Raw genomic sequence first — 72089 nt, forward strand, 5'->3', positions numbered from 1 at the left:
GGACATACAAGCTGAGTGGAGCATCCATCCTTGAAACCCACAGCAAGGAGTGTGGGGCAGGGAACTCACATGGCTCTGAGACCCCCGTGTGACCAGTGGCATTGCAGACAAAAAGTGACAAGGTACATGAGTTATTCTGGTTTAAATTTTTTATTTTAGGATTGTGTTTTTTGTCTTTTGGCTGGAACAATTTCAAGCGAGGGTGTTTCAAGTTTCTGGGCTGTGGATCAGGGAGAGTAGGAAGGCTGAATGCTTCTTTCACCAAAGCTGCCTATGCTCTTGGTTCCTATAGGTATTTTTGACACCACGTTTAGAAATTATGTTTTTAAAAATAAAACACTAAGTCACTTGCCCACTTTCTGATCAGCTTATTGTTTTTCAGCAGATAACTTTAGCTTTTGGATGTGAATTCAATGTACTTGAGAGTGTAAAGTAATCCTTTAGAAAATACACACAGCACAAACACATTTGCTCATAAAAACTCCTGGCTCTTCGATAAGCACTGAACCAGAGATAGGTATATTCTTAGCGCATGTCACTAAAAACACTCATATAAAACCCCCTCTAGCCATTCAAGTTTAGACCTGTGTACAATATAGCTTTTGTTCAGCAGTTTTATTTTAATCTGAATGTGCAAAGACTTTCAGCAACTGTTCTTTATGGGCTTCGTGCAACATAATGTTGACAAGCGAGCTTTTTATTGATGCGTAAAAGCCTTTCTAGTCAAACAAGTAGGCACAGCTATCTATTTTTCCTCTTAATATGAATATGAATCTTGTGCTTCCTGGTTCTGGTATTTTGGAGCCTCAGAAAGGGGTGGAATGTCTTGTGCTTTCTAGAAAACACACTCAGTGTGATGCTGCAGCTAAGCTCCTGCTGAGTCCCATGTTTGCTGCAGGATGACATTCATTGTCATGCCTTTTAATTCCTCACCTCTACCCCCCTCCCCTTTCTTTTTTATCAAAACCATCTCTTGGTTAGGGACAATTGGGTTTTATTTCCCTAGATCTAGACACTTGGAGGACTCTGATGGCAGCCCGCTGCCTTGGAAGCTGTCTAACCATAGTGAGACCGACACACTGGAGAGGACATGTGTAGGCACTGTGGTTGACAGCCCAGCTCAGCCCCAGCTGACAGCCAGAATACAAACTTCCTGCCATCCGAGTGTGCCATCTTGGATTTCTGGCTCAGTTGAACCCTAAGGTGACTCCGGCTCTGGCAGTTCTCTGGCAGCTGTCTCAAGTGAGAATTGCCCAGCTCAGCATTTTGCCCAGAGAGAATTTTAGACCGGAGACTCACTGAAAAGTTGGAGAAGGATCTGGGGAGAGCTGCTGTTAGTGGTAGGTTTATTTCTTATAAACCTGTAATAATCTCAAACATAGCTTTTACATTTCTGCCTTTCCAGGTAAAATCAGAAGGACTCTCTCATCCCCCTGTCTTTTCTTTCTTTCTTTCTTTCTTTCTTTCTTTCTTTCTTTCTTTCTTTCTTTCTTTCTTTCTTTCTTTCAGATTTCATTTATTAGAGAGAGAGCACAAGCAGGGGAGAGGGAGAGGCAAGCTCCCTGCCAAGTGGGGAGCTGGACACAGGGCTCGATCCCGAGACCATGGGATCATGACCTGAGCCAAAGGCAGATGCTTAACTGAATGAGCCACCCAGCCGCACCTCTATCTTTTCTCTCTACCTCTTTTCTCTTCGTACACACCCTCTGCCAATCTGTCTGTTGCCATTTTGAGACAAACTTTTTTTTTTTTTTAAGACCTCGCTCTAACTGAATTGTCACGTGAATATTTGCAGTTTCTCTGTCCCTGAACAACCTTGGACCTGACACCATTTTTCTCTCTGCTGTTCTTTCACTTACCCTGCTTCCTGAGTGAATCTATCCCATTTCTAGTTGCTGTTCAGTGATCTTTTTTCTCCTACTGATTCTTTGCCCAGTTTTTTTTTCCTTTCTTCTAAACGCTACCAGTCCCCACCCACCTCCTGTTTTAAATCACATTGTTATCAATTATGGATGTTTTATTTAGAACAAACTTACAGGATGGTAATTGTGGGGAAAATCTGGAAAAAGAGAATGAACTTATAGTTATTTAGTCGGAGAAAGTATTGTTGAGAGAATTCCACATATGTGAAATAGAAAAGCAATATACTTTAGTTATTTAATGAGAGGATGTGGCTAAATGTGGATAGGATGTGAGAGGTGATTAACCTCCACTAGGAAGGCAGCTTCCAGCGCCCTTCAGTTGGCTGGAAGTTTTCTCTTTGTTCTTCACATGATGTCCTGTAATGTGTCTTGTTGATCCTCATTTTGGAAATCTCAATTTAAAGGCACTGTGTCTTTTTCATTTAAGGCCTTTTTCATTTAAAAAAAAAAATCTCAGCAATCTGTTTCCCTCATAGCACTGATTGCAATTTTGTAAGTACTGCAATTTAAAAACTTCTGTGGCTTCATATTACTGTTTCGTAATTACTGTTGTTGTGGGCTTTCTCTCCCACTGGAATATAAGCTCCTTGCGGAGGTGGGGCAGCTCTGCTATCTTTTCTGCTGATTCACAAATACCAAGCATAATATCCAACGTACATAGTAGGTGCTCAGTGAAGATTTACCAACCAAATGTTTGACCCCTGTAACGTTATTCTCATAGCTGCAGTAATAGTACTGCTATTGTTGCAGAAACTGAGGGTATAATGTGGGAGTCAGACCATGAGTTATTGCACTGGTATTATTTAGATAAACAGGGAAACGATGATCATAGATAAGTTTATCAAGAACACAGAGCTTGGCTATGATGATTTCCCACATTGGGTTTCTTCTTTCTCGTTGATAGACATACTAGGAATATTGAAATTTTAATAAAGACAACTCTTAAAGCCTCCCCTCTTGCCCTCACAAAAAGCATTTAAGTTCCCAAGAAACTGATTGATTTTGCATGTATTTAGGTGTATTTAGGATGTCACGACAGGCAGGGGGTAGCAAGGGGTTGGAATGAGCTATTTTTAGATGATGCAACTTTCTAATATCCCTCACATCATTCCACACTGGGTACTAACTTCTCTGCCAATTCAATCATCATCTTGAGGAAGTGATTTTGGTTTCAAAAGGAGGAAGGTTGAGCGCTTTAGGCAAGTGTGCCTGACTCCACTTTTTGCCCCCATTTTGCAGGAAGTGGGATCAGTGCCATCTGAATGGATTTCAGAAAAGCGAAACTATGGCGTAGAGTGAGCAGGGGAATAAGTGACGACTTGGTGACCATGAATTGCCCTTATGCTACCCACCAAATCAGTAACCTCATTCAAATATTCTAAGGCTCATAGTTTTTTACCTTTTTTTAAATTAATTTTTTTAAATAATACATTTTTTAAAAAAGATTTTATTTATTTATTTGACACAGAGAGAGAGAGAGAGATCACAAGCAGAGAGGCAGGCAGAGGCGGGGGGGGGGGCGATGGGGGAGTAGCAGGCTCCCTGCTGAGCAGAGATCCCGACGTGGGGCTCGATTCCAGGACCCTGAGATCATGACCTGAGCCAAAGGCAGAGGCTTAACCCACTGAGCCAACCAGGTGCCCCTTAATAACACATCTTTATTGAAAGTTTTTTGTTGGTGGTGGTTTGTTGCTTTATTTCTTGTTTGTTTTTTTTTAGGGTTGTTTGTTTGTTTGTTTGTTTTGAAAGAAAGAGCTGAGTGGGGAGAAGCAGAAGGAGAAGGAAAGAGAGAATTTGAAGCAGGCTCCATGCTCAGTGCAGAGCTCAACATGGGGCTCAGTCTTATGACTCTGAGATCAGGACCTGAGCTAAAAGCAAGAGTTGGATGTTTAATTGACTGAGCCATCCAGGTGCCACTCATATTCTTTACCTCTTAAAATCGGACATGATAATTGTGAAGTTCCAAATAAATTGAATATGCAAAATGCTGCCTCACTATAGGAAATCAATCTTTGCCAAATGCCTGATGAATAACCCAGGGAATCCTAACATCCTAAGATTCTGTGGTTATTATGAATGAAATACGAGTATTTACCCTAATTTTTACATAGAGCTTGTTATTTCCCTTAAATTAGTAAACTACAGATGGCACGAAATATAAGAATAAGTGAAATCCCCTTTTATTCCCTTTTTTTTTTTAAAGATTTTTTATTTATTTGACAGACAGATCACAAGTAGGCAGAGAGGCAGGCAGAGGGAGAGAGGAGGAGGAGGCAGGCTCCCCGCTGAGCAGAGAGCCCGACGTGAGGCTCGATCCCAGGACCCTGGGATCATGACCCAAGCCGAAGGCAGAGGCTTTAACCACTGAGCCACCCAGGCGCCCTTTTATTCCCTTTTTACTTTATTTCAATGTGTAGTTTACATGCAGTAAAAGTGTACAGATCTTAGGTTTATAGCTTGATGAATTCTTCTCTAACACGTACACCCATATAACCACTACATATATCAAAATAATTTCCTGCACCACAGATGGCTCCCTCATGCCCCTCTTAGTCAATAATTCCCACCAAAAGTAACCACTTGGGGGGCCAGTCAGTTAAGCTTCTGAATCTTGATTTTGACTCAGGTCAAGATCTTAGGGTCGTGAAACTGAACCCCACGTCAGGCTTCATGCTCAGAGATTCTCTTTCTCCTCTCTCTCTGCCCCTTCCCACTCAAAATCTCTCTCTCTAAAAGAAAAGAAAAGAAAAAAAAGTAGCCACTAATCTAATACTACTCCACTGAAACATTTAATCAGATTTTGAATTTCACCTAAGTGGAATGATTCTGTCTATTCTATTTTGTATTTACCTCAACATATCCATGAAATTTATCCATGTTTTTATGTGACTAATAACGTTATTTCAAAGAAAATTCCTGAACTCTACAAGGAAATAGTCATTTTCAGAAATACAAATATTTCTTCATCCTCCCTCAAAATCATTTATCCATTTAGTTTTCCCCAAACATACTCTACACGAATTTACTGTCCTTCATGTCCTCTCCAAATAATCTAATTCTATTGTTACATCTGTGTTTCCACTCACTCCTCTTCATCTCTGCCATTTGGATAACCTGCCCATCATATCTAATTATGCAATTGAATTCCAACTCCAGTTTGTAGTGCTTTCAGATAAACAGTGATGCTTTAGATTTTAGCAGTCAGGCATAAAAGAGCACAGTGAACTGAAATTTTCACAAGTCCAGTGGTGAAGGCTTCCTGGTATCCCAAGGGTGATTCATTTATTTCTGCATTGTTAGTTTCATTATTCAGTTTGATTTATCCAGGGAAACAGTATGTTGAATGTCCCTCAGGGTCAGTTGTTGGAGTATTTTTACTTTAATTACTATAGACAAGAAGAAGGGAGTGAGAAAGCCAAAAATACAGGAAAACTAAATTTAACTGTTTTATGATGTGTTGTATATGACTCTTATCTTAAAGACTTAGCACTAATCTGAGCCTAGATATTGGGCTCTCAGGACTTGACGTCGTTAAATATCCAAATTATATCACTGATTGTTATTTTATTTCTATGCTAAGCAAGACTTTTCTGATTATACATTAGCAGCTTATGAGTTTTACATTGACAGATATATAGCTCATTGTGAATTAATTGATCAGTATGGACATAGTATCTGTCAGCTTTTCTGAGCCTTGCCAAGTTGAATCTGTATCCTTGGTCACAACAACCTTGTTGTGCTGGAGTTTTCAAGTCTGGTAGGCTGAAGGTCTGTCTCCAGGTTAAGTGTGTGCAGTTAACTTTTTCCAGATAGTACTCTGAGGAAACTGTGCTGCATTGCCCAGATATCTCCATCAGAACTGAATGATTTATCGACCCATCTGTTGAGGGGGTGGGGGTTGGTTGTCTGCTGTTGCCTCTCATTGGAATTGTCTCTGCTGAGTCACCTTGTCTAAGGTCTTGTTCCTTCCTAGGGCAGCACCCATGCAGTGACCAGTCAATGTAGGAGAATGTTCTCTGGTCCTAACTGGGAAAAAGTCTGAAGGGCCATCTATTTCCAGAGCTGCCCATGGAGTCAGCTGTGGTCTTTCTTGAGATTGCATCATAGCTCAGTTTCTCCTACATAGTCCTTCTTCTCCTTTCCACACTTGTTGATCCCAAGAGCACTTCCTAACAAATGTCTTGTATACCGTATCAGATATATTTCCTGAAAATTTTAAACTTTAGTACATCCCTTCTGCAATGGACTGAATGGTGTCTCCTCCAAAATTCATCTGTTGAAGCCCTAGTGTCCGATGTGACTATAATGGACATAGGGCTTATAGCAAATATTATGGTTAAATGAAATCACAAGGGTGGGACCTCGATCCTATAAGATTCGTGATCTTCTAAGAGGAAAAGAGAAAGAGAAACCCCTGGAAGGTCCATGAGCACACAGCAAAAAGAGCAGCTACCTGCAAGTGAGAATAATTCTCACCAGAACGCAAACATTCTGGTATCCTGATCTCAGTCTTTCAGCCTCCAGGATTGTAAGAAATTAAATTTCTGTTCTTTAAGCCACATAGTGTATGGTATTTTGTTATAGCAGTCCAAGCTGATAAATATGCCCTCTCTGATTTCATGTCTCCAAACTTTGAGAACAATTAAAAATCATGTTCTTAGAGCTTTTTTATTTGTTAATAAGCAGGTTATTTATTGAAGCTTAATATACATACAGAAAAGTGCACAATCATAAGTATGCACTTAAATGAATTTTTACAAAATTTAATAAACCACTACCTAGGAAGAAGGAGAACACAAATTACCAATATTAAGAATGAAAGAATGATGTATTTCTTGGTCTGGGTGCTGATCTCATGGTTGTAAAAATTCATTTAAGTTTATTAAATTTTTTCATCTCTTGGAAGAACAAACTTTTGACTCTGTTAATTTGTCCTATTATTTGTCTGTTTTCTATTTCATTAATTATACTATTTTCTTTATCATTTTCTTCTACTTACTTTAGGTCTATTTTGCTCTTCTTTTTTTTTTTTTTTTTGTAGTTCCTTATGGCAGAACTTTACATCATTGATCTTAGATTTAAAATACACATTCACTGGGGTGCCCGGGTGGCTCAGTTGGTTGAGTGTACAACTCTTGATTTCAGCTCAGGTCATGATCTCAGGGTCATGGTATTGAGCTCCACATCAAGCTCCACACTCAGTGTGGAGTCTGCTTATCCCTCTTCCTCTGCTTCTTCCCCCCAACCCTCTCTCTCTCTTTCAAGTAAATAAATAAATAAAATCTTTGAAAATTATAAAATAAATATTCACTGCTGTAAATTTCCCTATAAGCACCAAAATACTTTCCTCTTATTTGATAATATTTTATTTTAATTATATTCAGTTTAAAATATTTCTAATTTCCCTCACATTTTTTGACCCAAGGATTATTTAGAAATATGTGATCTAATTTTCAAATATTTGGAATTTTTGTGAATATCTTGTTTCCTTTCTAGTTTATTATTTATTTATTTTACCTTTAGTAGTTTATTGCTTTGTCAGAAAACATAATCATTATGATTTTGGGCTTTTGAAATTCATTGAGATTTTTTATAGGCATGGAATGTGGTTTATCTTGCTAAATGTACTACGTATATTTATAAAGAATGTATGGAATCTACAATTTTAGGATGGGATGTTTTATCAATACTAGTTTGGACAAAGTGGCTAGTAGAGTTGTTCAGACCATCTCTGTTTTTTTTCTGACATTTTTATCTAGTTGTTCTATTAATTTTTGAGATGGGTATTATAATCTCTACTTATGATGATAGAATTGTCTATTTCTCACTTTTATTCTGTCAGTTTTTCTTCATGGATTTTGAAATTGTGCTATTGGGGATGTACATACTTAGGACTGTTATGTCTTTCTTATGAATTGACCCTTTTATCATTATTTCTCTTCTTTGTCATGAAGTTTTATTTATCTGATATTAACACAACCTAACCTTCTTAAGCTTACTGTTTCTGTGGAATTGTTTTCTTATCTGTTTACTTTCTACCTGTTTTAAAGAGTGTATATAATTAGGTCATGCTATTTAAATTTATTTGAAATTTTTCCCTTTAAGTTGGAATGTTTATTCTATTGATATATAAAACTAATTATTAACATGGCTAAATTTAAGCCTGCTATTTTATAACTTAATATTTATCTCCTCTGCTTTTTGTTTCTATTTCTCCTTTTGTGCTTTCATTTAGATTAGTTGAACATTTTTATAACTCCCTTTTAATTTAGTCATTGATTTTTTTAACTATAGCTATCTAAATTTTATTGGTTGTTCTAAGGATTAGAATAAACATCTTTAACTTGTCACAGTCAATTTGGGGTTGATATTATACCAGTTTATGTGAAATGCTAAAAACCTTATAACCATTTATGTCCATTTATCTCTTTCCCCATCATCTTTGATATAATTTTGTGTGTCACATCAGATTATGCCAAAATCTCACTATAGAGATAATTTTTGTCTTAAACTGTCATATATATTTATTATGCATTTTTGTAGTTATTAAGGGGGAATTGTTTTTGTAATTAGTCACACATTTACCATTTACAATACTCTTCATTCTTTTCCGAAACATCTACATTTTTATTTGGTCTCATTTTTATTCTGCCTGAAGAATTTCCACTAGGTTTCCTAGTGATAAAACCTCTTACTTTTCTTTTATCTGGAAATATCTTTATTTTATATTCATTCTTGAAGGATATTTTTGTTGGATATAGGGTCTTGGATTGCTGGTTTATATATTCTTCTAGTTCTTGAAGAGTTTATTTCACTATATTCTGACTTCAGTTGTTTCTGATGTAAAGGCAACAGTATTCTGAATTGCTCCTTGTATATAATACCGCTTTTCTCTGGCTAGTTTTAAGATTTTCTCTTTACCTTTAGAGTTTAACAGTTTGACCAAGATGTACTTTGGTGGGGTTTTTTTGTTTTTATTTGTTTGTTTGTTTGCTTGCTTGCTTGTATTCTTGTTTGATCTTGATAAACTTCTTGAATCTATATGTTTATGTATTTCACCAAATTTGGAAATATTTTGGCCATGTTTCTTCAGTAAAAATTTTTTCTGCTTTATTCTCTCTTCTCTAGGGTACAACTATAAGAAACTACATATTTGATTTGTAGTCTTGAAATGTAATTTTAAAAATTGTGTTCCTCCATTATAATAGTACTTAAAATGTTGAAATTTGAGTTGGTATACAAGTGTACAATTTAAATTATTCTTTTTTTTGAAGAGTTAATGTTCTCAAGCATTGTAAACTGAGTGACTATAATATCTATTTTTATGCATATGGATAATTCTTTCAAAGGGATTGTCTGTATTCTTCACAAACAATTATATTACCTTTGGACAATTTCCATGTGATTATAAGGTTCTGAGTTCTCTTGGGAATCTTCATGTATAGGCAGATATGTTACCAAAAGTCATTACCAGGAGATTAAACAGGTGTAATCTGAAACCAGTAGTGGATTTAAAGGACACTTTTGTTGTTTAACTCATTCGTATAACTGGTATAAGATTCTCAGATCAGAGGAAATTCTACGGTTTCTTTGTTTAGGGAGTTGGAACATCTGATATTTCATCTCTTCTACAAAAGACAATGTTATCCCATTTCAATGTAATATTTTCATTTCTGGTCAAGATTAAATAAGTTAACAGCATGTGCTGACTGCAGTACCATTAGGTTTATGGTGGTATGATTGTGCAAAGTGAACACAGTGAATTCATAGAATTCATAGAACAAAGTGAATTCATAGAATTTTGGAATTATAAGGCATCCTGTATCATCCTAGTGTTTCAGTAACAAACCATGCAGAAAATTATGGACCCAAGTAATTTTATTAAATTTTTTAAAAGGAAATTTCATTCATCAGTATTTTTCAGGATTTTTTCTCAGACTTTAACAGCTTGGCTCCAGCTGGCTACGTATATGTATATATATAATCTATTTTGCCCCAAAGATGACAAATATCAGCCTTTGATGACATGGGAAAGATGTATGTTTGCAATTTAACATAGGTTTTATTTTTAAATAGGCAGTTTCCTGGGAAAAAAATAATATTGTTACAAATCATTAAGAAATAAAAATGCCATATTGCAAAACACCAATGCTTTTGGAACTTCAGAGTAATCAGTGTCATAAGGTATGCACTATAATTTGGGAATGCACAGTTGCCTCCACAATTAGGCAGAGTACCCCTTCCATTTTTGGTCATTGCCTCTCCTGAGACCAAAGTAGAGGCTGGACACAGAGAGAAGAAAAGGAGGAAAATATGGTTAAGCATTACACTCCTATGACATCAGGCCTACAACTCCATCAAGCAGTGGAGGAATTAGGGAAGGAGGGAAAGAAATAAATACTTGGGATTACATCTCTGACCTATTTCTGATTCCTTTTTAACATTTGAAGGTACGATGAAGTTAAAATGGTCAGCTTAAGAAATAGGTAATGATAGGGGAGCTCAGGTGGCTCAGTCAGTGACATGGCTGCCTTTGGCTCAGGTCATGATCTCTGGGTCCTGGGACTGAGCCTACTCTTGGATCTCCCCACTCAGCGAGGAGTCTGCTTCTCCCTCTTTCTCTCCCCCTCCCCCTGCTTATGGTCTCTATTTTTCTTTCTCTCAAATAAATAAAATCTTTTTAAAAAGTAATGGGACATACCATACCATTTTAATATATAGTAATTTGGGGGTGATTTTTTCATCAAGTAATTTAAATTTAGTATTTCTTAATTATTACACACTATTGATTACTTTTACCAATTATGCATATTAGAATGGTCAGTACATTTTCAAATACTGAACATGACTTTATGTTTATATAAAATCCATCATTACAGTAGATTTTGACTCACATTTTGCAGATGTATAAAAGATGTATCTCCTACATCTTTTAACTCTTATTATGCTGAGTATTTGAGAATTAACTGTGCTACTTTTGTTCTGTTCTTACCCAACCTAGAGAATAGCTAATTAATCATCACCTTCTGACAAAGACATAGCAAGTACAGTCCCTCACTCATAGGGTTTGCAATCCCATTGGATGGATAGATGTGGAGTAGAAGGTTAATTCTATACATCATGTATAAGCATCATACTTTGTTTTATTCAATTTGATTCTAAGGAACTTCAAAGCAAGGATAGGTTCTTGTACCTTCAAGATTCTATGTGGTCTAGGGCAGGTTTTCTTTTCTTTTTTTTTAAATTTAATTTAATTTAATTTTTTTTTCAGTGTTCCAAAATTCATTGTTTATGTAGCACACCCAGCACTCCATGCAATACGTGCCCTCCTTAATACCCACCACCAGGCTCACCCAAACCCCCTCCAAACCCCTCAGTTGATTTTTCAGAGTCCACAGTCTCTCATGGTTTGTCTCCCCCTCCCATTTCCCCCAACTCACTTCTCTCCATCTCCCAATGTCCTCCATGTTATTCCTTATGCTCCACAAGTAAGTGAAACCATATGATAATTGACTCTCTCTGCTTGACTTATTAGGGCAAGGTTTCTCAACCTCTACACTATTAACCTTTTGGATCGGATAATTCTTTGTTGTGGGGTGATGCCTGTGAAGGATGTTTAGTAGCATCCCTGACTTCTCCCCAGTAAATTCCAATAGAATACATCCCCTGTTGTGACAACCAAAAATGTTTCCAGATATCCTCTAGGGGCAACAATGACAGATATCGTCTGGGGCCAAAATTGCCCCCAGTTGAGAACTACTTCTCTAGGGGCTCAGCAACTATTAGATAGAAAATACTTTGTGTTATAACCATATGTGAGGATAAAATAAAAGTTTTCAATTCAAAAGCAAGCAAGGGTACCATTCTTTTGAATAAGAGGAACTATCACAGTTTTAAAATTTCTGAAGTCAAGTAACAAGCCTTTCAAGAAACCATTTCATTAGGCTCCCAATGAAATAAATACTGTATCAATAGTGGATAGCGAAAAGACCTTTCACCTGCCTGTACCCACAGGCATCTGTTTCAGTTTGGCAAACACTTTTGCTATTCCTCCAAAAGTTTTGGATCATTCACTCAGAAGGTTTAATCCTTTAATTCAATACAATGCTGTCCTGCTAAGGCCATGATCTGTTGCCAGATGAATGTTGCCAGGTTGGTAATATTCCAAAAGCCCTTTCTAGTTCTAATGAAATTGTATAACCTTTTAAAAGAATAACAAGTTGCATGTGGCTGTCACAAGAGAAGAATTTTATAATATAGAATAAAAAACACAGAAGAGACATTTACAATGTTCACAAGTCATCAGCAAAGGGAAGTGCAAATAATGGGTAGGGAAGAATGGAAGTATATAAAAGTAGTATTTCTTGGTATTTAATGAGGCTTAAATTCCATCATCATTTTCTAACTGCATCCATATCATTTAAATAAAATTGGTCATACATAAACAGGACCAGAACTGTGTCTTTGGAGGCTCTAGCTTTCCACTTTTCACGTATTTCCTGAATTTTCAGTGATACCTCATGGTCTTAAGCAGTCTCCTACAACCAATGAATCAAAAGAAGTTTTTAGATCCCTTTTTAATCTTTTATGTGCATCAAAGAGACAGCACCTGCCACTGATTTATCTGTATTAAACCAAAGCCAAATTAAAAGTTTCTGCACCCAGTTGTACCAATGGGGGAGGAAAGAGAGGTGGTGGAGTCTTCCCCCACCAACAAGAAACTCTGACACTAGCTGGGGTCCTAAAATTCAACTCGATTATGGCACTGTCTATAGAGTCGGGGATAGCATTAGATTCCATAGGTTAGGAACTGGGTCTCTCAAGATGGCCCTCTCTCCCAGTGACAGACTCCTTTCAAAAGCCCAGGTTACTGGAAGCCCAGGTTATCCCCTAAGCTTCTGACTAATCCATTATAGATTAGAGGTTACAATGATCACCTCCTTGGGTCAATTAATTTGCTGGAGCAGCACACAGAACTCAGAGAAATATTTTACTTAGTAGGTTAACAGTTTATTATAAAAGGATATAACTGGGGCACCTGGGTGGCTCAGTGGGTTAAGCCTCTGCCTTCGGCTCAGGTCATGATCTCACAGTCCTGGGATCGAGTCCCAAATCGGGCTCTCTGCTTGGCAGGGAGCCTGCTTCCTCCTCTCTCTCTCTGCCTGCCTCTCTGCCTACTTGTGATTTCTCTTAAATGAATAAATAAAATATTTTTAAAAAATAAAAATAGAAAAAAATAAAAAGATATAACTCAAGAACAGCCTAATGGAAGAGATGCACCTGAAAGGGTGAGGAGATTCCATGCTTTCTCCAGGCATGCCAACTCTCTTTAATCTCCATATGTTCACTAACCTTGAAGCTCTCAGAACAACCCCCGCCCCCACCTTTGAGGTTTTTATGAAGTCTTCATTACATATTCATGATTGATTAAATCATTGGTTATTGGTCATTGATTTAACTAACCTGCAGACTTTCTCCCCTCCCTGGAGTCAGGGGGATGGAAAGTTCCAACCTTCTAATCACATGGTTGGTTTCCCTGGCAACCAACCCCAATCTTTAGGTCTTGTACAAAATTCACCCCATTAACATAACAAAAGATGCCTTTGTTGCTGTCATCACTTAGGAAATTCCAAGTGTTTTAGGAGCTAGTGCCAGAAATGGGAATAAGGCCAAATATTTCTTATAATAAATCAGACTATCACACAAAGGATGGAGAAAGAACTGGGGATAGGAGGGCCTTCCTGAAAACTAGAACATCTTAGTTACAGGGCTGATATCATAAAGACTTATAAACACAAACATTAGCATGCAAGAAGATGTCCAGAAGAACATAGAGAAGGTTTAAAATTTGTGCAGAATGGAGGAAGGCAAACAGATAATGTCTAATATTTTGAGGCTAGTTGAACACATAAACACACTTGTATTAAGCCAGGCCTTAAAGCAGCCATTACAATTAGTATGTGTCTGAACATTAAAGAAAGGGTAAAGTAACCATAAAGGGAATGCTTGGGAGATCTGGGAGATTGGATCTACAGAGGCAAAATCTCTAGCAATCAAGGTCAAACTATGGAATGTCACTAAAATTTTCAGACATTTTAGGGAAGAGTGGTCTCTTGAATGCCAATAACTCAGACACTTCTTTTGTTGCCTTTTAATTAAAATACACATGCAGTAGTTGCACATAATGGTAATGGTTAATCTGTGTTATATCCTTATTATGTGCTAGAGAATTATATAATCCTTGCAACTATACTCTGAGACAGGTGTTTTTATCCCTATCATTTTACAGATAAGGAGGTTGAAGCTTACAGAGGTGAAATAACTTGCTAGAGGTCACACAGCAACAGCCTGACAAGACTCCAGTGCTTAAGTATGTATCTACTCAAAATCATGGTTCTTTTTTATTACTTTTTTTAAAGATTTTATTTTATTTCTTTGAGAGAGAGAGAGAAAGAGAGCATGAGGAGGGGGAGAAGCAAGAAGAAGAGGGAGAAGCAGGCTTCCCCCCTGAGCTGGGATCCCAATGAGGGCTCAATCCCAGGACCCTGAAATCATAAACTGAGCCAAAAGCATAAACGTAACTGACTGAGCTACCCAGGTGTCCCTCAAAATCATGGTTCTTTAGCAGCAGTGAATTAGATGTTTCCAGGGCAAAATGTGGAGCCAAACCACAGAAGGTTCTTCTGTGTGGACCCACTTCTCCCTTCTGTCTGTAAACCCAAGGTCATGGATGGTTCTCTCATGAGATTTGTCTTGAACATTTGGAAACCATTGAACTTGTTGACTGCTAAGTTTAGGCTGGTTGTCTTCTTGAAGCTGGAGCATGGCAGGAGTTGCAATAGTAGCAGTTGGGATAGGCAGAGAGAACTTGTAACTAAGTGTGATTGGTACAGTTCTGACACTCATCCAGTGGTACAGATTCCTCAGCAATTCTGTCAGTGTGCGCAGAACCAATCCATACAACAGGGCTCCTGAACCATTGTGGAAGTAGCCCTAAGCAGCTTGGCTAGGAAGGGTGAAGAATTCCAGAACTTGTCTCTTTTTTCTCCCCATTGCAGCCTCTAATCACCAATTTTATTTTCCTTGTCTAGGTCCCCTCATAGCATTTGAGGTGACGGGGTGAAAATATAACCTCTAAAAACTTCCAAGAAATTCCTGATTCTGTGAAATCTCGAGTAGGATGAAAAGTTACTGAGAGGGGAGCTGTGTTATTCTAAGTGGATGTTCACAGTTCAGTGTCAGTAAATGGTGTCTGTAACATGTTGCTGATTCAGGTAAAGAAACATACTGATTCTCTTCCCATTTCTCTTCCCTTATATCTTGCCTATGGAACTGTATGGATCCAGACATTTAGAGTCTCCTTATAAACTGTGTGTTCTAGCAATTTTCATGGATTGATTTGCCTTTCTGATTTTCTTATTTCACCATGTGAATGTCCATGCTGGGCAATGCCTAGAACATGACATCTATAGCCAGATGAACTGAGTTCTAGTTCTTGATTTTGTCATTTACTAATTGTGCGACCTTGGGAGAGTTCACATAGTGGGAGATAGTTCCTTTGTGCCAATTGATAAATCTCTAAATCAGAAAGTTGATATGTGTTACCTGAACATGTTAATTAAACATGATATCATACACTACATCAGTTAGGACTTTTCAGTTGAAAATGGCAGAAGCTGAACTCAAACTCACTTAAGCAAAAAAGAGATTTTATTATCTTTTATAAATCAAATGTCTAAGACCAGTCTCATTTCAAGCATAGATAGATCCAGGTACTCAAAGGGTTTTATCAGAATCTTTTCCCAGTTTCAGGCTTGCTTTTTCACTCATAATTTCCAGGCAAGCTCTTCTCAAGAGGAAGCAAGAGTGGCCAATGGGCTTCTTGATGTCCTGCCTTGGGTCTCATTTCCATTCCTGAGCTATTCACTGTGGTTAGAAGGATGGAGCTTGACAAGTGTCCAGAGATGCCTGGACTTTCTTAGACAATTTGACTTAAAGCACCTAAAGAGGATCTTTGGATTCATACTGTGTGATAATTCTTCGGCAAAAATTTGAAAAACTTCTGTTGAAAAACCCCTTTGAGCTATTTCAGAGTTCTGATTTCTCACTTAGCTCCTTTGTGGGGAACAATTTCATTAATTAAAGCTAGGCAGAAAATTTACTCTGAATCTTGGTCAAAGAGCTTAAAATACCAGGCTTTGGTTTTATGCTGCTCCTAAGAGCCTAGAGTGAGGTCTGACCTGAAAGCACATTAATCTAGGGTATGGGAGAAATACAAAAACAATACCAAAGTGCATTTATCAGAAGTGGGAAACTAATGCCAGAAGGGCAAAAGTTAGTTGTACGTGTGGATACCATACCACCAGACACATAGAGCATAATAAAGTTCATATCTACACAATATTTAATAAATATTTTTGAATTCCTACAGGAGATAAGGCATTGTCATAGACACTGGAGATATAATAATGGAGTGTCCTCAGGAAGGTTCGGGTTTAGTGGAGAGAAGAGGGAGTAAAAGTAGACAGGTGATTTTACTTTTGTCAAGCAGTCTGTAATTTGAACAGAAGCAGTTGTTATGGGAACTATGGCAGGGCAACAATGCCAGTGTTGGCACGGTAAGTAACTTCTCAGAGGAGGAGCCATCTGTACTGAGACCCCAGGGGAATGGTAGGAGTTACTCAGATGAAAGTGGTACTCCTCTTAAGTCTGTGTCCATGATCTGCCTGAGCTTGGAGTTTATCATCTTGTAAGACTAGGAAAGATTAGACATCTTCAACCTAGCTTGAAGGCTATTGATTTTCTCTTTCAAAAGGGAGAAGTAGAAGAGTTGGCTGAAGTATTTTGTCAAAATTTCAGAAATCTACTCCCAGTAGAAGAGGGATATGTACCTGCTATGAATATTCATTTTGGGGACACCATACAAAGAACATTTTTAAGACTACCATCATAATTCAACATCCCCAGTAATATTTGTTTTGGATGTTAAGCAAAATAAAGATTTAAATAAATAAACAGAGGTAAGAAAACATGAGACTTTTGGTCATGTGCCCACTCCTGTGTTTGGTAGTGTACCTCAGTGATATGCTTGAAAACCCCCTCCCTGAACCAGTAGAACCACATGGAATGAGAAAGGGAAATTTCTCCAAGGACAAGCAGGGAGAGGTGTTTTAAACAAGAAAAGGGTCAACACACAAAAATAAATAATCCAGTTAAAAATGAGCAGAAGACATGAACAGACATTTTCCAAAGAAGACATACAGATGGCCAACAGAGACATGAAAAGATGCCCAACATCACTCATCATCAGGGAAATGCAAATCAAAACTACAATGAGATATCACTTCACACCTGTCAGAATGGCTAAAATTAAAAATGCAACAAACAAGTATTAGAGAGAATGTAGAGAAAAGGCAACACTTGTGCACTATTGATGAGAATGCAAACTGGCACAGCCATTGTAGAAAACAGTATGGTGGTTCCTCAAAAAATTAAAAATAGTATTACCATATGACCTAGTAATTTCACTACTTGGTATCTACCCAAAGAATATGAAAACATTAATTTGGAAATATATATGTACTTCTATGTTTATTGAAACATTATTTACAAAAGTCAAGATATGGAAGCAACTCAGGTGTCCATTGATAGATGAATGGACAAAGAAGAGGGAGTGTACAAATAGAATGGAATGTTACTCAGCCATAAAAAAGAATGAACTCTTGCCATTTGCAACAACATGGGTGGATCTAAAAAGTATAATGCTAAAAGTATAATGCTTAGTCAGAGAAAGACAAATACCATATGATCTCACTCCTGTGTGGAGTTTAAGAAACAAAACAAATGAGCAAAAGAAAAAAGAGAGAGAGAGAGAGCAGGAGAGACAAAGAAAGAGACTCTTTTTTTTTTTTAAAGATTTTATTTATTTATTTGACAGAGAGAGATCACAAGTAGACAGAGAGGCAGGCAGAGAGAGAGAGAGAGAGAGAGGGAAGCAGGCTCCCTGCTGAGCAGAGAGCCCGATGGGGGACTCGATCCCAGGACCCTGAGATCATGACCTGAGCCGAAGGCAGCGGCTTAACCCACTGAGCCACCCAGGCGCCCGAAGAAAGAGACTCTTAACTATAGAGAACAAACTGATGGTTACCAGAGGGTAGGGAGTGGGGGATGGGTGAAATGGGGAAAAGGTGAAAAAGGGAAGGGGATTGAGAGTACATTTATCATAACGAGCACTGAGTAATATATAGAATTGTCAAATCACTATATTGTATACCTGCAACTAATATAATGCCGTATACTAACTATGCTTAATTAAAATTAAAAAAAAATTAAAATAAACAAGAAAAGGAATTCTGGCCAATGAGCAGATATATCAGAGGTTGAATTTTGAAGGGGTGGGATGTGTGGTGGAACTGGTTTCTTGTCAAAGAGATTTCTTGGCTACATAACAAGATAAATCATAAAATCAAGAACTCCATGGAGAACAGGGATTTAGTACTTCTTTTCTTTTTTCTCTCACTGTAAACATTCCATGTGTTTAATATGACTAATTTAATATTTTTGATGATACTAATGAGTCAGGTTTTCCAAAAATTTTTTTCCGAGGTGAAAAAGAAAATAGTAGAAAGAGCCACTGCCCATAGACTGAGCTTTAAAATGTCTTTCTCATCATCAAGGATGGTCTTGTACTTAGAGGTGCATATCATAGAACCCTACAGTGTAAGAGGGACAAAAACTAGAAATCATTTAGTCTGGTTGTTCCATTTGTGAGATGAAAATGTTGATACCAAAGTGTTTGATAGAATTCCTCAAAATCACATGGCTAAACCTGATCTTTATGGGATGCTGTGAGTATTTGTTTGGAGGTGAATCTAATGTCTATTTTCCTATTTATGGCCAACTTAGAGAAAACTAATCATCCATTGGCAATGTCTATTAAAATATCTGGCTTTGGGCAATCTTGCTCTTTTTCCTCCTGCAGTATCCTTCATTTATCCAACCAGCCAGCCAGCCAGCTTGTGAGCCAAACTTCCAGTCAGCCAGCCAGCCAATATTCAGCCATCTATCTCTTTGGTATTAAATTAAGACTTCCTCAAGAGCTAATCAAATAAAGATGAACAAGACATAGATCTTGCTCTTTGACTTGGATCTAGGCCTAGAATCCACATTTTTTGACTTCTAGCTTAGAAGTCAAAATTTCTTATGTACTTCTTATATATTAAATGAATAGACACTGACTGTGGAGTCATTTTTTATATATTAAATAAATATATATTTTGTATATATTAAATTTATTATATATTAAATGAATAGACACTGACTGTGGAGATATCATAGGGACATGAGCCAAAAGCTTAACTGCCTTGACCTGACCTTCTGACTCTTATAGTTTCTGTTTCCATTTTAACTGTGCCTACCACAACGAGTTAGAGTTTTCTGTACTTTGAGTTACTAGGTTGAAAATTTTTGTGAAGACAGATCAAAAAATAATCAAATCAAATCAAAACTACTTAGGGAAATTCTACGTTCCTGCCCTAGAAAGACCATGCAATATTTGGGGAAGGAATGGAAGTGATCTATTTTAGAAATACTGCTTAATGTCTTCTACAATAACAAATGTTCTATCATTTATTACTTCTGAAAATTTAATCCTGAATGTCTCTATAAATTTTGTGAGATGGGAACCCTTGGGAGTTCTGTGTGGAAGCAGTGGTATTGCTTTTGATCACAGCAAAAGGATTGACTCGGTTGTGGTTTCTAGAATCTTAGATCTTTAGCTCTTGTACTTCCACTCTTAAGTTCTTCATCCTGATCTCCTCCACCAAATACAATCTATGGAATTTGATCCTGCGCTGGAGGAAAACAGGACAGTCACACTAGCCTTTTGTCCTTTCTTCGAAAATAATTAAGTCATTTGAAAATAATTAAGTCCCTGTCTCAGGGACTTCACATGTGCTATTCTTTCTTCTAGTAGGTTCTTAAATTTTCATAAGGCTGGCTCATTTTTAACTCAAAGGTTACCCACTCAAAGAGGATTCTCTGACTCCTGCCCTTAAAGTGGCCATTAAACTCATGGGCATGGATTGATTTAAAAAATGAAGGGAGTATTTCTTCCCTTTCTGTGTCCACACCTCTTAACTTTTCAGCTCCTCCCTTCATTAGGTAGAATCTTACAGATTTAATCTGGCCAATTGAATGAAACTGAAGTTATGCTGGAGGGTGACCTCTCATGTGAAAGAGAGCCAAGTTGTCTCAGTGTATATCAGCTGATCTCTAAACTTGTAAGAGACTCAAGCCAAGATCAGTAGAGCCATTGAACCAAAATGCAGATGACCACTGATAAATGAATGAGATTGCCCAAGTCCAGAAAAACTAACTGGTCTGCAGCAATAATAAATGCTTGTGTTTTTAAGTCACTGAATTTTGTCATTTTAAATCACTGAATTTTGAAATAATTGGTTACATAGTAATATCTAACAGGTATATTCATCACTTTACAGCTCTTATCACTATTTAAATTATCTTGTATACTTATTCATTTTTTGACTCCACCACTAAAATGTAAGCTGTTGGTTGGCCCCAATAACTCAATGCCTAAATTAATTTGTAATAATTGCTCAAGGAATGTTCATTAACTGGGTAAATGAAAAGGAAGTAACGTTCAAGTACCACTGTATATAAGGCACTTTATTTCTCTCTTATTTTAATCTTCCCCAGAGCCCTGTGAAGAAAGTATTATTATTCCTAGTTCTCAAATGAAAAGTGAGAAAGTTAAGTAATATATATGAATGAAACAGTAATAAAAAAATCAGAGTTTACTATATGTATATGTAACATCCAGGGACTGATCCAACTCTTTATTGGCATTGGATAACATACATTGTACAGGGACACTCTAATAATTTCAGTTGCTATTAAGGAGTATATAAATATAATAAATATCCTGTTCCAAAGATACTTAGGAACTAAATACTAACAAACAAACAAACAAAAGTCACAAATGCAAATTATTTGTATGCACCAACACTTTACATTTACTGACTCATTATTAATAAGTGCATATTTTGACATGTTAACTGTGTCCCCAGACAAGCAGAGCAACCCACAGTGGGCCTCAGAACTGCTGTGTTTCCTGTTAGAAGACACCATCACAGGGGAAGCTCTCAGAGTCCTTATGTCTTGCTGATGGATAGAACCACAGGGCCTCTCTGTTTCGGGCTAAATGCAGCTTCTCTCCTCTCCTAGATGTGAACCAGGAGGGTCAGGTCAAAGCTTAGGAGTAATATAATCTCTGTCACACTTAAAGACCAATTTTCTCTAGACTCATTGGGTATTGGAGTTGTGTGGGGTATTTTAGAGACAGAAATGTATCAGGTTACGGAGTCTTTTTTTCACATTGGTATATAATTTACACACAAAATGGAAGGCCCTTGAAAGGTAGTTGCTACTATAAGAATAATAAGTAAGGGATAAGCTCCTATGGGCCAGAGAGAGAACTGGATGCTTGCATTTTGGGATCTTGTTTAACCTTCACTAACATCCCGTTAAGCCTGCCACTGTAACAATACGTTTTACGCTGCAATAAATAGAATCTCTGAGAGGTTCTTTGGCCCAAGGTTACACAGCCTTGCCAATATCAACCTGGTCATTCCTTCCTCCTTATCTCAAATGGGTACTGTAGAATTTGCAACACTTTTGTATAGTTCTCTGAAATACTCAAGTTCTTTTGACATCATCCTTCATTTTATGTATAGTTTTTGGATATCCATCTGCAACAATAAAGGCATTTTCACTTTTATGATGTCTACTTACCATATGAATAATAGCATTTATACTAATTTTGAGTTAGAATGTGTGTCTAGCAATATAGAATGTGAAATGTCATGCTAATAGAATAAATACTTATCAAAAATAGCACCTTCAGAGGTGTTACCTACTAGAAAATGTCCCCTCTGGGGCAAAAATAATGCCCTCATTGGCTGTCATATGATTCTCACATTCAAATAAATCTGACTTTGCTATATTGTTTTTGTTTAAAGTTGCTTTATCCTATTTAAAAAAACAGCCATTCATTTCTTAGTTTGCCCATGAGGAAATAGGAAGCAAAGACAAATATCAAATCAACTAAACATTTTTTGGGGGGCCATATGGTTATTTTAAATAAATATTTGGTTTGAAGAATGAGTAGCATTTGAATCCCTTCTTATTTTTCCTCTAACTGCTTTTCCTCGCTAAGAAAGTAGAATTAAACTTGACTTGTTCATATTTATCCTCCAGTCCTGATGATTTCCTGGATTATTTGCTGTTTGTGACTTTGATGGCATAGTCTGCAGCCCCAGGAAGTACTGTTGCTGTGAAGAGAGGGTTTAAGTCAGTTTGATGTGAGGTTTCTGTTTCTCTAACTCAGTAGGTCATTAGCCAAGAGTTTTTCCCTGAGCAATTAGTTATTCTTTCAGTTTCTCTCTTGGTGATCACTACTATTTTTCAGTGGCCATAGACCAAAGAATCATTTTGTCTAAAAATAAATAGAGAGAAAAATGAATGTGTCTGCCTGTATCAGCTTCAAGAATGCCCCTTTCATGTCAATGGAATATGGGTTAGAATGACTAAAAGATTGAATCCAGTTTTTGCTTGAATCCTGATAAAATCCAGCAAACTCTAAATATTTTAAACTAAAGAATTAGGGCAAGTTGGAGAGAAACATGTTGTGTGTTTTGTGAAATCAGGTCAAAATTCAGCATTGTTGTAAACAAGGGGAGCAAATATGGACAAGTTGGCCTCACATGCCTCCATGGGATTGTAAACCTCAGTAACAGGGAGCCAGACAGACAGAGCAATTGGAACTATGGAAACATTACTGTTTCCAAACAAACTCCGCAATTACAAGCCCAGAGAACACCCACAGAGCTCTTGAACAGGGAAGCAAAGGAGGTAAGACTGTTAACTTCTAAGGATGTGACAATAGGAAAGGAAAAACCCAGCTGGGCTGAGCTTGCCCTTTTCAGCTGGCACCAGAATAATACTCTTAAAGAAAACGACATGAAACCTGGAAGTCAGAAAGCCACAAATAAAAGCTGTATTATGGCAAGTAGTGGGGAAATGATGTAGTCTTTATTTCTTAAAGAAATTACTGTGTTTACAGTGTTATTAATGGTATGTATTATGGCAAAACAATCTCTGACTAGTGGGTGCAGAAGTAGATGCTGTATCTGTGCATATGGTAAGATGTTCTCTAAAGCACTGGCATTTCTCAGTAGGCTAATACATGTGGCTGAGGATTCAAATGTAGGCTTAGATGTGGGAGGCCTTTTCAAGATGTTGCTGATTTCCTGAGTCCTAGAGCAGAACCTCTCAAGCTTTATCATGTGCATGATACAATCACCTGAGGACTTGTTAAAATTCAAGTTCTGTGTGCCCTCTGCTCTTGTGTTTCTGTTGCTCTGTTCTTTAGGCCAGTGATCTTCAGAGGCTTTCTTCCTGCTGTGGGCAATGTTTGGTCCCTGGCCTGAATGTTGTCAGTTTTAACTAGGTGTGCTCTGGTCTGCTTGTGAAATGAGACCTGACACCTACTGCACCAGAACTAAGGCCCTGAAAAACTCTCTGTTCTGGAGACATGGTGTGGGCAGGGGTTTGTGATGGTCTTTGGGGGAGGGTCTCACTGTACTGGGACTGTGAGAAACTTGGAGAGGGGCAATCTTGCCAAAGCACAGGGATATGGGACTTGGTGTAAACAAGTTAGGCAGCCAGTGTCTGTGCTGTGCTGCTTCCCCCAGGTAGCTCTGTGTTTATACTTAGGGGTGGGAGAGGGAAAAGGTGCCAACAAGCTCCTTTGTTCCTGGAGAGGCATCACCTTGAACACTGCCTCTAAGGGAAGCTCTCCAAAAAGAGTGAATAATCTCCCCACTGTGTGCCCCAGGTGTTCTTCAAGTCAGTGGTTCCATATTGTCTGCCCCCAGGTTGTTTGCCTGCCTTCTCTTCAGTAGCAGTGCAGCACCCTCCAGGCTCTATTACAGCCAAGCCCACGACCTTTAAAACTCCAGACTTTAGGCCCCACTGGTTGCAAGAACTCATAAAATATAGACTCTCTCATTTTCTAAGCCATTAGCTTTGGGGAAATGTTCTCCTTGTGCATTCTCCTATGTGCTTCTCTTTCTAGACCATAGCTCCCCCCGCTCTGCAGCACCTGCAACCTGTGTCTTCCCTAAACTGTGTCTCTGCACTTCCTCCTCCTCCTCCTCCTTCATCTTCTTAAGATTTTATTTATTTATTTATTTATTTATTTATTTATTTATTAGAGAGTGAGTGTGCGTGCACGCGAGATAGAGAGAGAGAGAGAGAGCAAGCACAAGCAGGAAGAGAGGCAGAGGGAGAGAGAGAGGGAGAAGCAGACTCTTTGCTGAGCATGAAGCCTAATATAGGACTCGATCTCAGGACCCCAGGATCATGAGCTGAGCCAAAGACAGATGCTTAACCAACTCAGCCACCTGGGCACCCACTTTCTACCTTCTTTGATGTGACCGCTTCTCTCCCTTTTAGTTGTGAAGTTTTTTCTGTCAGTCTCCAGGTCAATTCTGGGATATTTATCATGATTTGATAGTTATCTAGTTGGGTTCATGCAACAAGAGCAGCCTAGGGTCCTCCTATTCCACCACATGCAGCACGCCCCAGAGACAATTCCTATAGCACCAGTCCCTGAGCACTGCATGACCTCTTCTTCTAAAGCTATTACTTTCAGGAGCAGGAGTCATAACTAGCTTTTCTGACAGAGGAGAAGGCAGAGACTTTGACAAAACAACAAGATGGAGGGATTTCTCCCAAATGAAAGAATAAGAAATAGATATAAGTAGCATACCTGATGGAAAATTTAAAGCAACAATCAAAAAGGTACTCATTGGGCTTTAGAAAAGAATAGAAGATATCGGGGCACCTGGGTGGCTCAGTGGGTTAAGCCGCTGCCTTCGGCTCAGGTCATGATCCCAGAGTCCTGGGATCGAGTCCCGCATTGGGCTCGCTGCTCAGCAGGACGCCTGCTTCCCTTCCTCTCTCTCTGCCTGCCTCTCTGCCTACTTGTGATCTCTCTCTGTCAAATAAATAAAATCTTAAAAAAAAAAAAAGAATAGAAGATATCAGTGAGACCATTAGCACAGAGATAAAAGGGTTAAAAAAGAATCAGAGATGTAGAATGCAATAAACAAGATTGGAAACAGGCTTGATGCAATGAACAGCAGGCTGGAAGAAGCAGAGGAATGGATTAGTGACCTAGAAGACAAAATGATGGAAAATAATGAAGCTGAACAGAAGAGAGAAAGAATAATTATGCAACATGAGAATGGATTTAGGGAACTCAGTGACTGCTTCAAACATAATAACATTTGTATTATAGGAGTCCTAGAAGAAGAAGAAAGAGTAAAGGGGGCAGATAATTTATTTCAAGAGATAATAGCAGAAAATTTCTCTAATCTGGGGAAGAAAACAGATATCCAAATCTAGGAGGCACAGAGAACTCCCATCAAAATTAACAAAAGCCGGCCAACACTAAAGGCCAACACCAAGACATATTGTAATTAAATTTGCTAAATATAGTGATTAAGAAAAAAATCTTAAAAGCTGCAAGACAAAATAAGTCCTTAACTTACAAGGGAAAACAACCCATAAAGGTAGCTGTATATTTCTCAACAGAAACTTGGCAAGCCAGAAGAGAGTGGCACGATATGTTCAAGGTGTTGAATGGAAAAACTGGAAATGGAAAAAATGGAAAAAATGGAAAAAAAAAAAAGCAGCCAAGAATACTCTATCCAGCAAGGCTATCATTCAGAATAGGAGAGATAGTTTCCTAGACAAGCAAAAACTAAAAGAGTTTGTGACCACTGAACTAGTCCTGCAAGAGATATTAAAGGCAACTCTGAGTGCAAAGGAGAGACCAAAAGTGACAAAGGCAAGAATGTATCAGAGGAAATCTCCATAAACAATGACAAAATAGGTTAAAAATGGCACTAAATACATATCTATCAATAATTACTTAGAGTATAAATGAACTAACCATTCCAATCAAAAGATATAGAGTATCAGAATGGGTTTAAAAAAAAAAAGAGAGACCTTTCTATATACTGTCTACAAGAGACTCATTTTAGACCTGAAGGCACCTGTAGATTGAAAGTGAGGGGGTGGAGAAACATTTGTCACTCAATTGGATGTCAAAGGAAAGCTGAAGAAACAACACTTATATTGGTCAAACTAGACTTTAAAATAAACACTAACAAGAGACATGGAAGGGAATTATATAATCATAAAGAGGACAACCCAACAAGAAAATATAACAATTATAAATATTTATGTACCCAACATAGGAGCACCCAAATATAAAAAACAGTTAATAACTGTTAATAACAAACATAAAGACACTAATCAATAATAATAATAAAATAATATTGGGGGACATTAACACCCCACTTACATCAATGGGCAGAGCTTCTAAACATAAAATAAGGAAACAATGTCTTTGAATGACACATTGGATCAGATGGACTTAACAGATATAGTCAGAACATTCCATCCTAAAACAGCAGAATACAACAACAGAATTCTTTTCAAGTGCACATAGAACATTCTCCAGAATAGATCACCTATTAGCTCACAAAACAGGCCTTAACAAATATAAAAATATTGAAATCATATAGTGCAACTTTTCCCACAATAATACTATGAAACTAGAAGTCAATCACAAGAAAAAAATTGGGAAAGGCCAAAAACATACGGATGTTAAACACCATGCTACTGAACAATGAATGGGTCAACCATGAAATCAAAGAAGAAATTTTAAAAATACATGGAAACAAGCGAAAATGAAAACAAATGAAAATGAAAACACAATGCTCTTTAATCTTTGGAGTATAGCAAAAGCAGTCCTAAGAGGGAAGTATATAGCAATACAAGCCTACCTTAAAAAGCAAGAAAAATCTCAAATACACAACCTAACCTTATACCTAAAAGAGTTAAAAAAAAAGAACAACAAAGTCTAAAGCCATAGCAGGAAAGAAATAATAAATATTAGAGAAGAAACATGATAAATAGTCTCTAAAAAAATGATAGAAAAGATCAATGAAAGCAGGAGCTAGTTCTTTGAAAAAATTAATAAAACTGATAAACTTCTATCCAGTCTTATAAAAAAGAAAAGAAGAAGGACACAATTGAATAAAATCACAAATGAGAGAGGAGAAATAACCAACATCACAGAAATACAAACAATTGTAAGAGACTATTATGAAAAACTATATGCCAACAAATTGGACAACCTGAAAGAAAGGGATAAATTCTTAGGAACATATAAACCACCAAAACTGAAACAGGAAGAAAAAAAAAACTTGAACAGACCTGATAACCAGCAAAGAAATTGCATTAGTAGTCAAAAATTCCCCAACAAACAAAAGTCCAGGGCCAGATGGCTTCACAGGCAAATTTTACCAAACATTTAAAGAATAGTTAATACCTATTCTTCTCAAACTATTCCAAAAGATAGAAAAGGAAGGAAAACTTCCAAATTCATTCTATGAAGCCAGCATTACTGTAATACCAAAATCAGATAAAGACTCTAATAAAAAAGAGTACAGGCCAATATCCATGATGAACATGTATGCAAAAATTCTCAATAAAATACTAGCAAACTGAATAGAAAAACATAGCAAAAAAATCACTCATCACAATTAAATAGGATTTATTCCTGTGTTGCAAGGGTAATTTAATATTCATAAATCAATCAACATGATACATCACATAAATAAAAGGAAGGATAAGAACCATATGATTATTTTAATAGATGTAGAGAGCATTTGACAAAGTACAACATCTATTCATGATAAAAACCCTTGACAAAGTAGGTTTAGAGGGAACATACCTCAACATAATAAAGGCCATATATGAAAAACCCATCTAAGCCCATATCATTCTATGATATTAGCTATGGGTTTTTTATATGTGGCCTCAGATGTGATAAGATGGGGACTTTAATTAACATTGAATGTGCCAATTGTAAAATAAGATAGAAAAGTCTTGGGTTTATAGAAGATTTTTTTGTTTGTTTGTTTGTTTTAATTGAGCATAGAAGAAAAGCAGAATTTGGTTATATAGTATATCTTTGTGTCAGAAGAGACCTAAGAAATCAAGAAAGTAAGCTTCTTGACTTCCCATCTAGTGCTGCTTCCACAGAGTCCAAAGGGTCCCCACTTCATGTTCAGGACTAAATATGTATCTATCAGTAATTACTTAGGAAGCAAACTTTCTCCCATCATGTGTATTAGTTTCCTGTGGTTGCTATAAGAAATGATCACAAACATTTTGGTTTAAAACAACAAAAATGTATCCTTTTACAGTTATGTAGGCTAGAATTCTGAAATCCTTATTCCTGGACTGAAATCATGATGTCTACCTTGAGGGAGAAGGGCCATACTCTCTCCAGAGGCTCTGAGGGAGAATTCATCCCTTGCCTCTTCCAGCTTCTGGTAGTGGCCATCGTTCCTTGGTTTGTAGGCACATCACTCCAGTTTTCAAAGCCAGTGTCTTCAAATTGCTCTCTACTCTGTCCTCATATTGCCTTCTCTATGGGGCCGTGTGACATCTGCATCTGTCTTTCCCTTACAGAGACACTTGGGATTGCATTTAGGAACCACCCAGTTATCCATGATGTTCTCCTCACCTAAAGACCCTTAATCACATCCACAAAGACACTTTTTTCCAAATAGGGTAACATTTACAGGTTCCAGAGACTAGGACCCAATATCTTTGGGGGCTTTTATTCAGCCTGTCACACACGGCCAACTACTGCGTGACTCATCGGGTGTGCTCAGAAAGTTTACCAACATGGTAGGGCAAGATTAAGACAAACGGTCCCAAAACAATTGTCAGCTATAATACTGAGCCAGTCATTCATGTGCCGCTGGTATCCGTGCAGATCAATTTCTCAGATGCACGTGAAGACTCGCTCTATGACCAAGGCATGAATAGACGGCATTGCGCGCAGTGGGATTTAGGTTGTTGGGCACTATGTCTACACAGCTTGCCTCTTAGAGCCCAGCTAAAGAGCAGGGCCCTATCTTGAAAACCAGAAGCTCTTCCTGCAGGACAAGAAAAACCTTAGTGGTTGTTTGAACTTTTTAAATGCTTTTTTTTGAAATAACCATAAGTACACATGAAATTGCAAATAAATGTATCCAGAGACCCCTTATACTCGGCCTGCCCCGGCGTTAACATCTTGCGTCACTAAATCCAATATCAAAACCAGGAAATGGACATTGATACAATCCACACCGCTTATTCAGAAGATCCCTATTTTTGATTGATTAAATAATAGCAAAGGACTTCTTAATTTTTTATACTTATTCAGGAGTAAGTGGCCAGATACCATTATTACACCCTGCTTGTTTAAGCACACATTCAAAGATGAGATGTGTGCTCGGGTTTAGAGGTAGAGAAAAGCTCTCGCCAGGAGACGGCACCTTGTTATGTATGTTATGAAGCTCATAAACTAGGAACCTGGGGCACTTGCTCCTCGTTCCTTCCTCCCAGCATTTCATTTGCTACAATATAGCAAATAATGAAATAAATTTAAGGCATGAATCCAGTATTATATTCCACTTAGAGTTGTTTAGATGTTTACATGTGTTAGAGTTAGAGCTGTTCTGTGACAGGGTTGTGATTTTCATAATGGAGCTTCATGAACTGTAATGAATTGTAAAATATTTTTACAGCAGGTTATTGTTTTCTCTGGAAGGGATATTATACTTTTAGTGTTAAGGTCTATGTACTTTTTTTGTGTCACATTTTCTACTTGTGGTGTTGTCATCCCGAGGACAGGAGAAGGCACTCAGGAAGAAGGTCAAAATGAGGCAACCCAGTAGGAGAGGGCTTTGGAGTCAGCACACTCCATGAGGGGTCAATAACAGGGGGTGCTTCTAGGGCCCAAGATAACAGAAGCTAAGTCCAAATCTCTCCAAACATCCTCATAATTTCATAGATCAACAAGAAAAATAAGATTATATAAATCTAATGCCTTTAGCCAGACAAATTCCACATTACCTGAGGGTGGAAAAACAGAAACTTTTCCTCAGGCTGGGTTAGAGGGCGAGGGGGTTCCTACCATGTGAAAGACAAAAGAGGAGATTGAACTAAAATCATCACTAGAAGAAAGAAAGACCACAGGAAGTACAGTAGTAAAAAGAAATTAAAAAAAAAGTCTTCAGTCTTGGCGGATCAGAATGCTGACCAAAGGAAAAGGGCTCGGAGTGAGATAGGCCTCAGAAGACAGTCCTTCCAGAAAGGCAACACTTGTGGGAGGGGTATTCCTTTGGAGACTGTGGCCCATCTGGGTGATGGGCCAGGAGAGAGATGTAAATCCTGTTAGGCAAAAGAACACGCCCCAAAATAAAACAGACACATGATCCCTTCTCCCAGTGCCTTAGGTCCTAAAGAGTGGGGGAATCATTTAACAGGGGCTCTGGAGAACATTACACCTCAGAGTAGTGCAGTACGGAAGGTTGCTGGAACCTGAGGCAGTAAGAAATTTCAGCAATATTCATCCTGTCTGTAAATTATGGTATTTTGATCATCATGGATTTTTATGTTCATTTGGAATTTTTAAAAACACTGCACTGAAATATTTATTTTGATCACTGAGTTTTTTGGTGCCTCCTTAGACTATAGTCTTCCCTTAGCTTCCCCTTGTTCTAGTCCTGCCTTTGGGGTCTCCTAAGCAGAGGCCTGGAGGCTGGAGCTGTCATCAAGTCCTGCCCAGGGGAGACGTACCTTTCCAGACTTCCAGCTCTGCAAATGCTGGTGAAGCACCTCTGGGAGCCCTGAAAATCATCTGAGAAAGAATTGTAGGTGCTGGCTGTTGGACGGGAAAGCCCACCAACAGACTGTGGAGAAGTGCCCAAGGGATCAATGATCCGGAGGCAGCACTCACATGATTTGCTACAGAGGCCATTTTCCAATATCAATCTTTAAAAGCTCCTTAGCTCAATACCCCCACCAACCTCACTGTCCTCACCATCAAGAGGTCTCTTGACTCAGTGGCCTGTTATTCCAGTCATGGTGATAGACATTTACTGTCAACAGGGCCCCCTGACCTGGAAGGAATGGTTGTGCACACTGGATGACTGGGGCATGGCTGACAGAGGTAAGCCTCTGAGGACCAAACCCTGGTCTGTTCTTTCACAGACTTCATTGGAACCACTGACCTAGATGAGTTACAGATTCTTCTCTCTGTTCTGTCTTTGTGGAGAGGATCTGGCAGGGTCAAGAAGATGAATCAGCATGAATATAGGACCATTATTGGAAAACACATTCAAAGTAAATAATGGACTGGGAGTAGATAAAAGGTATAATCTTTGTATTTGGAAATTGTCATGTATTTTCCATACAAACCCTCTGTAGCTCTTCTCTGTAGGATAGAAGACTATGAATCAGTGAAGATAACCAGCAAAAATTCCCCTATCCTGTGCACAACCACAGAATTTGAGGAGAAACAATAATCAGATTTTTTTTCTAGGAGTAAATGGTGCACAGAATATGGCATACCTTCAGAAATGTGAAAAAATAGTAAGTGTGAACCTTAATACATTTTCACAAAATTACATATGTGGTCAGCACTTAGATCAAGAACTAGCACCAGAAGCTGCCTCATACCCTACCCAGTAAGCAGCCTCCCCAGGTAATCACTTTTCTGACATCCAAGCCCATAGGTTCTTAGCCTGGTTTTGTATATTATATAAATGAAATGGCACAATATGTACTCTATGATATCTGGCTTCTTTTGCACAAATATTATGACTGTGATATTCATGGTGTTTGTGGCAATAATTTTTTATTGTAATTGCTATATAATAGTCCCTTTTATGAATATACTCCAGTTTATTTCACTATTTTACAGTTGTGGACATTTGGGTTGTTTTTAGATAGATTGGGGATGTTAGTTTAATATGACTGCTATGAATCTTCTTGCATTCTAGGACCTGTCTGGGAACATATGAAGACTTTGCTTTGGGCTATGTATAGGAATTAAGTTGCTGTGTTTCAAAGAGCTTCTTCAAAATTTGTATATTTATTAGTAGAATTGTGTATGTACAACTCAGGTGACTTTTTACTTGAAACACGCATGAGTGCATGACCATCCTTGAACTCAAATATCATTTTCAGGAGAGCATTTTCTAAAATGGTAACTCCTTCTGCTAGTCTAATTACAGTATATGTACCATATCTAACATTTCTCTTAATAGGCAACTTGAAATTATTACTTCTCCTGTACATGACACATTAGGAACACATTTTCAAAACTGAGGGTGACAACATAGCAGAGTAGCTTCTCATCTGTTACTAACAGGCATGCAGGTAATCCCCACATCTTATTCCTGAATTAAATATTAGATATTAGAAATTGGGCTCAACTATTCAGACCTCTCCACTCTTGATATTTTTAATCCAGTGTGAGGTCTGACATGTCACACATCTTTTATTAATAGTTTTAACATTTTTTTCCCTTATTATAATAGACTCATCTGCAAAACAAATTATATAAATAGATTCCTAGTCCAACTAGATCAAGGAGGAACCTGGGAATGGCTATTTTCCAAAACTGATTTTATGATCAGGCAAGATTTGAAAACAGTACAAAAGAATATTACAAATTATTGCATATTTGATATGCTCAAACAAATTGTGTGTGTAAATTCATGGTTTCTGAGGCTTCCTGTAAAGCAAAAGAAGAGAGACTTGGACATCCAGTAAATTGTGTGTGTGTCTGCGTATGGAATAAATTACTAAGTCTTTTATTTTGTTCTGTTCTTTGATGCTACCAGTCATTCAAGTATTGTTTTCATTTATTAAACAGATATTTATTGAGTGTTCACAAAGAACCATATTTTTTAAAGTTATGTGTAATATGATTTCTGCAGGAAAAATTCTAGATATGACACTCAACAAGTAACTAAATCATAAAGCATGATGATATTGTATAAACAAAGGCTACATGAATGTTTGGAAGGGGAAAATAATTCCCAACCACTTTTTGCCTTTTCTGCTTCACTTCCACCACTCTCCCATACATATCAGAGCAACAATCACTAGAGTCCACTGCGATCTAGGTTTGTCATTACTGCTTATTAATAAGGTAAATCTAAATGGTGAGGTTAACATTATACAGTTCAGAATAGAAAACAGGAGTAAGAATAACGACACACAAGGGTGATTTCTCAGCTTCCCACTTAACTTTAAGCTTCTGTGAAACAACAAAGTGATCTATTTACGCACCGTTCTTTCTCCAAACCCTGGGACAGTGCCTGGGAATGTAATGGATGATCAGTAAATATTTTTTCAATGAAGAGTGAAAAGATGTAGGACTTACATACATTATTGATGACAAAGTAGACTTATATGACTCAAAAAATGAACCTACTCTTTGACATTGAATTGCACCTTTGAGGAAGGAATCTGCAAGAAGAATGTCACTGTTTAACATGTAGCTAATGTGTGGTGATGCAGTCATCTTTGATAGTCACTTAAAGTCAGTACGACATAGAGTTTAACGGTTGGTTGGACTTCGATTCTGAGTCTGAAAGAACTGAGACTAAGTCTCACCCTCCCACTTGCTAACTGAGTGAACTAAGGTTTTAGTTTCCTAATCTGTAAACAAGGTTACCAACAATAATTTCTCTATGCACAGGATTGTTGAGGGGATTACATGAGGTTATGTGGGAAAAGCTCATCAGAGCCGGATGCATTTTAGACTGAAGAGAGAGGAGCAGATCACCATTAGCCTAATACCATGAGTTAGGTAAAGCCAGTCCTTATGCAGATACATTCCTGATGTCCATTGGAATACTGGCATAAGAAAAGCATAAATCTTATGATGACTGAAATGTCACCAGTGGCCGCTAAAGCTGTGTCACATTCAGCCTACACAACCATATGTGGCAGCTCTGACTGAGCCACCATTGTCATTGTCATTATTATTATTATTAACATTCTATTGCTTCAAATAGTATCTTTTTTTTAAATTTTATTTTTTTATAAACATATATTTTTATCCCCAGCGGTACAGGTCTGTGAATCGCCCAGTTTACACACTTCATAGCATTCACCATAGCACATACCCTCCCCAATGTCCATAACCCCACCCTCCCTCTCCCAACCCCCCTCCCCCCATCAACCCTCAGTTTGTTTTGTGAGATTAAGAGTCACTTATGGTTTGTCTCCCTCCCAATCCCATCTTGTTTCATTTACTCTTCTCCTACCCCCTCAACCCCACATGTTGCATCTCCTCTCCCTCATATCAGGGAGATCATATGATAGTTGTCTTTCTCCGATTGACTTATTTCGCTAAGCATGATACCCTCTAGTTCCAACCACGTCGTCGCAAATGGCAAGATTTCATTTCTTTTGATGGCTGCATAGTATTCCATTGTGTATATATACCACATCTTCTTTATCCATTCCTCTGTGGATGGACATCTAGGTTCCTTCCATAGTTTGGCTATTGTAGACATTGCTGCTATAAACATTCGGGTGCACGTGCCCCTTCGGATCACTACGTTTGTATCTTTAGGGTAAATACCCATTAGTGCAATTGCTGGGTCATAGGGTAGTTCTATTTTCAACATTTTGAGGAACCTCCATGCTGTTTTCCAGAGTGGTTGCACCAACTTGCATTCCCACCAACAGTGTAGGAGGGTTCCTCTTTCTCCGCATCCTCGCCAGCATCTGTCGTTTCCTGACTTGTTAATTTTAGCCATTCTGACTGGTGTGAGGTGATATCTCATGGTGGTTTTGATTTGTATTTCCCTGATGCCGAGGGATATGGAGCACTTTTTCATGTGTCTGTTGGCCATCTGGATGTCTTCTTTGCAGAAATGTCTGTTCATGTCCTCTGCCCATTTCTTGATTGGATTATTGGTTCTTTGGGTGTTGAGTTTGCTAAGTTCTTTATAGATTTTGGACACTAGCCCTTTATCTGATATGTCATTTGCAAATATCTTCTCCCATTCTGTCAGTTGTCTTTTGGTTTTGTTAACTGTTTCCTTTGCTGTGCAAAAGCTTTTGATCTTGATAAAATCCCAATAGTTCATTTTTGCCCTTGCTTCCCTTGCCTCTGGCGATGTTCCTAGGAAGATGCTGCTGCGGCTGAGGTCGAAGAGGTTGCTGCCTGTGTTCTTCTCAAGGATTTTGATGGATTCCTTTCTCACATTGAGATCCTTCATCCATTTTGAGTCTATTTTTGTGTGTGGTGTAAGGAAATGATCCAATTTCATTTTTCTGCATGTGGCTGTCCAATTTTCCCAACACCATTTATTGAAGAGGCTGTCTTTTTTCCATTGGATATTCTTTCCTGCTTTGTTGAAGACGAGTTGACCATAGAGTTGAGGGTCTATTTCTGGGCTCTCTATTCTGTTCCATTGATCTATGTGTCTGTTTTTGTGCCAGTACCACGCTGTCTTGATGAGGACAGCTTTGTAAGAGAGCTTGAAGTCCGGAATTGTGATGCCACCAACTTTGGCTTTCTTTTTCAATATTCCTTTGGCTATTCGAGGTCTTTTCTGGTTCCATATAAATTTTAGGATGATTTGTTCCATTTCTTTGAAAAAAAAAATGGATGGTACTTTGATAGGAATTGCATTAAATGTGTAGATTGCTTTAGGTAGCATAGACATTTTCACAATATTTATTCTTCCAATCCAGGAGCATGGAATATTTTTCCATTTCTTTGTGTCTTCCTCAATTTCTTTCATGAGTACTTTATAGTTTTCTGTGTATAGATTCTTAGTCTCTTTGGTTAGGTTTATTCCTAGGTATCTTATAGTTTTGGGTGCAATTGTAAATGGGATGGACTCCTTAATTTCTCTTTCTTCTGTCTTGTTGTTGGTGTAGAGAAATGCAACTGATTTCTGTGCATTGATTTTATATCCTGACACTTTACTGAATTCCTGTACAAGTTCTAGCAGTTTTGGAGTGGAGTCTTTTGGGTTTTCCACATATAGGATCATATCATCTGCGAAGAGTGATAGTTTGACTTCTTCTTTGCCGATTTGGATGCCTTTACTTTCCTTTTGTTGTGTGATTGCTGAGGCTAGGACTTCTAGTACTATGTTGAATAGCCGTGGTGATAATGGACATCCCTGCCGTGTTCCTGACCTTAGCGGAAAAGCTTTCAGTTTTTCTCCATTGAGAATGATATTTGCGGTGGGTTTTTCATAGATCGCTTTGATAATATTGAGGTATGTGCCCTCTATCCCTACACTTTGAAGAGTTTTGATCAGGAAGGGATGCTGTACTTTGTCAAATGCTTTCTCAGCATCTATGGAGAGTCTCATATGGTTTTTGTTCTTTCTTTTATTAATGTGTTGTATCACATTGATTGATTAGCGGATGTTGAACCAACCTTGCAGCCCTGGAATAAATCCCACTTGGTCGTGGTGAATAATCCTTTTAATGTACTGTTGAATCCTATTGGCTAGTATTTTGGCGAGAATTTTTGCATCTGTGTTCATCAAGGATATTGGTCTGTAGTTCTCTTTTTTGATGGGATCCTTGTCTGGTTTTGGGATCAAGGTGATGCTGGCCTCATAAAATGAATTTGGAAGTTTTCCTTCCATTTCTATTTTTTGGAACAGTTTCAGGAGAATAGGAATTAGTTCTTCTTTAAATGTTTGGTAGAATTCCCCCAGGAAGCCATCTGGCCCTGGGCTTTTGTTTGTTTGGAGATTTTTGATGACTGTTTCAATCTCCTTACTGGTTATGGGTCTGTTTAGGCTTTCTATTTCTTCCTGGTTCAGTTGTGGTAGTTAATATGTCTCTAGGAATGCATCCATTTCTTCCAGATTGTCTAATTTGTTGGCGTAGAGTTGCTCATAGTATGTTCTTATAATTGTCTGTATTTCTTTGGTGTTCATTGTGATCTCTTCTCTTTCATTCATGATTTATTTGGGTCCTTTCTCTTTTCTTTTTGATAAGTCTGGCCAGGGGTTTATCAATCTTATTAATTCTTTCAAAGAACCAGCTCCTAGTTTCATTGATTTGTTCTACTGTTTTTTTGGTTTCTCTTTCATTGATTTCTGCTCTGATCTTTATGATTTCTCTTCTCCTGCTGGATTTAGGATTTCTTTCTTGTTCTTTCTCCAGCTCCTTTAGGTGTAGGGTTAGGTTGTGTACCTGAGACCTTTCTTGTTTCTTGAGAAAGGCTTGTACCGCTATATATTTTCCTCTCAGGACTGCCTTTGTTGTGTCCCACAGATTTTGAACCGTTGTGTTTTCATTATCATTTGTTTCCATGAATTTTTTCAATTCTTCTTTAATTTCCTGGTGGACCCATTCATTCTTTAGAAGGATGCTGTTTACTCTCCATGTATTTGGGTTCTTTCCAAATTTCCTCTTATGATTGAGTTCGAGCTTCAGAGCATTGTGGTCTGAAAATATACAGGGGATGATCCAATCTTTTGATACCGTTTGAGACCTGATTTAGGACAGAGGATGTGATCTATTCTGGAGAATGTTCCATGTGCACTAGAGAAGAATGTGTATTCTGTTGCTTTGGTATGAAATGTTCTGAATATATCTGTGATGTCCATCTGGTCCAGTGTGTCATTTAAGGCCTTGATTTCCTTGTTGATCTTTTGCTTGGATGATCTGTCCATTTCAGTGCGGGGAGTGTTAAAATCCCCTACTATTATTGTATTCTTGTCGATGTGTTTCTTTGATTTTGTTATTAATTGGTTTATATAGTTGGCTGCTCCCACGTTAGGGGCATAGATATTTAAAATTGTTAGATCTTCTTGTTGGACAGTTCCTTTGAGTATGATATAGTGTCCTTCTTCATCTCTTATTATAGTCTTTGGCTTAAAATCTAATTGATCTGATATAAGAATTGCCACTCCTGCTTTCTTCTGATGTCCATTAGCATGGTAAATTCTTTTCCACCCCCTCACTTTAAATCTGGAGGTGTCTTTGGGTTTAAAATGAGTTTCTTGTAGACAACATATAGATGGGTTTTGTTTTTTGATCCATTCTGAAACCCTGCGTCTTTTGATTGGGGCATTTAGCCCATTAACATTCAGGGTAAGTATTGAGAGATATGAATTTAGTGCCATTGTATTGCCTGTAAGGTGACTGTTATTGTATATTGTTTCTGTTCCTTTCTGATCTTCTACTTTTAGGGTCTCTCTTTGCTTAGAGGACCCCTTTCAATATTTCCTATAGAGCTGGTTTGGTATTTGCAAATTCTTTCAGTTTTTGTTTGTCCTGGAAGCTTTTAATCTCTCCTTCTATTTTCAATGATAGCCTAGCTGGATATAGTATTCTTGGCTGCATGTTTTTCTCATTTAGTACTCTGAATATATCATGCCAGCTCTTTCTGGCCTGCCAGGTCTCTGTGGATAAGTCTGCTGCCAATCTAATATTTTTACCATTGTATGTTACAGACTTCTTTTCCCGGGCTGCTTTCAGGATCTTTTCTTTGTCACTAAGACTTGTAAATTTTACTATTAGGTGACAGGGTGTGGACCTATTCTTGTTGATTTTGAGGGGGGTTCTCCTAACCTCCTGGATTTTGATGCTTGTTCCCTTGCCATATTGGGGAAATTCTCTCCAATAATTCTCTCCAACATACCTTCTGCTCCCCTCTCTGTTTCCTCTTCTTCTGGAATCCCAATTATTCTAATGTTGTTTCGTCTTATGGTGTCACTTAGCTCTCGAATTCTCCCCTCGTGGTCCAGTAGCTGTTTGTCCCTCTTTTGCTCAGCTTCTTTATTCTCTGTCATTTGGTCTTCTATATCGCTAATTCTTTCTTCTGCCTCATTTATCCTAGCAGTGAGAGCCTCCATTTTTGATTGCACCTCATTAATAGCTTTTTTGATTTCAACTTGGTGAGATTTTAGTTCTTTTATTTCTCCAGAAAGGGCTTTTATATCTCCCGAGAGGGTTTCTCTAATATCTTCCATGCCTTTTTTGAGCCCGGCTAGAACCTTGAGAATCGTCATTCTGAACTCTAGATCTGACATATTACCAATGTCTGTATTGATTAGGTCCCTAGCCTTCGGTACTGCCTCTTGTTCTTTTTTTTTTGTGGTGAATTTTTCCGTCCTGTCATTTTGTCCAGATAAGAGTATATGAAGGAGCAAGTAAAATACTAAAAGGGTGGCAACAACCCCAGGAAAATTTGCTTTAACCAATTCAGAAGAGATCCCAAATAGTGATGGGGGAGAAAGGTTCAGAAAGAGGTTCAGAAAGAAAAAACAAAAAACAAAAACAATTTAAAAAAAGAAAACGAATAAAGAAAAAATATAAAAAAGAAAAAATATACATATATTAGATAAACTAGTTAAAAAACGTTAAAAAAGGGTAAAAGTTAAAAAAAATTGGCAGAAGAACAGGAAAAAATTAAAAAAAAAAAAGAAACAGAATTAAATAACTGCAAGGCTAAAGAATCATGGGGAGAAAGCCATGAGTTCCATGCTTTGCTTTCTCCTCCTCTGGAATTCCGCTGCTCTCCTTGGTATTGAAACTGCACTCCTTGGTAGGTGAACTTGGTCCTGACAGGATTTCTTGTTGATCTTCTGGGGGAGGGGCCTGTTGTAGTGATTCTCAAGGGTCTTTGCCCCAGGCGGAGTTGCACCGCCCTTACCAGGGGCCGGGCTGAGTAATCCGCTCGGGTTTGCTTTTGGGAGCTTTTGTTCCCTGAGTGCTTTCCGTAGAGTTCTGGAGGGCGGGAATGAAGATGGCGGGCTCTCGGCTCCTCCGGGCTGGAGGAGCCGAGAAGCTGGGGCCCCACTCCTCAGTGCGCCCTCAGAGAACAGTGCCCAATTACTCCCATCACCCTGCCTCTGGCCACGCTCCGAGCTGACCGAGGCTGTGACCGGTTCAAGGTAATCCCGAGCTTAGAGCTTACTCCTCGGCTCTGTCTCTGTAGCCAGCTTCCCCGTTCTAATACCTGCAAGCTCTGCGACACTCAGACACCCCCAATCCTTCTGTGACCCTGCAGGACCTGAGGCCACGCTGACCCCACGTGGGCTTCACCCCGGTTAAGCCTCTGGAGTGATGTCCCTCAGCGGAACAGACTTTTAAAAGTCCTGATTTTGTGCTCTGTTGCTCCGCTGCTCGCCGGGAGCCGGCCCCTCCCCCCGCGGTCTATCTTCCCGTCGCTTTTGATTCACTTCTCCACCAGTCCTACCTTTCAGAAAGTGGTTGATTTTCTGTTTCTAGAATTGCTGTTCTTCTCTTTGATCTCCCGTTGGATTTGTAGGTGTTTGCAATCTTTAGATAAGCTATCTAGCTGATCTCCTGCTACCTGAATTAGTCTCCGCCGCTACTTCTCTGCCATCTTGACTCCTCCCTCAAATAGTATCTTTAGAAGAAAGTATCCTAAATATTCCAAAAAGCTAGCTAAACTCCTTTGCCCAAGATATGATTATTAATACGTTTTATCAAGAGAAACTCAACATAGAAATATTTATACTATGGAATGTGAAAGAGAACTCCAAATTGTACTTAAACTAGATTTTAACTATTTATAAATAAATACATGGTTTGGAAAATAATCTTGGGAGTGATGACAGAAAATGTAGACAGCTTTTAATTTAAAAACTGTACATTGGTTCTTGTTATAATATCCATTCATAAACATACCCAGTTAAATATTTATATCCATAAGCTATGAAGGAACTTTCATCAGAAAGTCATTTGAATATATGTGAAAGATATGGAAGAGAGACTTTTTTGGAGAAAGACTTTAGAAGAAAAGCAGGAAAGACACGGGATATGATGGAAGCAAAATGGGCATTTAGGAAAAGTGGAGATGAATGCATGTAATAATAAGGTGTTAAAAAGATGATTGTCTTTCGAGCTGCTATTTTTTTATGTTCAAGTAATCATATGGCATAGAATCTTTTCATTGAATTTTCTTATGCTTTACATTGTTAATCATCAACTTTTAATAGAAGTTCCAGGAAGGCCAGGTGGTTCTATTTACTACATGTGAGCTTAAAGGAATAGAAATAACCCATTTTCAGAAGAGACTTTGCCTCTGCCCCTCTGGAATGGTTTCCTCTTTGTAGTTTGAACTGCATGTATTTGCTGTCCTTTTTTTTGAAAGGATTTTATTTATTTGTTTGAGAGAGAGTGAGGGGGAAAGAGAGAGAGCACGAGCAGTGGGGAGGGGCAAAGGGAGAGGGAAAAGCAGACTCTCCATTGAGCAGGGAGTCCAGTGCAGGTTTGAATCATGACTGGAGCTTAAGTGAGATGCTTAACTGACTGCGCCACTCAGGCGCCCATGTCTTTCCTGTCTGGACATGCTTCCTTATAGTGATAGAAGGAAGACAGGTGTCTTTCTCCATTCTTTCAGTCAAGCCAGAGTTTGTACTTGATTAACATTGTATTTCAGCTCTGAATTGTTTTTTCCCCATTGCTATTACCTAATAGTGTTTCTAAAACAGTTGAGCTTGTTTTACTACATTTGGAAGAGAGGTTTGACATTATTAACGTTCTCTACCATTAGATCTACTAATTCTTCTTAGTCACTGAAAAAGGATTAATTTGGTTAGCCAAGAATGGACTCAGTTGTGTTTCCAAATTAGTGATCTCATTTTCATCCAGATGTTGGAAAGCTAGAGGGGTCCTGCTTTAAGAGTAGTAATACTGGGTATAATAATTTTGTTTTGGAAGTCCTGTGACCATAAGAAACAAATAATCCTGATCGTTGGCTCTTGGCTTGAGCTGTTTGTAAAATTTGTCATCTGAATTGAATTATTCAATTCAGAAGAAATATTAGTAATACAAAAAATGGTTTGCCTTATTCACAGTAATGATGAACTAAACAAGTTTATATCATTTGTGGCCTGTGGATCAGAGGACTTTGCTCATACTACATCCATGAGAACCCTCCAACATGGTGAGGTTGGTGTATGATCCCCATTGTAATGGTGAGAATGATGAAACCCAGAGAGGTCAGATGCCTTTTCAAGGGCTGTGGTGCTAGTGAGTGGCAGAAATTAGACTGGAGCCCAGATTTCCCGATTCTAAGCCTGCCATGCCAAGGTCAGATACTAAATGATAGGGAGTTATCAGATATAAATAAACTATATTTTGGCCCCTATGGTTGTGATCTTGAACCATAATCTAAATTTGCCTTCTTTTTCTATGAGGCATTTCAATCTCTCCCTGTCCCACTTTCTTGAGAATGTAGATTAATCTCTGCTAATCTTGTTGAATCAGCAGGTAGACTAAAATAATATCATTTGGAAGAATGCACTGTCTTCATTTATCTTAATGGGGTGTCAATTTTGAGACTTAATTATCAGAAACAACTGTCCCTTTGCACTCACAGTAACCTATGCAGAGCTGCAAAATACAATCAGTTGGCATGATTTCATCCCATGCTTGTGCAGATGTGGGATTTGACACCAGAGGGAGAGAGCCCATGGACAGAAGTTCAGGTACTAGCTGTATATGTATATGTACTAACTGGATATGGCGAACTTTTCTTCCATTGCTTTTCTACATCTGGGGGTTGATCCCCAACTCCTTATCCTCCCCACTACAAGAATAAAATTGTTCCAGCCATGTACACATATCGACATTGTTTGTCTCAGATCTCTTCAAAGCCAATCACAGAGAGTGTATGAAGATGGGGGGGGGGGGTGTCACATTTCTGGATGATCTTAAATTTTAACTTCTATGTTTTCCCCGAATGAGGAGACCCACATCATTTTATGGTACCCTTGTTGAAAGTGTGGGTTTTAGAGTCAGACAGCCTGCATTCCAATTCTGGCTCCCCTTTTAGCACTTTAGGCAACTCCCAGAATCTTTCTGTGACCCAGCATCCTTATCTGTGTAATTGGGATAAGAATAACAGGTACCTTGTGGAATGGTTGAGGGTGCAGTGAAAATTTATCTTTTAAGTACTAGAAACAATAAGCATTGTCTATTATTATTTGTGTATTAGAGTAAAAATGGCTATTTGTAAAGTGTAAGCACTTACAATATACCACAATTTTTATAAACGTGATAGGGCGTTTCGCCAAAATTTTTGACGTATTGAGAGCCTCAAGAAATGGAAGTATTCCTGCTTTCCTGCTAAAGAATTCCCTTTTTGAAACTTACTCATGGATTCATGTCTAAGTGTTTGCAATGAGCATATAGATATTCCAATTTAAAATCAGGTAGCATTCACAAGAGTGATGTAAGCATGGAATAATTTTAGTCATAGAATTTACTCTAATAATCATGTTAGGCCCTCTCCTCCATTCTGTCAATGCCCTTTTGTGAAGCCATTGATTTCTAAGGTAAAAAATTCATCTCAAAGGCCAGTTCAGGGACCTCATCGTCATGTTTTTCTCCACCATTCAGCTCACAGGGATGCTATCCCTCCTCTGAATATCAACTGATCTCCTCTAATCTTATCACCACTAATTTGGTGTTTAGATATTTCATTATGCCTTTAGGCTTATGGTTATATACCTTTCCCCTTCACTAGATTTTAAGCTCTTTTAAGGTAAGAATTTGTTTCGTAATCCTTGAGTCAACTTATGCCTCTAACTTTTGAGTCCACAGGTGTTATCTCTTTTATCACCCCTATCACTCCAGAGCCAAATTTCAGATGCCCTGATGATTTGCTTAGGAGATCCATCTACAACTAGCCTTTTATTAGTTTCAGAAAAATTTACACATCATTTTGGGGAAGGCCAATTGTGAGTGGTCACACTGCCAAGAACGCATAGGACGCTTATCTCCTTTTCTCTGTGTCTTGCTGCCTCCCACTCTGCCCTTACTAGAGTGCCTGTCCAGAGTTCCAGGCTCTTTTTCCATAGTATTTTGAGTCTTTTCCACTTTCCTTTAGTGGTTCAGGGACAACCAATTCCTAACAAATAATTTGGGTGAAAACATTCTCTCCAGTTTATTAATCCTTTGCTTTTCCCAGAGCAGCAACTAGCATTTTTGTAAGCATATATAATCAGCACTCAATAAATGTTTCCTGGTGATACAAAATGCTTGGTTCTGATAGAAACAACTGTAGTAATTGGGGGCAGGTGGTGAGGGTTTCTTGGAAAATTTGGGAAGGGACTCTCTTGAGTATGAGCTAGTAACCCCTTGCTATGGATTGAATGTTTGTGTCCCCTCAGATTTCATGTTGAAATCTTAGTATCAAGAGATATTATTAGGAGGTAAGGCCTTTGAGAGTTGATTAGGTTATGAGGGAAGAGCCCCCATAAAAGGGATGAGTTCCCTTATAAAAGAGACCTCAGAGAGTTTCCTAGCCCCTTCTACCATGTGAGGTTACAGCAAGAAAATGGCCATCCTTGAGGAAGTGGGGTACCAGACACAGAATCTGCTGGTGCCTTAATCTCAGACTTCTAGCCTCCAGAAAAGTGAGAAATAAATTTCTGTTGTTTATAAGCCACCCTAGTCTAGAGTGTTCTATTATAGAAGCACAAGTGGACTAAGACACCTCTACCAGCAGGACTACACAATAAAGGGAACAGTGCTAACAGTGCAAGCATTTTAGGGAGAGGTCATTATTAAACTGGTCACTACTATTTCTTTTTTTTTTTTCTTTAAATTCAGCTAATTAACATATAGTGTATTATTAATTTCAGAGGTAGAGTTTCAATGAGCCATCAGTCTTATATAACACACAGTGCTCATCACATCACATGACCTCCTTAATGCCCATTACCCAGTTACCCCATCCCCTCACCCCCCTTCCCTCCAGCAACTCTCAGTTTGTTTCCTATGGTTAAGAATCTCTTATAGTTTGTCACCCTCTCTGATTTTGTCTTGTTTTATTTTTCCTCCCTATTTCTATGCTCCTCTGCTTTGTTTCTTAAATTATGAGTGAAATCATATAATTGTCTTTCTCTGATTGACTTATTTCATTTATCATAATACCCTCTAGTTCCTTCCATGTCATTGCAAATAGCAAGATTTCATTTTTTCGATGGCTGAGTAATATTCTATTCTATAATATATATACCACATCTTCTTTATCCATTCAACTGCTGATGGGCATCTGGGCTCTTTTAATAGTTTGGCTGTTGTGGACATTGCTGCGTAAACATTGGGGTGCAGGTGCCCTTTCAGATCACTACATTTCTATCTTTGGGGTAAACCCCTAGTAGTGCAATTGCTGAATCATAGGGTAGATCTATTTTCAACTTTTTGAGGAACCTCCGTACTGTTTTTCAGAGTGGATGCCCCAGCTTGCATTCCCACCAGCTGTGTCAAGAGGGTTCCCCTTTCTCTGTTTCCTTTAACTGATAAGCTCAGTTAGAACTGATAATCACTGGAAAACTTAGTACCCTAATCTCAAGTCTGGGAAATTCCTGGAAGACCGTGTTTCTCTTAACTCTCACTGACTATGTGGAAGGGTCCTGGATATGAAAGAAATACTCAATGTTAACTCATACCCAAGCAGACAGACTACTATAAGCAAATAGCTAGCTACTACTCCTTGTGCTTGGGAGCAGGTCATGTTCTCTATCTTTTCCCCTGTGACAGGGCAAAGTATTGAAAGTTTCCACAACCCATGTTCTTCACAAGAACAGCTGATCAGAGATAAGTGCTTGCTGGTTTTTAGAGAAGAGAACCTTGAAAAAGAGGCTAGAACTCTAGGAAACAGGACCAGGACTGGAGATGAGATATTGTCTTTTTATGACTCAAGAGATTTAGGAGGTAAAATGCTGTGGAGCTGGAGGGCAGATACACTGGCTCCTCCTACAGGAAGTGGGAATTGAGGCTCAGGTGTAGACATGAACTCTGCCTTAGTGCATAGTAAGCAGAATTAAAGAGTGTATATACAGGCCTTCCAGTTAACACTTTAGAAAGTTTTTGTAAGTGGACACAAAAACCACATCATGAATGTTGAAGGAGAGAGTAGAACATTGTTAGTAGACCAAAGGGTAGACTGCAAGATATTTTAGGTGGTATTTAGGTCATCTTTTAATTTTTTTATACACTTGCATTTACTAACATATATAGAAAATAAAGAATTAGTACATCAAATCCATGATTTAACAATCACCTTCTGCAAATAGCAAGAATTAAAGATGATGTGTTCAAGCATGTCCAGAATTGTTTCAGGACTTTGATAACTGAAATTTTCACCCAAACCCTCTGTAATATAGACAGTACAGATGATATGGACTTCTAGCATGGATTTGTGTAGATTGAACATCCATATTCACCATCACACATTTTTCAGGGATATAAGAAAAGAAGGGGATTGGACTATTTAAATAATGTGAGGGAAGTACGTGAATAGCCATGTTTGGGACAGTAGGTTAGACAACCACTTGGTGGAGATATTGCAGAAGAGATTCAAGCACTAAATGGGTAAAATGGACTTTGAGGTCCCTTTCCTGCTGGAGAGTGTATATAACTCTTATGGGATTTGAAGAAAGGGACTTTCTAAGGAAGGGATAATGTAGCAGGTGTCAAAGGATACAGGACCTTCTTAACATTTCCATAATGACAGGGACTGGCACTTGCTGGGCACAGGCTAGTTTTCTTTAGACATCTTGTACTGTGTGAGACACCTCCACAATGAACAACCTTGCCACATCCACACAAGTTTTGAATGTTTTGCTGGGCATATCCTTGGATGAAAAATCTATTGATAATTATATGAACATAAAACTTAACTGCATTAGCTGTCTCTTTTTTTATGATTTTATTTATCTATTTGATAGAAAAAAAAGAGAGCTCAAGTAAGCAGAGTGGCTGGCAGAGGGAGAGGGAGAAACAGGCTCACTGCTGAGCAAAGAGCCCCATGCGGGACTTGATCCCAGGACTCTGGGATCATGACCTGAGCTGAAGGCAGATCCTTGACCACCTGAGCCACTCAGGCATCCCATGTTTGGTGTCTTAATGCATTTTTTCACAAGTATAATATAACTCATTTTTCCAGGTATACAACTCTTGTCATAATTCACAGGGCCATTATTTTAATGGTGAAAATCCATTTTAATTTAATATAAATTACTTTTATTCCTATTAAAATTAGAACATTTTCTTAATTTTTAAGACATTGTGTGTTTATTTGTGTTATATTACCTATGAATTTTGTACCTGGCACTGCTTAAAAAGTTTTGAAGTAGTAGCTCCCTACACATATTCTTTTGTCATTAATAAGGCACCCATTTGCTGAAGATCAGGCCCTGTGATCTGGTGAGAGAATTTAATTCAATACTAGTGTCATAGAAATTCTAAATACTGGGATCTCTAGAAAACTTTTAATTAGAAGTTCCACCACAAATCTTGAAGATATCTGGATTTCTAAACTATTCCAATACCAATAGATCTTATTTATTAGATAAGTTTTTTTTTTAGAGAGATTAAAAAAGTATCTCTATCTCACAAAAATATTTAGCCCAACTATTCATCATTTTAGCTTAGCTGTCCTCAGACGTCACACATTGGATCACCTTGGTCACTTACAGAAAATGCAGATTCATGGGTCCCATTGTCATACACTTGCATTTTGAAGAAAGTGTCTTCATACCTTGAATATAGGTCATTCTTGAATCACAAATTTCAGAATACTGCTTGAGATTATGTGTTTCATACTGAAGTTGAAGAGAAAAACAAACCAGATCTTGATATCTCACCTGTCAAAATACTTTCCTACAAGCCTCACAAATATAATAGACCCTGTTGTTCCTGTGGGTAGAATCAACCAGTTTTTTAAAAGCAAATATTTCTGATTTTTTCCCTGGCTGAAAGGGAATTATCCTAGTTTCAGAAAATATATATCTCTTTGTGAATATAGTTGCATTACAATGGAAATTACAGCATTTTTAAGCTAAATGATGTACTTCATTAGGTCACTTAAGTTCAAGGCTATCCTACACATCTTAGTTTATGAAATTGGTTAAGAGCAAAACAAATAAAATGAACTTTGGTTGATATTTATTTGAATCCATTAGAAAAGCTATTCTGGACCTTCTACTTTAAAGGAAATTCAATCAATTTCAGGCTGTTGAATCTCAGACTTAGGTTTGGCAAAGGAGGCACCAATGTTCATGTGGCATTTCAGCTGCTACCTTTTGCAAAAAACTCTAAGTACAGTTAGAACATCTAACATTAGAAAGTCTGAAAATTAATTAGCCAAATCTAGTACAAGTGTTGGTTCCTGATTGCATCAGGCAGGGATCTTTAGAGAAACAGAAACACTCTTTTTCTCATAGAGAGAGAGAGAGATTTTAAGGAATTATTTCAGATGATTATAGGAGCTGGCAAGTATAAACGGCAGGCTGGAAGACTGAAAATGCCAGTAGGAGTTGCTATTTCAATCTTTACACCAAAGGCAGTCTACAGGCAGAATTCTTTCTTTTCGAGGAGTCCTCAGTGTTTTCTTTTCAGTCCTTCAACTGATTGGATGAGACTCATGTACATTGTGGAGAGTAATCTGCTTTACTTAAAGTCTCCTGATTTAAATACTTATAACATCTAAAACAAAACAAAACAAAACAAAACAAAACGACCTAACCAGCAACATCTAGACTGGTGCTTGACCAAACAACTAGGGACAAGAGTCTAGCCAAGTTGAAACATATACTTAGCCACCGCAGTAAGCTAAATAATGAAAAACCATAATGGATCTTAATGGAGACCTTAAACTTGAAATAATGGTGTCATCTTTGAAAACTATGCCACAGGATTAGCTAACCTAAGTGTTTTTTTACCTTCTCTCTACCACCATAATTTTGGTACTCCCTGTTTTAGGGGAAATCTTGCCCATTTTCTGTATCAAAAAATAATGAATATGTTCTATTTATAAAAGGATGGAGAAAGGTTTAAAACTCTAGGAGGTTTAAAATCGGAGAGAAGGATTTTTCTGCATTCCTCCCTACTCCCAACCTCCATTTTAGTAGAAGTGGATAGAGTTTAATCTAATGGCCCAACTCAGTGAACACAAGATGGGCAACTCTTCCTCCCATTCAGTGAAAAGATCCCCCTGGCCTTGTTCATGCCAGTGATAATTAACTATCATGCCACCCAGTTACAAGCTTTCTCTTTTCTTATCTCTTTGTAACATATAATATTTCAATTTAGGGGAGCCTGGCTGTCTCAATCTGTTAAGAGTCTGCCTTTGGCTCAGGTCAAGATCTCAGGGTTCTGGGACTGAGCCCACTCTGGGCTCTCTACTCTGTGGGGACCCTAATTCTCCCTCTCCTCTGCTGCTCCTGCTGCTTGTGCTCTCTTGTTCTCTCTCTGTCAAATCAAGAAATAAAATATTTTTTAGGGAGGAGACAAGATGGCGGAGAAGTAGCAGGCTGAGACTACTTCAGGTAGCAGGAGATAAGCTAAATAACTTATCTAAAGATTGCAAACACCTACAAATCCAACAGGAGATTGAAGAGAAGAAGAACAGCAATTCTAGGAACAGAAAATCAACCACTATCTGAAAGGTAGGACTGGTGGAGAAGTGAATCCAAAGCGACTGGAAGATATACCGCGGGGGGAGGGGCCGGCTCCTGTCGAGTGGCGGAGCAACGGAGCACAAAATCAGGACTTTTAAAAGTCTGTTCCGCTGAGGGACATCACTCCAGAGGCTTAACTGGGGTGAAGCCCAGGCGGGGTCAGCAGGGCCTCAGGTCCCACAGGGTCACAGAAGGATCAGGGGTGTCTGAGTGTCGCAGAGCTTATCAGTATTAGAACAGGGAAGCTGGCCACAGGGACAGAGACGAGGAGTAAGCTCTAAGCTTGGGGTTACCTTGAGCCGGTCACAGGCTCGGTCAGCTCGGAGCGTGGCCGGAGGCCAGGGCGACGGGAGTGGTTGGGCGCTGTTCTCTGAGGGCGCACTGAGGAGTGGGACCCAGGCTCTCGGCTCCTCCGGGCCAGAGACCGGGAGGCCACCATCTTCATTCCCGTCTTCCAGAACTCTACGGAAAGCACTCAGGGAACAAAAGCTCCCGAAAGCAAACCCAGCAAACCCGAGCGGATTATTCAGCCCGGCCCGGGTAAGGGCGGTGCAACTCCGCCTGGGGCAAAAACGCTTGAGAATCACTACAACAGGCCCCTCCCCCAGAAGATCAACAAGAAATCCTGTCAGGACCAAGTTCACCTACCAAGGAGTGCAGTTTCAATACCAAGGAGAGCAGCGGAATTCCAGAGGAGGAGAAAGCAAAGCACGGAACTCATGGCTTTCTCCCCATGATTCCTTAGCCTTGCAGTTAATTTAATTTTTTTTCTTTTTCAATTTTTCTTTCTCTTCTTCTGCTAATTTTTTTTTAACTTTTACCGTTCTCTTTTTTAACGTTTTTTAAATAGTTTATCTAATATATATATATGTATTTTTTCCTTTTTATATTTTTTATCGGCTTTCTTTTTTTAATAGTTTCTTTTTTTTTTCTCTTTCTGAACCCCATTTTATCCCCTTTCTCCCCCCTCACGATTTGGGATCTCTTCTGATTTGGCTAAAGCATATTTTCCTGGGGTTGTTGCCACCCTTTTAGTATTTTACTTGCTCCTTCATATACTCTTATCTGGACAAAATGACAGGACGGAAAAATTCACCACAAAAAAAAAAGAACAAGAGGCAGTACCGAAGGCTAGGGACCTAATCAATACAGACATTGGTAATATGTCAGATCTAGAGTTCAGAATGACGATTCTCAAGGTTCTAGCCGGGCTCAAAAAAGGCATGGAAGATATTAGAGAAACCCTCTCGGGAGATATAAAAGCCCTTTCTGGAGAAATAAAAGAACTAAAATCTCACCAAGTTGAAATCAAAAAAGCTATTAATGAGGTGCAATCAAAAATGGAGGCTCTCACTGCTAGGATAAATGAGGCAGAAGAAAGAATTAGCGATATAGAAGACCAAATGACAGAGAATAAAGAAGCTGAGCAAAAGAGGGACAAACAGCTACTGGACCACGAGGGGAGAATTCGAGAGCTAAGTGACACCATAAGACGAAACAACATTAGAATAATTGGGATTCCAGAAGAAGAGGAAACAGAGAGGGGAGCAGAAGGTATGTTGGAGAGAATTATTGGAGAGAATTTCCCCAATATGGCAAAGGGAACAAGCATCAAAATCCAGGAGGTTAGGAGAACCCCCCTCAAAATCAACAAGAATAGGTCCACACCCTGTCACCTAATAGTAAAATTTACAAGTCTTAGTGACAAAGAAAAGATCCTGAAAGCAGCCCGGGAAAAGAAGTCTGTAACATACAATGGTAAAAATATTAGATTGGCAGCAGACTTATCCACAGAGACCTGGCAGGCCAGAAAGAGCTGGCATGATATATTCAGAGTACTAAATGAGAAAAACATGCAGCCAAGAATACTATATCCAGCTAGGCTATCATTGAAAATAGAAGGAGAGATTAAAAGCTTCCAGGACAAACAAAAACTGAAAGAATTTGCAAATACCAAACCAGCTCTATAGGAAATATTGAAAGGGGTCCTCTAAGCAAAGAGAGACCCTAAAAGTAGAAGATCAGAAAGGAACAGAAACAATATACAATAACAGTCACCTTACAGGCAATACAATGGCACTAAATTCATATCTCTCAATACTTACCCTGAATGTTAATGGGCTAAATGCCCCAATCAAAAGACGCAGGGTTTCAGAATGGATCAAAAAACAAAACCCATCTATATGTTGTCTACAAGAAACTCATTTTAAACCCAAAGACACCTCCAGATTTAAAGTGAGGGGGTGGAAAAGAATTTACCATGCTAATGGACATCAGAAGAAAGCAGGAGTGGCAATTCTTATATCAGATCAATTAGATTTTAAGCCAAAGACTATAATAAGAGATGAAGAAGGACACTATATCATACTCAAAGGAACTGTCCAACAAGAAGATCTAACAATTTTAAATATCTATGCCCCTAACGTGGGAGCAGCCAACTATATAAACCAATTAATAACAAAATCAAAGAAACACATCGACAAGAATACAATAATAGTAGGGGATTTTAACACTCCCCGCACTGAAATGGACAGATCATCCAAGCAAAAGATCAACAAGGAAATCAAGGCCTTAAATGACACACTGGACCAGATGGACATCACAGATATATTCAGAACATTTCATACCAAAGCAACAGAATACACATTCTTCTCTAGTGCACATGGAACATTCTCCAGAATAGATCACATCCTCTGTCCTAAATCAGGTCTCAAACGGTATCAAAAGATTGGATCATCCCCTGTATATTTTCAGACCACAATGCTCTGAAGCTCGAACTCAATCATAAGAGGAAATTTGGAAAGAACCCAAATACATGGAGAGTAAACAGCATCCTTCTAAAGAATGAATGGGTCCACCAGGAAATTAAAGAAGAATTGAAAAAATTCATGGAAACAAATGATAATGAAAACACAACGGTTCAAAATCTGTGGGACACAACAAAGGCAGTCCTGAGAGGAAAATATATAGCGGTACAAGCCTTTCTCAAGAAACAAGAAAGGTCTCAGGTACACAACCTAACCCTACACCTAAAGGAGCTGGAGAAAGAACAAGAAAGAAATCCTAAATCCAGCAGGAGAAGAGAAATCATAAAGATCAGAGCAGAAATCAATGAAAGAGAAACCAAAAAAACAGTAGAACAAATCAATGAAACTAGGAGCTGGTTCTTTGAAAGAATTAATAAGATTGATAAACCCCTGGCCAGACTTATCAAAAAGAAAAGAGAAAGGACCCAAATAAATCATGAATGAAAGAGAAGAGATCACAACGAACACCAAAGAAATACAGACAATTATAAGAACATACTATGAGCAACTCTACGCCAACAAATTAGACAATCTGGAAGAAATGGATGCATTCCTAGAGACATATAAACTACCACAACTGAACCAGGAAGAAATAGAAAGCCTAAACAGACCCATAACCAGTAAGGAGATTGAAACAGTCATCAAAAATCTCCAAACAAACAAAAGCCCAGGGCCAGATGGCTTCCTGGGGGAATTCTACCAAACATTTAAAGAAGAACTAATTCCTATTCTCCTGAAACTGTTCCAAAAAATAGAAATGGAAGGAAAACTTCCAAATTCATTTTATGAGGCCAGCATCACCTTGATCCCAAAACCAGACAAGGATCCCATCAAAAAAGAGAACTACAGACCAATATCCTTGATGAACACAGATGCAAAAATTCTCGCCAAAATACTAGCCAATAGGATTCAACAGTACATTAAAAGGATTATTCACCACGACCAAGTGGGATTTATTCCAGGGCTGCAAGGTTGGTTCAACATCCGCTAATCAATCAATGTGATACAACACATTAATAAAAGAAAGAACAAAAACCATATGAGACTCTCCATAGATGCTGAGAAAGCATTTGACAAAGTACAGCATCCCTTCCTGATCAAAACTCTTCAAAGTGTAGGGATAGAGGGCACATACCTCAATATTATCAAAGCGATCTATGAAAAACCCACCGCAAATATCATTCTCAATGGAGAAAAACTGAAAGCTTTTCCGCTAAGGTCAGGAACACGGCAGGGATGTCCATTATCACCACGGCTATTCAACATAGTACTAGAAGTCCTAGCCTCAGCAATCACACAACAAAAGGAAAGTAAAGGCATCCAAATCGGCAAAGAAGAAGTCAAACTATCACTCTTCGCAGATGATATGATCCTATATGTGGAAAACCCAAAAGACTCCACTCCAAAACTGCTAGAACTTGTACAGGAATTCAGTAAAGTGTCAGGATATAAAATCAATGCACAGAAATCAGTTGCATTTCTCTACACCAACAACAAGACAGAAGAAAGAGAAATTAAGGAGTCCATCCCATTTACAATTGCACCCAAAACTATAAGATACCTAGGAATAAACCTAACCAAAGAGACTAAGAATCTATACACAGAAAACTATAAAGTACTCATGAAAGAAATTGAGGAAGACACAAAGAAATGGAAAAATATTCCATGCTCCTGGATTGGAAGAATAAATATTGTGAAAATGTCTATGCTACCTAAAGCAATCTACACATTTAATGCAATTCCTATCAAAGTACCATCCATTTTTTTTTTCAAAGAAATGGAACAAATCATCCTAAAATTTATATGGAACCAGAAAAGACCTCGAATAGCCAAAGGAATATTGAAAAAGAAAGCCAAAGTTGGTGGCATCACAATTCCGGACTTCAAGCTCTCTTACAAAGCTGTCCTCATCAAGACAGCATGGTACTGGCACAAAAACAGACACATAGATCAATGGAACAGAATAGAGAGCCCAGAAATAGACCCTCAACTCTATGGTCAACTCGTCTTCAACAAAGCAGGAAAGAATATCCAATGGAAAAAAGACAGCCTCTTCAATAAATGGTGTTGGGAAAATTGGACAGCCACATGCAGAAAAATGAAATTGGATCATTTCCTTACACCACACACAAAAATAGACTCAAAATGGATGAAGGATCTCAATGTGAGAAAGGAATCCATCAAAATCCTTGAGAAGAACACAGGCAGCAACCTCTTCGACCTCAGCCGCAGCAGCATCTTCCTAGGAACATCGCCAGAGGCAAGGGAAGCAAGGGCAAAAATGAACTATTGGGATTTTATCAAGATCAAAAGCTTTTGCACAGCAAAGGAAACAGTTAACAAAACCAAAAGACAACTGACAGAATGGGAGAAGATATTTGCAAATGACATATCAGATAAAGGGCTAGTGTCCAAAATCTATAAAGAACTTAGCAAACTCAACACCCAAAGAACCAATAATCCAATCAAGAAATGGGCAGAGGACATGAACAGACATTTCTGCAAAGAAGACATCCAGATGGCCAACAGACACATGAAAAAGTGCTCCATATCCCTCGGCATCAGGGAAATACAAATCAAAACCACCATGAGATATCACCTCACACCAGTCAGAATGGCTAAAATTAACAAGTCAGGAAACGACAGATGCTGGCGAGGATGCGGAGAAAGAGGAACCCTCCTACACTGTTGGTGGGAATGCAAGCTGGTGCAACCACTCTGGAAAACAGCATGGAGGTTCCTCAAAATGTTGAAAATAGAACTACCCTATGACCCAGCAATTGCACTAATGGGTATTTACCCTAAAGATACAAACGTAGTGATCCGAAGGGGCACGTGCACCCGAATGTTTATAGCAGCAATGTCTACAATAGCCAAACTATGGAAGGAACCTAGATGTCCATCCACAGAGGAATGGATAAAGAAGATGTGGTATATATACACAATGGAATACTATGCAGCCATCAAAAGAAATGAAATCTTGCCATTTGCGACGACGTGGTTGGAACTAGAGGGTATCATGCTTAGCGAAATAAGTCAATCGGAGAAAGACAACTATCATATGATCTCCCTGATATGAGGGAGAGGAGATGCAACATGTGGGGTTAAGGGGGTAGGAGAAGAGTAAATGAAACAAGATGGGATTGGGAGGGAGACAAACCATAAGTGACTCTTAATCTCACAAAACAAACTGAGGGTTGATGGGGGGAGGGGGTTGGGAGAGGGTGGTGGGGTTATGGACATTGGGGAGGGTATGTGCTATGGTGAGTGCTGTGAAGTGTGTTAACCTGGCAATTCACAGACCTGTACCCCTGGGGATAAAAATATATGTTTATAAAAAAATAAAATTTAAACTTTTGGAAAAAAAAAAGAAATAAAATGTTTTTTAAAATATTATAATTTAGTTCTTAATCACCCTCATCTTATAATAATAAAACCCAATTTAGCTGCTGCTTTCTGTATCCTGTAGCTTTATGATTCTAACTCTGAACCAAAGCACAACTTTTCTACCTACGGAGGTATAGTTAGGAAAGTAAATATATGATTTATTCAAAATAAATAAGCAAATAAGCAAATTTATTCAAAATAAAAAAGCAAAATAAATAAGCAAATATTGGCCTTCCTATCTGGATTGGAGGGATCCCTGTGTACAAAACTCTTCTTTGAGGAAGACCTTAGCAAATGATAAATTCCAGCTTTCTAATGATCTATCCCCAGAATATTTGGGTGTCCTGAAATTCCCTTTTAGTTGTCAGTCCAACCCCACCCATTTAGCTGTGGCCTTTGAGTGACTGCCCAGAAAGGCAGGCAGGCTTCTGTTTGGTCAAGGCTGATGCTTCTCCCATTTCTCCAGTGTTCTCTTTTAAGAAATGCCAGTCACACTTGAGTTAGGTTCCTTGAAGCTAAAGGCCAATGTTTCACCCCTTATTCCAAAAGGATGCTCTTTCCCCAGGGTCTGTGACACAAGTGTCTTGCCTACTTGTCTCTGCTCCCTCCTCTGTGCCTCAGGAAGACCTGCTGTTTCTTTTCTAACCTCCACCTGCCAATCAGCAGCATGAGGAGGGATGTCTGATGGGGTCCCTGCTGACATCATTTTGCTGCCAGTCACAAATAAACACATTCCTTCTTAAGGAAACAACCTGCGGCTTTGCTTTCACAACCCCAGCTTGCAGGAAGAAATCCAAGGGTAATAGTTTTAGATTTGTGTCAAAGGCATTATTTATGTTCATTCGACATAGTGTGAAAACACAGTGGCTTTTACACCTGCTGGGGCATTTTGCTATCCCAGTTGCCACTTCATTGCTATCGTGTTAAGTGTTAACACAACATTTACATAGTAATTGATTATTAAATATAAATGCTTATTTTCTAATTCATGGAAAGATACAGACAGATACAGAATACAGATACAGACAGATAGAGATACAACAAATATATATTTATCAGGCTCTGTATGTGTTTTCTCAGAAAACGGGCTGGTAGATAATGAACCTACTAAAACCTTATTTATTTATTTAGGAGAAAGAGAGAGAGGGAGGTGGGGAGGGACAAAGGGAGCAGGGAGAGAGAATCTCAAGTAGAGAATCCATGCTGGGCATGGAGACAAACATGATGCTTGATCCCACAATCCTGATCATGACCTGAGTCACCTAAGTGCCCCTAAAAACTAATTTATTAAACCAAATTAAAATTCATTAGATTTTACTGAGAAATGGCATCCATGTTTTTGGAGTCTAAGATTAATTGTCCAAGAAAGTAGAAGATTCACACATACATGAGAATGAGGAATGAGGAACCAAATTGATTTTTTTCATTCGATATCAATCACTGAATTAAATTTTTTCTGTATTCCAAATATGTTTATCAAGGGCCACTTAATTGCCAGGCACTGCATTAGGCTTTATAAATACCTGGAAGCAAGCATGCAAGGTTGTAATTACCATAGAACTTCAATTACCATTTGTGGGGTGGGTGGAGGTGAGGAATATTGAACAAATGTACCCTCCAAAAAATATATATACATGAAGACTTGCAAATAATTATTAAAAAGGACTATAAATGATAGGATCAAATATGAGAGAAAACGAAGGGGTCATTGTCATATCTGTGAGTATACTAAACTCTGGAATAATAGAGGTACCATTCAAGACTGAGATACCAGATTTTCAGTCCAATAGGGGAAACAACAGATGAACTAATGGATAACAATCCAGTTTGGTAGATTCTATGGTAACCCTCATGAATGAAGTCTTCTTGGAACCATAGGAAACCTCAGACTTTTTGGAAGACTCAGAGAAACTTCTTAAAGGAGGTAGCATATCACCTTGAAAGAACTCAGTTGCTTTATTAATGACCACAATACACTAAGCACTTTTCTTGGGATATAAATGACTTCTTTACATAGGTTGTGAAAGGGAATGAAGAACACATGGGTCTCAGATGAGGAGAAAGAACTGGAGGAAAGAAAAGAAAGAAAGAGTGTCTGAATATGGAAGTGAAGGCTTCCTGTTTCATTGCTTGTGCTAGAGTTTGTGTAGTTGAATATTTCTTTGACTTTATAGGAGCAGGGCAATTATGTCAGGAAAGGACCATTTACCTAAGGTATAAATCAAGGGGAAACAAATCCCTTTCTCTACAGCCACTGTTTGTGCACTTGGGGCCTTCTTATCTACACACTGCTGCTCCATCCGTCTTTGTACCTGCTGCTCATTCTCCTTCATACTGCAGCCTCCTGTCTTTTCTCTACTTCACATTGGTAACTTCTAGCTGATCTTTGAGAATGTCCTTAATCCCTTCCTTAGAGCAGTCCTTCCTGAGTCTTCAAGATAGATTTAACTTCTCCCTTAAACAGGGGCTCCCACAATGTCTTCTATTTGATTCCTTGTCATATTTTTTTTGCCACATTATGATATGTATGTATGTTTGTTTATTTATTTGTCTCCACCAGTACACGTGAGATCTCTTATGGGAATATGTTTAACTGGTCTTACTCTCTCATTATCTATTTTGAAGTCTAGGATCCAGCAGATGCTTAATAAATATTTGGGGAATTAAAGGATGAACAAATGAATAAATGAATGAATGATCAGTTGACTCTTGGCCTTCTGAGAACACTCACAATATCTACCCAACCAGTCTCTCAAAAATGACAATAGTTTCAAGGTACATTCTCTAATAGAATGGCATCAGGATCACCTGTGCTAACCTAATCTACTGGAGGTACATTAGTTGCACTGATGTGTAATATATAAACCCATAACTTAGTGGCTTAAAATGACAATAACAACTCAGTATGTTGTAGTTTCTGTGAGTCAGGATTTTATGAGCTACTCAGTTAGCAAGTTGTAGCTCAAGTTTCTCTTGAACTGATAGTCAGATACTGATTGCGGTTGTTGTCATCTGAAGGTTTGACTGTGGCTGGAGGGTACATTTCCAAGGTGGCTCACTCGGGTTGCTGGTAAGGTGGTTTCTCTTCATTTGGGCCTCTTCCTGGGGCTTCTTAAATATCCTAACCACATGGAAGCTGACTCCTCAGAGTAAGCAATCCAAGAGAACAAAGAAGCTGAAATGCCTTCTGTAATCTAGCTTTGGAAGTCACACATTTTTGCCATATTCCATTGGGTAAATAAGCTAGCTGTGACTTAGCGTGGGAGAAAACAACAAAAAGGAGAGAGTACAAGGAGGTGAGGGTCAATGGGACCACATTGGAGGCCTGTTATCACTCCTGGATCTATGAGTCTTCTCAGTATTCTTGGAGAGAGAAAACAGTCTTCTTTACTAGACTTTACCCAAGAGGGGTATTTGGGAAGGTCATGAAGAGAAGGTTAAACCCATGGGAAGTACATGTGAACCACACATGAATTGTTGACAGGCAAAGAGTCCTTGGCTTATCTTCAACATTTCACCTATGGTCCCCATGCCCTTTGGTAACATAAATAAATTTCCACAATATCCCTCTTCTGTGGGTGTTATTTTCCTTATAGCAGATGATAAGTTAGGGTCAAAACACAGTCAGGGGAATTGCCCAGGGGTACACCATATGTCACTGTCAGAATGGGGATTACAACTCAAGATATCTGAATTCCATGCTTATGTTTAGACTGGAACACCTCCTGTACATAATGAGTTGTGGCGTATGTTAACTTCTCTGCATTTCCTTTAACTCTACCTAACCCATACTGAATTCATACCCTTAGTACCACTACACACAACACCACCCCAATCCATACATGTATTTTTAAACATAGCACACACACATACTTACACCACTCACACACACAAACACACACACACACACACACACACACACACACACCCCTTACTCTTTCCCCAAATCTTCTGAAAACCCAAAAATAATAGCATCTCTCTTGTGCCAATAGGGGGCCCCTAAGGGGTACTTTCAGAGTAAGAGCTGAGACTCCCATGTTCAAAATGAGAAAGCTATAATTTTCATATTGTATCTCCTTGCCAATTGTAAATCAGTCATTTTAAGGATGCTTCCCATTCTTGTTTCCCTTCAGGCAGCTCTTATTCCTCTCCGGAAGAAGAAAAGATTTGCTTTATAGCTAACTGCAGGACTGAAATGACATATAAAATAGCAACAGCAGGGAACAAATGTGTCCCTAAAGTGGCAATATGGTGCCTTTTTGTGTGTTTTAAAGCTTTGGAGTGAGAGGCAATTTTTCTTTTCAGGCTTCTATTTGAATAGGTGTTGAAAATTTAGAAAACAATATTAGGTGTGTTCAGTAATGGAGCCTGACCTGAGTTGTTCTGTACTATCAATGGTAACAATATATATATTTTTAATATATTCTAGTATTACTCTGGCCAGCTGCTCTGATGATATTTGCAGGGCAAAGCTATCAAGCTAATAACAAAGATTGTTCCATTTTTAGGTTGGAGTTTTTGTCTATTATGTAACACTTTTCCCACCAAAATGATTGGTGTTCTCTATCATTAATTGAAAAACCACAGAATAAAACCCCATTTTATTCCCTCCTTCATCTTTCCTTTTCCTTCCTTCCAGTGTGAGAAATAGCCATTGTGACTGCCAAGCCTTTTTACTTTTTTTTTCTTTTCTTTTTGTCAAATAGGACAATTCAAACATTCCTTTTGAAACAAAGAACCCAAAAGCCAAAGTAATGCCTATATTTCTCCAAACTCCCTGTAGTGTCAATAAATCCAAAGGGCTGACAGCACAGGGAAAGTTCTACACTGAGAAAAAGAGCAAATTGGATCAACAGTATTGTTCATTATCCTCCATATTAGAAAACAATGCTGCTGAAGGCTATTTCCTGGAGGGAAGACCCCTGTGTGACCTGCCCTCCTCACATACTGCCTGTGCAAGGTCTCCTTCACAGCTGAGACGTGCAAGCATCTTTTCAAACAAAGGAAGAACGGCCTGTTCTTTTTTTCTTTTTCTCTGTGCCTCCTCTTCTCCCCTCATTTCACATTGCTAATTATGAAGACCAGGGTCTTCATCTGTCCCTTTCAACATTCATCACAGAATGACTTACTCCCCAAAGGTCACCATTCTGCAATAATCGTTGGAAGAAGAGGGATAGCCACACACTGATCAGTGATCTTTCCCCACACGTGAAGTGGGAGAATTTCCCACAGTGCCCAGCAGCATGGCCATTGTCTTGACTCCTATCTGATTCTTCATTTGCCACTGACAACCTTGGCAACCTTGGGCTTCTCTGCCTCATGCTGTCATCTGGAAGTTGGTTTGCCAATTCCTTTCCATTTCTAACAGCTTTTCTAACGGCCCATGGCTGGCATGTCCAGACTGTGGGCTTGAAGAGTGGAACTTCCTCGGATTGGTGATAACCCATGTGCACAATGGTGGTGGGATTGGAAAAGAGGTAAAATGAGGCTTTAGTACTGGCCTGTGTTGTGGCATAATCATGAACTTTCCTCTTACAGATTCTTTTTTTTTTAATTTTTTTGATGATTTTATTTATTTATTTGAGAGAGAGAGAGCATGAGAGGAGAGAGAGATCAGCGGGAGAAGCAGACTCCCCACCGAGCAGGGAGTCCGATGCGGGACTCGATCCCAGGACTCCAGGATCATGACCTGAGCCGAAGGCAGTTGCTTAACCAACTGAGCCACCCAGGCGCCCCTCTCCTCTTACAGATTCTAACCCATATGAGAAATAGATGCAGGGGCCAGGGATCAAAATGTCAACCTAAGTATTGGCAACACTGGATTGGAAAATGTGGCTTGAGCTGAGGCTCAGTGGGGCTCCTCCTCCCTCCCTCCCTGACTGCCCACACCCAGTTAATAATCTCATGCTTAGCCCTTAATATGTGTTCTAAGCCCTTGATATAGATTAGAAATTCACTTAGTTCTCCCAACAAGCCTTTGAGGTAGATGCTGTTTTGATCCCTACTTTAAAGATGAGAACACGGAGCCACAGTTAAGTTGAGTAGGCTACACCAGGTCTCACAGCTTTTACATGGCAGAATCAACACTCACAGCCTGTGCTGCCACAGCTCGGGTCTCAAGCAAGCAAAGATGCTGGAGAGGAGAACCAGCTTCGATTCCAAATTGGTCAAGGAGAGTCAAGTGTGTGAGAGTCTGGGTGGGGGCCTATGCAGGTGCCCTGAAGACCTTTCTCTAATCTCACCAATTAGAGAAGTCGCTCTTCATCTCCTGGGAGGAATGAATGAACCAGGTGAGATGTTCTTCCAAGAGGACGGATATTTTTACTTTATGTGCTAAGGCAAGAATACAGGGAGCGAGGGAGGAAATAGTTTCTGTTCAGGGGCAGCATCACCTCAGAATGGTAAGAAAATCTAGTGCTAACTTTCCACACTGGAGGTCAAGAGGCAACCATCTGATTGCCTTTGGGGAAAGTCCAGCCCCAGGATGGTGGCAAGTAGGACAGGCTACAGTATCTCAGGGGCCCAGAACAAAATGAAAATGCAGGACCTCTTGCTTAAAATTAGGAAGAATTTCAAGATGGTGACAACAGAACATTAAGCCAAGTAAAGGGTCGTTCTAAGCATGAGGTGTTGTGTGGCTACAAAACCATTTGCTTAGGAAGCCTTCCTTTGCAGTCAGCCTAGAACTCTGGGATCTAGAACATGCTGAATGTGGAGATTTCTCCTGCAACTGAAGATTCTAAGATCATTATACCACTTCCACTGAGAAGCAGTAGCCGCCCTTACCACTGCTCAGTAGGATCCTGGGTGGTTCAGTCAGTTAAGCAGCTGCCTTTGGCTCCTGTCGTGATCCCAGGGTCCTGGGATGGAGTCTCCCATCAGGCTCCTTTCTTGGCAGGGAGCCTGGTTCTCCCTCTGTCTGCCCTTCCTCTGGCTTGTGAGCTCTCTCTCTCGAGCTCTCTCTCTGACAAATAAAATTTTAAAAAGAGAGAGAGAAGATAGACATCCAGATTGTTACACAAAATATCTCAATTTTCAAATTGAGAATTCAAATTTGAAATTTCAAATTTGAATGACAAATTCAAATAAAAAACTGAACAAGAGTAACAAAAAATCCAGAGTCCTCTGATTTGGGCCCCACACAACAATGGAGGTGGCTCACAGACTGTCAGCAGCTGAATTAAACAGCCACAGGATTAGAGTGATAGGCATTTGAGCTAGAAAATACTTCCATTTCATGGATGAGGAAACAGGGGCTCAGAGAAGGGGGAGGGGATCCAAGCAGCCATACCTTGAGCTTAGGACAGGGTCATGTATGGAACACAGGGTTCCTGTCCTGACACCTCTCTTCTTTCTCCCACACTGTGTCTTGTTTGGAGAAGAAATGGAGACAGAAGCCAAATTCAGTGCTTCCTCACTGAGCATTTGAACCTACAGGATTAACTAGAAGTTTATCTTACATTAGATTCATTGTTCTTTTGATCATTTAAATTACTGGACATGGTTTGAATTGATGCAGATCTATTTTTTGCTACTTTATTTACAGTTAACTGATGCCCATCTCATGGCAGATACTCAGTAAATATTTGTTGAATGAAGGAGTGACTATTTACATCAGTGAATGTCACAAAGGTATAGGCTCTCTGGGTCTTTATGGCCCTTATTATTATTTTTTAAACCCAGGCGTTATTTTTAAACCCGAATAGTCATTATTACATTTCTAGGTTACATTTTAAGCTGCCTGGTTGAATTCACTAAGGACATAAATCAGTGCTGTTCTTCCTAAATCAAAAGGAATCACTCTTTGCACAAATAGAAATATTGCTCTAATTTAAAAGTAGTCAATAAATTCTAATTTCTTTTTACCTTCAAAGTTTTCATGTGCCAAACCACATAGCATCAGAAAGGCTGCCTGGCTGGGATAGGGTATCCTGACTCCCAGAATTCTCTCTGACCCTCAAAACGTGGATAGTTCCTGGAAACTATCAAATACGTACTACCCTGACTTCTCGTTTGACTCAATGCTCATTGGCTTTACATGTTCAGGACTTCTAAATTAGCATGCTAAAAGTAAATCAGATTTTCAAAGTTAATTTGGATCAAGTGAGTGAGGCCACAGTTTTCTCTAACATCTTATTTACTTGCACAGGGAGGTAATAATAAACTTTGCAGAGTGATTGTTTTCCAAGACATTTTGCATGTCAGATGGGACTTGAACTTCATGACAGCTTTTGCGAGATCAGAACGAGCATGTGGTAGTGTTGCAGTTTCTCAGGGGACCTGGGGCTCCCTGGATTCTAGACTGACAGAGAGTCACAATGCTGAAAGGAAATGTTGTGGATTCCTGAGGTCCAGGCTGTGTAATTCAAAAAGATTGACTTTCAATGCCAGGTCGTGAAAGAGAAAGCGGTGCATGGGTATGCACCTTGTACCCAGATCAGCTTGTGGACCCCTGGAATGAATGATCCAAGTAAAGCAGGGACACAGTGTAGGTAGCACGTACATGACATACATGACATGTGTTTGGAGGAAGGGCCTTGCCTGCTGAGGTCTTTCTCCCTCCTGGGCTCTGTGATTCTCCGCAGGCACTGTGACAACAGAAGGTCACTTGATAGCCAGGAGAGCTGGCTTGCGGAGGTCTTGGGGAATGAAGAGGGAGATAGGCAGATCCAGACTCCACAGTTCATGGCTGATCCAAAAGGAACTTCTGAAAGAGAATATTAAAACAAACAAGTAATTTAAACCTAACAAACTTTTAGTGACTTACCTTGAGTTCCCTGGTCTGGTGAGCCACAGGGCTCCTTTGGATTATTTTGTTAGCTCAGAAATAGTCAAATATTGACCTCCCAAAATAGCATCTTCATAGTTTCCCCCTAATATTTTTAGCCTACTATGAATTTCATTATGGAGAACTAAAGTTGGTTTTTGTTGTTGCTTTCTGGTTGAGGCCCTCTCTGGGAAAAAGTAGTGGGGATTTTATATGTTTGAGGAGAACCATTAGGAAATGGCTCAGGGTGGGGCTGGTGAGAGCCTGGGAAAGGAAGCCCTTTTCTTCAGTATTGAAAACTTGACTGTCTGCGGCATTCCCCTACCTGAGGAAATCAACACACCGTGTGCTGGAGGCCCCTCTGAGAGGTCTTCACACCACCTGCAGGAAAGATAACTACAGTACACAGAGCCCACAGGGTGCCAGATATGCCGTGAAAAGGGCTCCATTCCTTATCCTATCAGTTCCTTCTGAAGACCCAGCAAGTTCTTATTATCCCCATTTTACAGACAAAGCAGGTCCAGAGGGGCTTAGTAACTTGCCCAAGGTCACACAGTTCAGAAGTAAAAGGAATCCAGACGCCCTGCTCTTCACCATTATACAATAAGGGCACTCACTCAAACTCTAAATGAGCCCCTCTATGGACTGAACACTGTATTAGGTGCTAGAATGGGGCTGTTGTATTGATGTCAACTACTTGATGTTGCTTTTTATCCTGCCAGTCAGTCAGTAAATGTTCCATAGGTGGTGTATACATTCTGCCGTATGCTTTTTTCAAACGGTATTACACCCCAGGGAAACTTAGGCTTTTCAACCCAAACAGGGAGATAGTGGTTAGGAAGCAAGACTTGTAGAGAAATGGGTAATATTAGAGAAATTCCGAGACTTGCATTTTCCTGGAGTCACCTTGGGACTGCTACTTCGCCTGGGGTGAGGGAGCTTTGAAGAGACCCCCGACCACCCTCCCATCAAAGGATGCTGAAGGGGACGGATGGTGCACATGTGCAAATCATTAAGGCCACAGGCCTAGATCTGAGGCCTTTTCCAGAAGTTGGCTGTGAATTGGGAAATTAGTAGGGCTTTTTACTAATTGAGCCCTTTAATCCCCGGTGAAGCTCAATGTCGGTGTTGTTTTTGGACTTATAAGTGTCATTGGGCTGGTTGCCTTTTGATGATAATGAGTCAACAGTAGATGCACAATGTTCCATTGTGGAATCTCTGGTCGTCATCGCAACAGCCAGCATTTACTGAGTGTCCACTCCTTTGCAAATCTCTTAGTTATATGTCCCCATTGCTCCTGCTTGAAAAGAGGTATATCCCCCTTTTTAACCTGAAAGAATGAAATCACAGAGGTTTAGGAAAATTAAATGGTTTGTTCATGAGGCAAGGTCAGCCTCTGAACCCACGTCCACCTGGCTCTCAGGCCTGTTTGCCTCGCCTCATCTCTGTGAAAGACCAAAAGGGGTGGAAACAACAGAGTAGTGTACGGCTTGTGCTCAAGAAGTTAATATAAGGGGCGCCTGGGTGGCTCGGTGGGTTAAGCTGCTGCCTTCGGCTCAGGTCATGATCCTAGGGTCCTGGGATCGAGTCCTGCATGGGGGGGGGGGGGTCCTTGCTCAGCAGGGAGCCTGCCTCTCTCTCTGCCTCTGCCTGCCTCTCTGTTTGCTTGTGTGCTTTCTCTCTCTCTCTTTCTGACAAATAAATAAATAAATAAATAAAATCTTTTTTAAAAAAAGTTAATATAAGTGTCAGGGACAAGGGACGTAGAGCTGAGTACTGGAGTGCTGGCTCTGGATGTGACATCTGATGGCAGAATTGGCCTAGTTCCTTAGCTTTTCTGTCTCAGCTTCTTAGTCTGTAGATAGACATCATAAAACTACCAACTTGCGTGGGGAGTATTGAGTACTGAAGGCAAAAATCCCTCAAGGAGTCTACTGCGGTGAGAATAGCTCTCTAGAAGCTTCACTCAGGCATTCTCCTGCTCCCACCCCATCTCCCCTTAGCCCTGGGCACAACCAGAGGCCCTGGCCCTCAGGTTCCTTGAACAAGCCCTGCTCCTTCTTGACTCAGGGCCTTTGGGATAGGATTTCATCTGCTTGTGATGCTCTTTCCCTTTCTCTCAAGTGGTGTTTAAAAAAAAAAAAATTCTTCCTTTCCTGATCTTCAGGTTAGATAAATTCCCTTTCTAAGCTCTACTCCTTATAATTTTTCATAGCCTTTATCACGGTTTTTATACATTTGTAAGGTGATTTAAGGCACATCTTTTCCCAACCAGACTGGGACTTTTTCCCAGTTAGACTAAATTTATAATGGCTGGGCCTCTGTTTTTATTCATGACTGCATCCCTAACAGGTAACACTATGTGACAGTGTTGGACGTGTGTTTGTTGAATGAATGAATGACTGAGTGAATGAATAAAAAACACCGGTATGTAGAAAGAATTCAGTAAATTAAGGTATTGCTACTCTTATTATGTAAAGTACCAAGAATCAATTCAAGAATTCTATGAAAACATTAGTTGACAATTCAAGTGATAGCCTAAGGCCACAGTGATGGTGAGTAACAACTACAAAATGCAGTGGCTCAAAACCATATGCATTTATTTAGAATCTGTGGTTCTTCTGGTCCTGCTGAATATAACCCTTGGCTTATGGTTTTGTTGACCTTGGCTGAGCTCTCCTACAGGCGGGGAGCTGGCTGTCTGGGGTGGCACAGCTGAGACGACTGGGCAGCCCGACTCTGCTCTGTGTTCTCGCGGTGAAATCAAACTGTCCTGTGTTCTAGTGCGGGCACACATCGCGCTGACCTTAGAGAAACATTAGTGCAAAGCAGGAGGAGGAAATCTGATTGTAAACAGTAGCTTTCTTCCTTTACGTCTGCATTTTGAGCCTCTGTTTCCTGCTGCTGAGAGTTATAAGCTCCTGATGACTAATGGCAATAAATTCCGACATACTGAAGAAGTGAAGACTTATTTTCTGATTTTCCTGGTAGCATTTTCCATCTGGTCAGCAACCCACCCATCCACCCCCCATCCGCTGGCCTTTTTAAAAAAGATTTATTTATTTATTTACCATTATCTTTTAGAATGCTTGTGTAAACATGTATGCACAAACGGGTTGGGGGAGGAGCAGGGGGTGGTGAGAAATCATCCTTTTTTTTTTTTTTAAGATTTTATTTATTTATTTGACAGGGAGAGGAAGAGAGAGCACAAAAGCAGGGGAAATAGCAGAGGGAGAGGAAGAAGCAGGCTCTCTGCTGAGCAGGGAGACCAATGTGGGGCTGATCCCAGGGCTCTGGGATCATGACCTGAGCCAAAGGCAGACGCTTAACCCACTGAGCCACCCAGGCCCCCAAGCCACTCAGAAGCCCCAAAAGAGATCATCTTAAGCAGGCTCCATGCCTGGCATAGAGCCTGCAAGGCTCAGTCTCAGCACCCTGAGGTCATGAACTGAGCTGAAATCAAGAGTTGGAAGCTTACCCTACTGAGCCACCCAGGCACCCCCATTTATTTAAGCAATCTCTACACCCAAAGTGGGGCTTGACTCTGAGACCAAGAAGGACCTGCTCCTCTGACTCAGCCAGGATGGTGGCTTTGCAGGAGGTGCCCTGCAAACCCCTGTCTGAATCAACGCGGGGGAGCTACTGAGCTGGAAAACAGAAACTGTTCTTTTCAAGCTTCTGACCCAGTCTGAGATATGACAGCCACGTGGGTTTTAATGGAAACCCTGAGGATCAAATCGTCAGGAGTGTGTCAGTGGACAGTAACCTCTTGGCGTGCACACTCAAGTTCAGCTGCTGCATTGCCCTTGGCAGATTGTAAGCTCTTTGTGATAGGTTTCTTGTCAATCCACTTTTTCTTTCTGTCTTTCTCTCTGCTTACCTTCTCTTCATCATCCCTGTTTTTTTTTTCTCTTTCCTTCTTTGAATAATCATTCCTTAGGCAAGAGTTAAGAAGTTTCTGTTTCTATTTATTGCAGTTATTGTGGTTATTATTTGCCCCCTTTCCTTTCTGCACAAGTAGTTTCTCTCCCACAGCATTCCTTAATGAATTCTCGTGTTCTGGAAACATTCACTCCATAGCTCTGGACATACTTCACTAACGCAAGGTGGAAAATCATTGATCCTTGTTATCAGTTAATGACCCAGAGCTGGTTGTTGTAGGAATAAGTATTAAATAGAACAATCTGCTGTATTTTTCTTTGCAACTCTACTCTCATATTTAAATGTCTCAGAGATTCTTAGTACCAGAAATTATAATGAAATGTATAAAATATCTAACTTCAAAGAACTTGGATTTTACAAATTGAGGAAACTGAAGTTCCAAAAGATAATAAGTGGTTAAAAGTGAATAGAAGGTTGATGTAATTCATGACTGTGTTGCAGTTTCATGCCAGCGAACCAGGCTCAGCAAATACTTTCATGTTTTTGCCCCCTTCACACTGGTGTCAGTGTGTTTCAGGGTCGGTAATGATGAAGGTAATCAGAATCTTGCTTCTCCCTCAGCCTGGCTGGTGGTAGAGACTGGTGGTGGCTGAGGCAAGTGACCTCCTATCTCAACCATCCTGGTCACTTATTTTCCCCCAATCCAGCTCTTTCCACTTCATTGATCAAATATGCAAACACTGATATTTTTAATCCAAGGAGAAGCAACGAGATTGAGAAGTCCACATTATATCACAGAAATATCTGGGTTGGCAGACTCCACTGGAAGAAACTTCTACCCTCAGGTGAAAAAAATAATCTAGTCGATAAAGAAATCATTCAATTTTTTAAAAGATTTTATTTATTTACTTGACAGAGAGAGAGATTACAAGTAGAGAGGCAGGCAGAGAGAGAGAGGGGGAACCAGGCTCCCCGCTGACCAGAGAGCCCAATCTGGGGCTTGATCCCAGGACTCAGAGATCATGACCTGAGCCGAAGGCAGAGCCTTAACCCACTGAGCCACCCAGGCATCCCCCAAAATCATTAATTTAAATGTATCTGTTTAAGCTTGCAACAAATGTCTTCTGAGCTATAAATTTAAAATTGTGAATATCATTTCTAGATCAGATTTTGCTAAAACTCTTCAAAAATGCTTTGTAGAATCACCTAGAAAGTAGTTAATATATACTTCTCAACTGAGGCTTTAGGGACTGTGAACCCATTAACTAAAGATTTCGTTTCTAGCAACTATCCAAAGTAGTATTCTCTACAAAGTAAAGGTTGCATTTATTTTGAAACATAAAAATGAAGCCACCATAGTGGCATCAATTAATCAAGAGATAACTCTTGGGTTATTGGATAAAACCAGGCATTTCTAATTTATCAATAATGAGGAGATACCCCACTGCACATTAAGTTCAGAATAATTTTTTTGGTAAGGTCCAAGTTCACCTGCTCTCATATATCCCATAATACCCAAATATCATGATCATATTGTACCTTTTATTGCATTATTACTAGTTTTGTGTTAATTTGATTAATGATAGTTGTCATATTGGTAAATGAGCAAGGATTTATTAAATCACCAAATGGATGTACAATTAAGCTGTTAGGACAATTGAAATAAATAACCTGATTATTTATGTTTGGCTGACTGATTCCACTCAGCCAAGTAGGCCACCCTAAGAATACCTATATCAGACATTGGGGAATAGGGAACATCGTCTGACATAGACCCTCCCCCCCCCACCGGGTTTTATGGGCCATGACCCATCCCTGGAGCCTTAGTCTGTGTAGTTCTTACTCTTCTAAAGCCCAATTTTATTCTTTTTTCTGCATTCATCCATCTTTTTCACTGTAGAACAAAGATTATTTCCTTATTTCCTTTCCATAATCTTCTCCCCTGCCCCAGCTTCCTTGGGCCTGTCCTGTGCAATAATGCACATCATTGCCCAATCCCATCCAAAGGGTAGTCATACATGCACTTTTTCTCTGCCCTGCATTCTTCCTCTTTGTGCTGAGTGACTTGTAGGACTGGTTGAGGCCTCAATACCCATAATGGTCTGTAGCAACAGCCACAAGTCAAGAACCTGGAACTGCAATTCAGTTCCTCTCTCAGATCTCCTAGTCCTGTCCAGTTATTGGAATAGCCTGCTATTGCTCTCAGAACTCTCTGAAGACACTATTTTCAATTACCACCTAATGGAAAATACTATCTTTCCTACTCCTCATGACTGATAGGTCTGAATATATTCTTCTCTCTCTGCTAGCTGGACCTTCACCCAGCATCCTGCCCTAATTACAGATCAAGGTACCTCTCACTTTGGCCCTTTGACTGTTACTAACAGACTCTTTCCAGGATACTTTGTGGATCATGTTCATAAAGGCCATTAGTTTATAGAATTGCAGATATCCTTTAAATAATAAACACATGTGTGTTATTAATTATACCAAACTAACCTTTATCCTTTGAAAGCTAATATAGTCCCCATGACATAGCTGTTGTATCAACAGACATTCAACCTCAATATTTGCTCAGTTTCTTAAATTAACTGTGCATTGATCTGGTAACGTGTTGAAATCACAATTTTATGATTTTTTTTAAATTAACTCATCAGTATGTGGATGTGAAGGAAAAAATAATGGAGAATATGCTATTGTAAAAACCGTTCTGGTGAATATCTTTTATTCTTTTTTTTTTTAAGTTATACTACATGATTATGAAATAACTGTGAGACCCAAACAAGGTAACAGGTTAGTGCATATAAACTATCAAAATGAGATTTTGAGAAATTAAATTTCTGTGATCATCTACTTTGTGTGAGTTACAAAGCTGGGATAAGACCTTAACAGCTGTTTGACACTGGCGTGTAAATAAATTTCAAATTTGATTAAGTAACTAGTAATCTTTGCTATTTTACAGACATGGATCTGATTGTAGAGCTTAAAGAAGATATGCCTTGCAGTATATTCTAGATGAGAGTAAAAGCCAACAGTACTATGCCAAAACCCAAAACATAAGGAATGCCAAGGTGTAGGGCACAGTCATTTACTTGCCAGTGCCATCACAGAATGTGTGCGTGCAGGATAGAGGCAAATTTTAGATCTCTTGTCCTCTAGTACAATCCTTTGCGATAAACACATTTTGAAAAGGGGGTGCTTAAAACATGGCTTTGATTTATTTTAAAAAAGATAAATTAACAACCCATATCCCCATCCTAATAACACTCAGTGATTTGATATGCGTATACCTCTATCCCACCCATTACATAAAGAATCATCCACACATTAAGGTACACCTGTCATCTGTCCATTAGTGAATCATCACTGCATTACGAAGCTTTCAATACCCAATCTTTCTAATGTCGTTAGACAACCTTGACCTTCGATTTCTTGCAATGTGAATAATATTGCATCATATCTACACAGAACAGTGTAATCATCTTTTCTATTTGTGGCACTAAGACAGTCAACAGTATTTGATACAATCAGCATGTGTCTTGATACGGAAGGCACATGGTGACAAGCCTAACTGAATGTAGTTATTCGGCTGTCATGAAATGCACCTTATGGTGATAAACTTCCACCATAAAATTGGAAGACTATCACATAAACATGTTTCACAAAGAAATACACTAGCAGAATTCACTGCCGGGTTATTGTTGGAAAACAGTGTTCTATTTATTGTGCTGCAATTTTTACAGTATGTGTCAGTGTTTGGGGTGCTCATTACATTTTACAATGAAGTAATTACTGGGTGGTGATTTCTTTATTCTGGACAACAATTCTATCTAATTAGTGAACAATAAATTGAAGTGGTTAGATTAGGGAAATCTGA

Source organism: Lutra lutra, chromosome 1 (assembly GCF_902655055.1).
Source record: "Lutra lutra chromosome 1, mLutLut1.2, whole genome shotgun sequence".
Classification (NCBI taxonomy): Eukaryota; Metazoa; Chordata; class Mammalia; order Carnivora; family Mustelidae; genus Lutra; species Lutra lutra.